The sequence below is a fragment of the Podarcis filfolensis genome (assembly GCF_964270895.1).
Source record: "Podarcis filfolensis genome assembly, chromosome: 2".
NCBI lineage: Eukaryota > Metazoa > Chordata > Lepidosauria > Squamata > Lacertidae > Podarcis > Podarcis filfolensis.
Genome location: NC_139605.1, coordinates 59,400,225 through 59,472,313, shown reverse-complemented (window position 1 = coordinate 59,472,313; position 72,089 = coordinate 59,400,225).

Genomic DNA, 72,089 nt, shown 5'->3' with positions numbered 1-72,089 from the left:
CCATTCACTCTGCTTCTTTCCCCCTTGTTCTTTAAGTACCTTTCAATCCACTGGTACCAATTTCATTGTGAAATCCAGAATTATTTTTGCCATCTCTCACCTCTGTCCCTTTTCTCTAGCTTCTCACTGTCATTATAATTCTCTGTCACCAGATCTCTGCTTTGCCTTTTCTTAAGAATCCTTTTTCTCCCTCTCCAACTTTTTTGAAATAATAATCCTCATTGCTTTCCCTTCTTTCCTTCCTTCCTCTCCTTTTCTTCCTTTACAATGCAGGGAACTGTCTTAACTTTTCAAATCATGTCGACCCCCAAGCTAATTCTTAGGTGTTCTGTACATAATAATAATTTTATTGCACATTGGCAGTGAACAAAGAACTGCTATAATATTTCTGACTGAAACCTGGTGGGAAATCAAGATATCTTGACTCCCTTAGGCCACATGGAGAAACTGCATGGCTTACCTTGCGAGTGGAAAGTTTCTTTTTCACAGGAGACACCAGAAGTGTAGGACAAAAATGCACGAACCACTTGTATATCCTCTGCTACTGCTTTTGTGGTGCAAACTCTTGAAGGTCAGAGACCTTAAAGTAATTATTCTAGCAGAGTTACAATACAGAGCACCTGAGGCTGCTATCACCCAACCTGTTTTGAGCCAATCACTTCCTTTGCCCACAGCACAGAGTTTTAAAAACCCATCCAATTTTCTGAATATCTTGATACTGGCTCAAACAGATATGACTTTCACCTCTTTGACTTATCTGAGCTTTCTGAGACAGTTTGGGGGTGTGCTCTCTCCTGACTCAAAGCATTCAAGTTTTGCAGGATCCATTTAGCTTACACGTTTTGCCTCATGGACAGCCTGACTTAATGCAACCTTCATCTGGGTGTGCAGAGAGATATGCTTGAATTTCCCTTCACTCAGGCTGAGTGGTCAGTTTAACAATAGCCATTTTAAATAGGTCACAGTTGGTGCATAACATACTGCCTCTGCAACTCGCACGGACGCAATGGAGAACATCCAGTGACAAATGCATTGCTCAAAGCTCACAGCAGAGTTATTGCACATGGTGATTAAGCAATTCCTAATGCAGCTTATGACAAAGCATCTGTTTGGTTTGGAAGCCTTGGCTCATGAGCACATCCAGCCAACAGTCCTGATGCATTATTGATACTGTTTTAGAGAAGTTGGAAAGCTCAACTTGGCCAGCTAATAAGATAGAGGGTTGTGAATTTGGAGCATCTCGCTTGGACCAGGTTTTAAGTCATCTGGAGACACCGAAGACAGCTGCTCCTTTTACTCTGAATGCACAGCCATTAGGACACCTCAGCCTTGTTCCATACAGTAGTAGAACCTTATGCTGGGTTTGTAACTGTATTTTGTGAAGAAAGAAGGAACTATCGGCATGAAAGGAAGTGATACATATTGCTATCCCTCTCTTTTCCTCTCAGTGTTGAACTTCATCTTGCTTCCCTTTTCAGCACTCTTAGGACTCTACACATTATGTTGAACACACACAGGGAGTAGGAAAAACAGGATGGTGCCGGGGTTCCCTCACATATGCACATTCAGCATGATCTGTGAAAGAGCCTATTGTAAGGCACTAGGAGTCTCAAGTGGAGGACCCTGAATTCTTTACTCTTTGCCTTACACTTTGTGTCACCTAGGTAGCTCTAGACAGAACTTTCCGACCTCACTTCAGTGTCTCTCCTCTAATGGCCAGTTTTGTCAGCCCAGCCGTATTCTAAATAAATATTTTGCTGTCCCTGTATAACTATTGCACCTGACCTGATTCCTCAATCTGAGAAATATGTCGATGAGATAATGTGCTAAACAGATTTGCCATGCCATAACTTGCCTGGCCTGCCATGGAACTAGACCCACAATCCTTCTTTGGCAACATCATCTGCCTCTGGTCCTCTGGATCTTTGCTTGCCTGTTCCAGAACCTGATCAGAACCTGATCACACCATTTGCCTCTGAATTTTCTGGGCCCCAACATCTATGCACATGCACCAATGCGCATTTCTGTACAACATTGTGTATGCATAGGTAGGTGTGAGAGCAGGAGTAGGCACAAAACCTTCCAATTTCATGCAATGTGTGTTTTATTGCTTAGCATCACACCCACAATGAGAGTTAGCTTTAAAAAACCATTCCAAACCATAGCTTCAAACCATAGTTTGAAATGGCTCTCAAATGGTGCTTTAAAGTTCATTCTTGTAAGCATTCAACCTGGCACAGATATACTGCTAATCGTAGTTAGATTGTGCAGAAAACAAGGCAACATCTTTTCTAACCAGCTTCTTGTCATGAGACTCCAGCTCTAAGTTACCTTCCTGGACAGCTCCTCTGCTGTTTTCTGCAGCCTGGCTCTGACACCAGCTCCTTGCTGTGCTGGACAGCTCCCCTGCCAAGCTGGAAGATAGGGAATCCAAGACCATTTTAATGTTTTACGTGTGGTTTTAAAATGATTTAAGATGTTGTCAACTCCTTCGGTCATATGGTGAGGCAGCATACCAACGGAACACATACTCATGTATTTTAGCTCCCATTTCTGGCCCTATATAAATGCTGCAATCAAACCCTGCAACCATCCATAACGTTGCAAAATATTACCAAAACCTCTCCAGCTCATTTCTGTACCTCGACCCTTCTCACCAGACATCTTCCTCCCTCCAGGCTTATACCTTTCCCTTCACTGTGGGGAAAGCCAGCTCATAGCCCACCTGCTCTCCTCTACCCTAACACGTCTTTTCCAAATGCCTCCAACACAATAGGCAATCTTAAAACAGCTGCAGCTCAAATCTTTGTGTACCACAGCTGATGCATATGTTTACTTCTGTTATTGTCTACAGGATATTACCAAGCATCTAGAATATAAATGTATATGTACAGTATATGTATGTATGTATGTATGCATGCATGTATATAGCACCCACACCACCACCACCTGCTATCATTTGTGCATTTTATTTTATTAATCAATTATTTTACTGTCCAGGGGGTGGGGGTGCTCTTTTTATTTTTGCTGCAAACATTTGAAGACACAACCCCTTGAGCAAAACAATAAGCTTGCACCTCTGTCACTACACACCCTGTAGCTCCAGTCCTCTTACTCTATCTCAGGTGTGAGGAACCTGTGGCCCTGAGATGTTGTTTGACCAAAACTACCATCAACCCTGACTATTGGCTATGTTGGCTGGGGCTGATGGGAACTGGAGTCTAGAAAATACCTGGAGGGCACATTCCTGTCCTCTCTGCAACATCTTTCCTGTTGAGATCCACCAGGATTCTTCTCTGGTCTCCCCCATCCTTGCTTGTTGTCATTGCTTCAAGCTGAAAATGTTTCTTTTTTGACCAGCTTTTGAAGGCTGCTGATGGTTGTACTATAGTTAGCTGATGGTTGTACTGTAGCTGCCCTTTTTACTCCTGGTCGTGTTTTTAATACATATTTTGCCTTTTAGTTTCTGCTTCGAATGTCTTATGCTGCGAAGCCACTCGAAAAGCATGCCCTATAGGCAAACTATAGGCACACTGCCTTCCTCCCCAAGAACTGGCATTTCCCCTTTATTAATTTTTTTCATATATATTCAGAATGGAAATGTGTGGATGTAAAAGTTAAATTATATGGAGCTGATCTGCTTGGGATTGCTATGATTGGTGCAGTAATCTAGCTCGTAGCTTTCCAAACTGTGTGTCATGACACATTAGGGTGTTGGCTACAGTGTGTAGGTGTGACGTGAGAACACTCCTCGCACTCCTCCCAGGGCTGGAAAAAGGTTAGTTTAACCTCTGGTTTGCTAGTAAAGCGGAAATACTGTGTCACGAAATGATGCAAGTCTAAAAAGTGCATCGCCAACATGAAAAGTTTGGGAAACTGATCTAGCTCCTTCTTTGCTTTTGTGGGTCTGTAAACAGTACAGTGCTGTATTATGTGCCACACGGAACTGCAGTAATAGACTGAGTTGATTGTAATAGTCCAGTTGATTGTAGCAGAGCAGTGTATTTTCTGCACAAAAGAACCTTTGCATGAGAGCTGCCACTCTTTCTCCCCGCTCGAGTCTTAAAACATTTCCTTTTGCAATGCCACTTGAGCAAACAGAGCCAATGGTGAACCATGACCTGGGAGACCAGGGTTCAAATCTCGACCAAGGCACAAAGCTCACAGTGGATGAGCTTAGGCCAGTCACTGCCTCTCACTCCAACCTACCTCACAGGGGATTAAATGAGGAGGGGTACATCATATTGAGCTCCTTGGAGAAAAATATGGGCTATAAACACTATATGCTACAACTTCCCCTGTTCCCATTAGAGCCAACTTGCAATCTCCAAACATCCATCAAACACCATCACAACTTTTAGGACATGTGGGTTTTTTATGTAGCTTATGGTGGAAGGACTATACTACCTGCCTCACTCAGGTCTCTTCAAGAACTTGCAGTTCATTATCTCTGCATTTTCAAGTGCTCACAGCAGCTACCCTCTCCTAAAATGCTATGGTGCATGGCTGATGAGCTCCATGTAGACCAGGGGAAGTGGTTAGCTCCTAGGAGAAAGCAGGGAGGGGCAGAAAGATCTATCTAGATTGCCTCGACATTTGTTTCATGCTGGAAGGATAAATGGTTTGTGCTTACCCGGCAATGCCTTCGCATTGTCAGCTTGCTGGCTGTGATGTGCCTTCTGAAATGCTAGTTTGATTATTCCAAGTGGCACTTGAGTTACAACAGCAGCTTTCGTGGTAGGAGAGAGAAAGTGAGCAAGCATACACACAACGGCCACCCAGGGACAGGTTGAAATTGTCACTTCACTCTTTAATGGAGACAGGGAATGTAATTAACAGCCAGCATTGTGTACAAATTTGTATTTCATGGGGAAGATGACTCATTTTGGCTTCGAGCAGAAACAAGAAGGAAATTAAACCAACGTCTGCTGTCATGCCAGGTAGTCTGGGTGCAATAAAAATGCCTTCTCTACTTGTACCTGCTGCAAAAGTGAGTGAATTGGAGGGACTTCTTTGAATAGAAGTATTCTTCCTCCCTCTGACGTTAGAGCAGCAAACTGAAGGTGCAACTGGCAGGGCTGATTTGCACACTTTTTTAAAAAAATAGACAAGTGTGCTAAAGAAGCGGCCTTTCATGCCACGCACTGTAGTTTCCGGTCTTAATTATTTCTGCCTGTATAAAACAGTTAATACATGGATTATTTTTATTTATTTAAAAGCATTTCTAAACCACTTAATATTTTAAAAATCTGTAGACAGGAGTGCAGAAAGAAGAAATTCATGGTACACCTGCATCAGCACAATGGACCCCTTCAGCTGCCACACCTGCAACAAAGCATGTCTCTTCCATATTGGTCTTTACAGCCACAGCAGGCGCTGTAACCCTCTAATGGTTTAACTTCACCCCCAAAGGTGCACTCTTCCATTGTCTCTTGAGACAGATGGATGCCAACCATGAATTACAGGTAATCTTGTCCTAACTTGTTCAGGGCATTCCATTCCAGTAACAAGACCTTGGGCATGGCCTGGCAACACATCAGATTTACAGAAAATGCTACCATTTATCATCAGTATCATCAGCTCTACATAGGATGACAACCTTCAGGTTTTACATGGGAAATACTTTTGTGTTGGGGAACGAAGAAACAGTATGGGCAACTCCTGGAATCTTACCACCACTTGTCAGGGATTTGAATTTGACCCATACTTAGATTTTCAACAAGGCTCTGTACTTTCCAGGAAGGTTTATAATTGTTGTGCAACAGTTAAAAGTTGGCAAAATGTGTTTTAGATTAGTAAGACAGCAAACATGACATGCAAAAGGAATTTGGCAGTTGTGTGAGCACAGTGATGTTATCTTTCCTTGTGTGAGCACAGTGATGTTATCTCAAGCGTACACATTAACTAGTCTTGAAATGATCCAGATTGCTGCTAATAAAATTCCTTCCATGTAGGGCTGGATCTTGATTATCCTTCCCTGTTGCCCAAGTTGGTGCTCCGTGTCGCGCTTGGTGACATAGGGTCACGTCAAACTACAGAATGTGCCTGAATGCACTTGGAATTAACAAACAGCCTTTTGCCAAGGCAAAGACCTTTACAAAGGACTCACCTTAGAAACTGTTTAATAGAAGGGAGGAGGGAAAAGAGGGGGAAACACATTTTCTGTCACTCACTCCACAGAATAGAAGGCAGCATAGCGCTTGGCTGTTTGTATGACCTGAATAATCTATTTTCATTTCTCCCGGAAAACATCAATCGGACTGTGAACGATAAAAGAGTCAGAAAGGTTTTTGTTGTTGCTGAATGCAGGCATAGAACCCAAAGAGCATGGCTCTTCATGTTGGGCACATACACACAGTGCCATGACCTGCTTCAGTCCAACCTGCAAAGAGTCACTGCTCACATTGCTCTCACTGTTTGGGAAGTGGTGAGCTATTCTGACCCTGTCTCTTAACGTTTGGAATGACTTCCAATACAGATAGTTGACACCATTATATAGTAAGTTTCTGTGTCCCTTCCCACTTTGACAGCTGCAGGGTGGGGGGAAGCATGAAAATTGGCAATGTCATGGCAGTGACTGGTGTGGTATGTAATTAATAGTGGCTAATTTGACCAGTGGGTTAGCAAGCCTAGTTATTTTCGACGCTTTTGTGGCACTTCTCTTCCCATGCCTTAAAAGTATTTTCCATAAATGCTCCCTTATCACAACAGCAGAACCAATAACTATAGGGCAGGGGTCAGCAACCCGCTGCTCCGGAGCCGCATGTGGCTCTTTTACACCTTTGCCGTGGCTCCAGGGCTGATACTAGCGAGGGGAGGAGGCGCATTGTCCATTGTGCACCCCGACACTCCCCACTGTGGCGGGCGCTGTACTGGCTGTGACGTCGCATGGGGGCGGTGCGTGCGTTAGTCATGCACCATCCCGACGTCTCCTTCCTGCCCTCTGTCAGATCGCGGCTCCGGAGATATATTTGTTTTAAATGTCGCAATGGTTTTGCGGCTCCCAGTTTTTTTCCCCTTCGGAAACGGGTCCAAGTGGCTCTTTTTGTCTTAAAGGTTGCAGACCCCTGCTATAGGGGAACATTCTACACAATAAATGAGTGTCCACTTTTATAAACTAGATATTCCCTCCTTTTTTATAGTCACATTATAATTGGGGTGAAATCAGTATTGTGAGAGTGAACTCCTGCATGCTCAACAGTACATCCACTTCCTCTCCTTCCTCCATTCCCAAATCTGCTCTGAAGGATCCTTCAACCCTATGGAGCAAATTTTGGGATAATGTGAGGGGCTTGCAATGGGAGAAGAGGGAGGTGATGTTCTGCTGTGTGAGTGGAATTCTGTTCTGCTTGTGCACAATTACCATTGGATATCACCCATAATACTCATACATTGTAACCCACCCCGACTATTTACAAAAAGACATTAATCTCGGACTTCAGTATCACACCTATCATATTGCCTCTCATTCTCAATTTCTCAGAAATCTCATAACTACATAAAGGCCACTTCCGATCCTTTTGAAATCCAAGTTTTGTCTAACATAGCAATTAATATTAAGGGTTTGAAAAAAATAAAAATTCCCAGTGCCATCCAGAAAGGTCCCATTGGTTGGATGCTTTGAATGTCTCTTAAAAACCCAGTTGCTGCCATTTCAAAACCATAGCCCTGAGCAGTCAATCATTCCATCATTGGTTCTTCCCCTGGTCTACACGTGTTCAAGGTGCCATTTACAAAGGGACCTATGCATATATACCCAAATTCATGTAAAACTTCCTGTATATATATATTTTTTTATCAGGCAACAGATAATGGGTGGGAAACCACCCCTATCTCTTTTCTTTCCAGCATATAATAAAAAATGAACAACTGCACAGGACTTACATTTTCGGTACATCTTCTATTTGTTTTGATGTAAACCACTTTAAGATATTTCCCCCCTTAAAAATATAAAGCGATATAGAAATGAAACGACTAATAATAAATAAATAACCTCACCATCTTTGATAATGGGTTTTCTAAGCCTTGAAGACAAAAGTTCCATTTCATACCGTTAACTTAGATGAAGATGCCACAAGGAATGGAGACGATGACAAACAAAGTGAAATGATTTAGAGCAACATATTCATCATTCAGTGGCATAAATGTGCTCCACCATTTATTATCCTTGATGAGAAATGGCAGCTGACAAAATTCTCCTATTAGAATGGTTTTGTCCTAAAGTCAGAGCTGCTCAGGGTCTTATTCATTCTGCATACACTTTTCTTTCTTTCCCCCTGAACAATACATTGAATATCTGATCAGCTCCCTATGTTTATATCTGCCAACTGGCCATCCAACCCTAGAGAGTTGCAGGCAACTAGTAGAGTATCCATCCAACCACTGATCTTGATAACTATAAATGCTCCAGTAAATCACTATGGCCAAGAACTGAGCTGGGGCTCTAGTGCTCTTTCAACTTCAACAGAGTGACAAAACAAACAAATAAATAATAACCATGTTATGCTCCAAGAAACAGGTTGAAAAATGATCTTAGCCTGAGAATCTTACCTTCACATCAATCGATGTGCTTCCCAAGCTCCTGTGGACATGTTATGGTGTGTTTAGAGATGAAGCATATAGCATATTGTGAGGGAGGGCTAGGCAATGCCTTTTTGGTGTTGGCCCTGTGTCTGTAGAATTCCATCCCCTCTGACATGTACCTGCCACCTTCATTACATTCTTTCAAGAAGCAGGTTCGGGTGAATCATTTTTGGCAGGCTTTTGAAGGAAGGATAAGATGAAGGATTGTTTCTTGATTGCCAACAGTTAGATTCATATGGAAGTGATAGAGTAGTGTAATGCTGCCTTTTCCTATTGTATCTTTGAGTTATGGAATTATTTATATCATATTAATATTTTTATTGATATACAGTGGTACCTCAGGTTACAGATGCTTCAGGTTACATACGCTTCAGGTTACAGACTCCGCTAACCCAGAAATAGTACCTCAGATTAAGAACTTTGCTTCAGGATGAGAACATAAATCACGCGGCGGCGCGGCGGCAGTGGGAGGCCCCATTAGCCAAAGTGGTGCTTCAGGTTAGAACAGTTTCAGGTTAAGAATGGACCTCCAGAACGAATTAAGTTCTTAACCCAAGGTACCACTGTACATCACCTTATCTTACAGGAGGTATGTAAGACTGATAAATAAATTGTTGAGTTTTCATTCCAAAGAGATAATTTTTTTTTAATAATCTAGTCTTAGCTCAAAAGCAGCAGTTGAATTTCTATTCAATTAGATTTGGTAACACTCATATTTCATTTAAAAAATGATGTAGGAATGGGTGAACCTCTCACCATTCTCTCTGTTTAGTCATCTCTTGGACTAAAAAGTGCCTTATTTTAAGTTACTATCCAACTTACCATGACATTATTCTGGGTGAAAACAGGCAATGAATGTCATTCCAGACATGCAACTTTCCAGAAGAGCCAGAAATCAGGAGTCAATTCTCATTACTCTTTTAGACTGATAACGTTGTCCCATCAAGTGCTGCCATTACTGGTTCTCAAGCACTGAACTTACTAATTAAATTTGCTGGATTTTTGCAGTTCTCAACCATCTGGCGTGACTGTCTTTCACTGTCATGAGAATTTATTTAGAGGCTAGGTCCACCACTGCATATGGAACAACTGATTGGTTCAAAATTGGGAAAAGAGTACGGCAAGCCTGTATATTGTCTCCCTGCTTATTTAACTTATATGCAGAATTCATCATGCGAAAGGCTGGGCTGGATGAATTCCAAGCCGGAATTAAGATCACCGGAAGAAATATCAACAACCTCAGATATGCAGATGATACAACCTTGATGGCAGAAAGTGAGGAGGAATTAAAGAACCTTTTAATGAGGGTGAAAGAGGAGAGCGCAAAATATGGTCTGAAGCTCAACATCAAAAAAACGAAGATCATGGCCACTGGGCCCATCACCTCCTGGCAAATAGAAGGGGAAGAAATGGAGGAAGTGAGAGATTTTCCTTTCTTGGGCTCCATGATTACTGCAGATGGTGACAGCAGTCACGAAATTAAAAGACACCTGCTCCTTGGGAGAAAGGCGATGGCAAAGCTAGACAGCATCTTAAAAAGCAGAGACATCACCTTGCCAACAAAGGTCCGTATAGTTAAAGCCATGGTTTTCCCAGTAGTGATGTATGGAAGTGAGAGCTGGACCATAAAGAAGGCTGATCGCCGAAGAATTGATGCTTTTGAATTATAGTGCTGGAGGAGACTCTTGAGAGTCCCATGGACTGCAAGAAGATCAAACGCATCCATTCTTAAGGAAATCAGCCCTGAGTGGTCACTGGAAGGACAGATCGTGAAGCTGAGGCTCCAATACTTTGGCCACCTCATGAGAAGAGAAGACTCCCTGGAAAAGACCCTGATGTTGGGAAAGATGGAGGGCACAAGGAGAAGGGGATGACAGAGGACGCAATGGTTGGACAGTGTTCTCGAAGCCACAAACATGAGTCTGACCAAACTGGGGGAGGCAGTGGAAGACAGGGGTGCCTGGGGTGCTCTGGTCCATGGGGTCACGAAGAGTCGGACACGACTAAACGACTAAACAACAACAGGTCCAACACTGTAATGATTCTGCACTCATATAAATAACCGGACAGTTTTCAGCTAGCTGAGGCAGTGTGGAAAAGGGATTAAGCTAAAAGTGTGCCTTCAGAAACAAAATGCAGGAGATTTGTCTGTGGAGGGTTTCCAGAGAAGTGGTCTGATCACAGATGCTTTAGGAGGTACTGTTGCTCTGCTCAGAATACAGTGTTTGTCACACATGCATTCCCTCCCCAGTCTGTTACACATAGAGATATGCAGGCCTGCCTGTTCTTACTGAAGTAGACAGTAAGAAATACAAACAGCAAGGGCACTGGGAATGTGAAATCTTTCAGTGCCTTGTTTCCCACCCAATGGGAATGATTTCACATGAGAAAGCTGTGATGTAGAGTGTCAGCCTCAGGAGACCAAGGTTCAAATCCCCACTCAGCCATGAAGCTCACCTGGACCAGTTACCAACTCTAGGTTCACCTACCTCACAGAGTAGTTGTGAGTATAAAATGGGTACAGTGTGGGATAATCATCCTTATATAACTAACATGCTTAAACCTAAGTAATGCATGAAGGTGTTGAGCCCATAGAGGAAGCTATCCTGCCAATCTTAAGTTTTATTGCCTGTGTTTCTCTGACTGCTGTGTGGAAAAAGCACATGAACATGAGCTTTGAAGAGTTTGTAAGGAAGCCATTTTTAAACTTAAGAAATGTGTGGTCTCTTTCTACGCTGAGGGAAGAGGAGGACTTTGGAAGCTACTTAGAAAGGGATATTGTAAAGGTCTAACGGCTTATATTTTTTATGCTTTACTTTGCTGCATATTTTGTGATTTTAAATCTCTGCTTGGGTTCTCTCCCCAAAGAGTACTTGCCCCAAACTTGGATCTAGGCATACAGGAATTCTCTTTTCATATACCTATTTTTCTTTCCCAATCAACATAAAGCGCTTTGAGCTTCTTGAAGAAATAAAAAGTAACATAGCAGGATAAAATGTAACAAGCAAACAATGGTAGTACTCTTATTTTCTCACCTTTCAGGCCTCACAGGAGAGTTTTAAAGAAAAGAAGAGACACTTGTGAGTGATAGGGGCACCACAGCAATGAGTGCTATAAAGCACTATGGACAGAGAAGATGTGATCTTAAAAGATACAGCGGTTGTTTCAAGATCTTAGAAATGTAGCCTATGAGCACAGGCTGGACAAGAGCTCAAAATAAAGAAGGACAAAAGTGTGTCTCTAGTTAGCCTGTGAGTTCTTTGCAGAGGGCAGGCTGCCATTTAAGGCTTGAGGGAAACCAATTTGATAAAAGGAAGGGACACTTTTAAATAATGTTTCTCTGACTGGATGAAGGATAAGCCAGTCCATAGTTTTATTGTAGTGAGAACAAAATTAGGCTAACAACGGCAGGAGACCAGAAGGGAAAGGTTACAGTGCAAAGCAAATGGAGCTAAAAACAGAAAAGGAAGCGCTAACAGGTGGCCACAGACAACGAAGGATGGAGATTTTTGAAAGGCACTGAATAGAAATGTGATTGCATTTGTTAGCAAGGGGTTTTTCATATAATGGGGAAAAGATGTTGGGAGTAATATAAACCTTATAAAGAGTATTGTTCCCAGGAAACTGTAATCAATCTAACTGACATGCAGAAAGGTATGTTTAAATTACAGGTTTTACCCCTTCCATCCAAACAAACTGGAGAATAAATGCTGAACTTGTCCCCCACCCCCACAAACAATATGAAGTTGCATTTTAAATCTTAATTGCACATTGTGCTTTCATTTACTACCACACATCCGGGTCCATTTTTTGAGTAAAGAATCCTCTGGAGAATACTAACTCTGAAAACCAAATGTCTTCCTTCCTTCTCTCTGAGGTAAATTCCCACCCGCCAGTGCCATTTTTCTGAATGGAAAGAACAGAGGATATGTTGCTAATGTAATAAAAGTATAAAAGCATAATTAGAGGTTAATCATTTAGGGATTAAGCAATTAATGAAAGAATAGGCCACATTATACTCTGTTTAACAGCCAACTTTTTGCTGAAACTTCCATAGAACTGTTTACTCAAGAGCCCCTCTGAGCTCAAGGATAGACTACCAGGCTTAGGAGGCTGGTATTCAAAAACCTTGATTTGATTCATTTATTATTTGTATTTATAACCTGTCTTTTACTAAATGTTTGAATTAAAACAAGTACAATTTACATTAACATAATAAAATAAAACAGCAAAATTGCAAAACAGTAGCACAGAACAAAAACGCAGGAGGAAATAATAAAACATTAATTGGCTGGGGTTCCCCCGATATAATATGAGGATATAGTGAACTAAGAAGAGACAGCAGAAAATTATGATTGGGTCTATTATAATTTTAAAAATGGCAGATATAATTGCACGGGTGTGTGTGATTCAGATCAGAACCATGACTCTGTGGTATATCTTTTTTATAACAACAACAACAACAACAACAACAACAACAACCCTTTCCTCTCCTTTTTTTTTAAAAATAATATTTATTACTTTTAAAACTTACAAGAAAAAAGAGAAGAAAAAAGACAAGAAAAAAAAACAAAACAGAGAAAAAACAACAATACAATACAATATATAAACAATGCAAATGTTTCAAAATTTCTCCAAATCCAAAGGCCCCCACAACTCCAATTACCTCCTGACCCAACTCCAGGTCCCAACGGTCAATAAATCCCTGCATTAAAGGATCTATCCAACTTTCCTTCTCCAGTCCAAGCAGGGCTCCGATCCTCAAAATCTGACTTTTTCTATATTCAATCATAAAAGGCCTCAACTTATAGTCCTCAATTTGCCTCTGTAAGGCTGGGGCCCCCACTTGTATTACTTTAGGTTCAACAACAACAACTTTCTCCTTCGTCTTCTCCCCAATTTGTCCTGTCGAAGTAGATTCCTGTGTCGAATCCTGAATAATTTCTGTATTGATGTTCACTTTTTGTCCCAAGTTATCAATTTTAGTAGTCATAACTGTTGGGATACTGCCAGGGAGATAGAGTCCATCTGAAGCTGCCAAGCTCGGTGCCGGACGATCCATCGACCTCTGTAGTCACGCAGTATCAGCTATTTAGCGACACTAAGCCTCTGGCTTAGTGCACACTCTTAACAGCAGAATTCACACAGCAAGAAGTTGCACAGCATGAGAGCAGAACATGCATATTTTCAGTTTATTTGGCGTTGGTCAGAACAAAGAAAACATGACCGTCTGCTCTGACTGCTCAGGCAAAAACAGCAAAAACGAAAGGAACATAAAGCATAAACATCCTGTGAACAGGAAATACGCAGGCTGTGACACAAGCATCCTGCTGCCTTTTAAGGTGGAACGGAAATATCCTAACATCCTCCCCCTTTCCGTGTAACCTGTAGTACCTGTGGTTCAACCCAATTGCAACCTTTGTACGTAAACCTTAAGTTGTTCTCTGTTAACAACCTTAGACAACAGATCAGCAGGAATTTCATTTCCTGGCATGTAGGACACCTGAATGAGTCCTTTCTGAATACACTCTCTTGCACGATGTAGCTTAATCTGCAAGTACTTGGTCCTTTGCTTGCAACTCTCCGAGTTCAGCAAAGCCAAACAAGATCTATTGTCTTGATACACTTGTATAGGACATTTCACAGAAACCCCAATGTCCTTAAACAGTTGCAACAACCATTCACAATCCATGAGTGAAAATGACAGAGCATTGAGTTCTGCTTCACAGGAACTTAGGCTAACTGTCGTCTGCTTTTTGCACAACCAGTCAAACAGGCAGTGGTTGTACATGTAGCATACTCCAGACGTGCTTGTACCATCCGTGGTGTCACTTCCAAAACTTGCATCTGCAAAGATTTCAAGACCTCCAGTCTTCTGACTGGTGAACCTCAGCCTGTAGTGCATAGTCCCTTTCAAATACCGGGCTATGCGCTTCAGAGCTTTCCAATCCTGAACAGTAGGATTGTTAGCATGTCTGCTAAGCAGGTTAGTGCTTACAGCAATGTCAGGTCTTGAACATCTAGCAATGAAATTCAACTTGCCTAGAATGCATCTGTACAGCGTTGTGTCAGAAAACGCTTCAGCAGTACTGTCTACCTGGTAACCTGTCACCATCGGTGTGTCTGCTGGGTTTGCATCAACCAAATTCAACCTGGTTAATACATCAGCAATTTTCTGTGTTTGGTGTACCAGAAAATTACCTGCTTGGTCCCTCTCCACCTGCAGAGAAAGATAGTTGGATACCTCACCAAGATCCTTCATGTCAAAGTGCTCCTTCAGCTGAGCTAGGGTGCTTTGGTAGAAAGCCTGATTCTTCCAAAACATCAGAAGATCATCAACAAAACATAAACAATACAGTTTGTTTTGCCCCTCCTCCTTGACAAACACACACGGATCAGCTTTGCCCTGGTGAAAACCTAGAGAAAGCAACGTTTCAGTGAGTTTTGTGTTCCAACACCTGGCACTCTGCTTGAGACCATATAAGGATTTCCGCAGTTTACAGACCATTCCCTTCTGTATCTGCATCCCGTCAGGTGGAAGCATGTATAGCTCCTCCCCCAAAATCCCGTACAAAAAAGCTGTATTTATGTCATGATGGGAAACATGCAGTTTCTCCTCCGCAGCGATTTTGAGCATCAGCCGAATGCTCTCATATTTGACCGTGGGTGAGTAGGTCTCGTGGTAATCCTGTCCTGGTACCTGTGAAAAACCTCTGGCAACCAATCTGGCTTTGTGTCTGACAACCTTGCCATTCTGGTCTGTCTTGGCCTTGAAGACCCATTTGCTGCCAACCAGTCTCATTCCTGGGACTACCGGTACCAGTTCCCAAGTCTGGTTCCTGTTTAAGGAATCAACTTCAGCCTTCATGGCATTAAGCCAAGGCTCAGCATCTTTAGAGGTTAACTCCTGGACCTCTTTGAAGCTTGAAGGTTCCCACACCTTCTCTGAGCTACTAAGAACAGCAGTTGCTGTCTTAGCAAACTCATCAGCAAATCTCTTTGGAGGTTTGCCTTTGGTCGCCCTTTCAGACCTGCGAACTAGACGCAAGTCTTCTGGACTCATCTCCTCCTTCTTAGGAGAAAAGTGACCAATGGTGAACAGTGGTTCTTCCAGTTCATTGTCAGACGCATCAGATGGTCTGACTGAGGCCTTTGCGCTCTTGTAGTCTGCTGTGTCATCACTGTCACTGACAGCAGCAGCAGCGCCGCCCACTGAACTGGAATCCGAACTCTGATCATCATCATCATCATCATCATCATCCTCAGTTTCCTCAGCTTTCTCAGCATGATCTGCTTTCTTCACATCACCTTCATCCTCCTCTGGGTAACTCTGGAAAATTCCCACATTTTCCCCCCACTTAGGATTGTACTCAACACTCCTTGTGAACTTTATGGATTTTGAGTTAGTCATCCATACTCTGTATGCACCTTTATCGTACCCCATGAACAAACCATGTGCCCCACGCTTCCCAAGCTTGTTGCTTTGTGGGGTGTGTACCCACATGTCAGAACCAAAGATTCTCAAGTGCTTGGTGTTAGGTTTCTTACCAAACATTTTCTCATAGGGAGTGCAGCCAATAGGTGATGACAGTCTGTGATTAAAACTGTAAACAAAATTCGAGAGAGCCTCCCCCCAAAACTTCTCAGGGAGGTTGGCATCATGTAACAAGGTTTTTATTCCTTGCAGCAACGTTTGATTTGCTCTCTCCGCAAGCCCATTCATCCATGGCGATCTAGGCGTTGACAAGTCATGCTGGATTCCCTTCTCAGTCAGGAAAGCTTCAAACTGCTGAGAAGTGAACTCCCCGCCCCGATCAGTAAACAGACAGCCAATACGTTTACCATGAGCATTCTCCAACCAAGCACAGAATGCCTTGAACCTAGGAAATGCTTGCGATTTCTGCTCGAGCATAAACACATGAATGTACCTGGAAAAAGAATCAATTAGAACCATGAAGTACCTTGCTCCTCCCAAAGAGGGCACTAGAGGACCTACCAGGTCTGCGTGAACTAGCTGGTAGGGTTTGGAAGCCTGCCTGCTAGACTCCTTGCCTTTTGGAGCAACCTTCACCTTGTTCTCTGCACAAGATACACATTTCATGTGAAATTTACAAGGTTTGATGTCCAAACCTTCAACCAACTCAGGCATCTTGGCTAGCGCTTGCCAAGAGAGGTGACAAAATCGTCTATGTGCATCGTGAATGCATCCTGCATGAAGAACCTTGTTAGTTTGTGCAACACAACAAGTATCAGCATTAGACACAGCAACATCATCATAAGTTAGACAGAACAAACCATCCAACAACTTTGCATGCAAAAAGTCCTCTTTGCCTTTTCTGATGATACAGACAGTCCTCTTGAAGGAAACCTCAAAACCACGCCCAGTCAGCTGTGGTACACTTATCAAATTGTCCACAGCTCCTGGAACAAAAAGAACATTACTAATGGTAGTATGCAGACTTTCAAGTTTCACAGTCCCAACTCCTGTAGCTTGCAAAGTCCTTCCATCAGCCAGCTGGACCTCTCCATCTTGAGGTGTGAAGGAGACAAACAGATGGCGGTCTTTGGTGAGATGGCGCGTGGCCGCAGAGTCAACAATAAACCTGGCCTTCCCCTTTGAAGCAGATTTGCTGGCAAACAAAACCTTGTTTTCCACCAGCGTGGGCTTTTGCAGTTTGCCCCCCTGCTCCTGGCCATCAGCAGGCTTTTTCCTTTGTTTACTTCTGGCCTTCCGGCCTCTGCAAAGTTGACCTTGGCTCCCATGGGAAACAGAGCTCTCAGCTGCCGACTCCTTGGCTCCCCCTGGAGGCTGGAATGCTGCCTGGGATGACATCACAGTCAGCTCCCCCTGCAGCTTGCAACCGGTGCCCTCGGCATCCTTGCATTCACTCGCATTCTGGGAAACAGCCAGGATCTCCAATGCAGTCAAACTCTGGGCTGGGATGACTGGCAGATGGGCTATCTTCAAAGCATTCCACATCTGACGCGCAGTCGTGTTGCCAGCTAGCGTAGCAATTTCCTCCAGAGAGACGGACAAGACTATTACGTCTATGGCTCTCGAATTCTGAGCCTCCCATCTCCCTGTCAGAGGAACTGGAGGGGCTTCACAGACAGTATGCCAGACTCCAAACTGACGCAGCAAACTCTCACACCATTTTGCCCAGGTCTCATAATTGTCCCGATTTAATTTTGGGCACTCAGCAGCTTCAGAGGCTTGGAAAAACTCCATTCCACCTCTTAACGCCAGCCGTGAGTCTTCTTCACTTCAGAGACTCCTTATCTTGGCTCTCATAAATCACGATGCCTGCTTGGCTCGGCTCCCAGGCCAATTAGGCCAGCCGGACATCAAAGAGCTCTTGCCGCGGCAAACAGAAAAGCCTCTTCTTTCGCTTTTCCAACATACCTTTCAGCAGTCTGTCGCTGTCTTACTCTCCTGCAAGTGCCGTGAATCTGGGCCCGAAACCTGTTGTTGGGATACTGCCAGGGAGACAGAGTCCATCTGAAGCTGCCAAGCTCGGTGCCGGACGATCCATCGACCTCTGTAGTCACGCAGTATCAGCTATTTAGCGACACTAAGCCTCTGGCTTAGTGCACACTCTTAACAGCAGAATTCACACAGCAAGAAGTTGCACAGCATGAGAGCAGAACATGCATATTTTCAGTTTATTTGGCGTTGGTCAGAACAAAGAAAACATGACCGTCTGCTCCGACTGCTCAGGCAAAAACAGCAAAAACGAAAGGAACATAAAGCATAAACATCCTGTGAACAGGAAATACACAGGCTGTGACACAAGCATCCTGCTGCCTTTTAAGGTGGAACGGAAATATCCTAACAATAACATCCATCTTCTTGTGGAGCTGTTCCAGCGAATAGCTTATCTTACAAAATGCAGTCACTAAGGCTTCTTCTGTCGACATTCTTAAGTGGTCCAAGGTCAATCTCTGCTTCTCACAGTTTCTTATCTTGCAGCTGGAGATTCCCCAGCTCCACTCTTGTAACAGTTTCAAAAGCTCCCTCTAGAGGGAAACAGTCTCCACTTGTATCAATCCTTTCAAGCACAGTTTAAACAATAAAAATTAGTTTTAATTTTCAGTTACTTTTCCTCCTTTTTAAATACAGAAGGGGACAATGGAAACAATATATTTCTCTTATTTAGCTAGCTGTCAACATACATTCTGTTCACAGTCAATGAACTCTCCCAAGACGTCAATCTTCCTGGCAGCCCGTTTCCAGGTTCAGAGCGGTGGTAATTTGATTTTCATCACTCTCTCCTGCAGGGTTACTAGGTCCAAAATCCCCCCCTTCCCCTGCTTCCAAGGGGGGTTTAATGATTTTAACCGATGGAAATTTAATCCTTTATGAAAGCCTTTCCAAGACTTTAGCTTGCAGCGTCTTTGCTTCAATCTATTTACAAAAGAGGAAGGCGGACTTCCTGTTTGAAACCTTCCCGTTTCGGTGCCAAATTAAAATGTTTAAAGATCCAATTTTCCGTTCTACTCACGGGTATTTGTTTAAAGTCCAATTGTCCACAAGAAAAAGTCAGTGCTCTCCGGCAACAGCAATGCGGCTTCACTCCGTGAAAGAAGCAGTCAATTCGAAGCACCGCGCCACTCACCCCACGTCGCTCCGGATCCCCGAAACCGGGTTTCCCCGCGAGTAGGGGAGGCGCAAAAGGTGCCAGCCGAATCCCACGTCCACAGGCTTCTCCCGCCTGTGGTTTTTAGTGGATCTCCACCTTCGCCGTGGCGGCCAGACCCTGATTTCCACGGAGCGGATCCTCCCGATCAGAGGAATTCCGCCATTGCCGGAGGCGCTAACCCGGAAGTCCCAACCCTTTCCTCTCCTTGTTTTCCTGGTTGAAAACCTTCCCCAAAACTGCTATTTGCTCTGTGGGGCAAAATATACAGGTATCATACAGAGGTGCTTAAGTTCACTTCAGGTGTTACCTCCCCTGCCCCAACATAGCAGCACTACGATACTGGTGATTGTCTGCTAGGATGCATATGTGGGTCAAGAAAAGGATAAATTCCACACTAGATTTCATTTTCCCAGAAGACAAGGTTGAGCTCAGTGCCTGTTGCCTCTTCTATTTTCTCCTATGCAGCATAAAGAATGCAGCACTTCTTTGAATTCAACGGTTCTTTCTTCTTCCTATATGAATCTTTTCCGTAAGAGGGAGTGCAATTCCCCACAAGATTTATCATCTTCCTCATTCTCAAAAATGGGAAGTGCCTACCCAACAGCACCTCCATGCTATTCATATTCAGTCTCTGTTCATAGGCCCCAAAATGCTGGACTAGATAGGCTTTTGGTCTGATCCAAGAGGGCTCTTCTTATGTAAATGATCTCTACATATGGCTAGCTGGACACAGGAGTTAGATAGAGGAAATTCAATGAAGTCTGACCTCTTTCTACAATGCTTTTAGTTTTTTTAGGGTAACAACCAGGTTGCACCTTCAGAAAATGCTGGATGGGAAAAATACCTAAAATAAATTCTGGCAAAGGAGTATCGTATTTGAGTACTAATATGCAATTACAAAAATTCTGTCAGATTCACATTCAAGATTCTAATGAAAGCAGAATCTTATTTTGACTGGTGATGTATGTAATTCTGAGAAACAGACCACATTAAGCTTGCTCTTAAATGATACCAAATAAATTCACTGCAATCTTGAGGTTCTTAACAATGTGCTTTAATCAAAGGTTTCAGAAGTAACCCTCACTGATCTAAACTTAGTTTCGAAGACAATCTTTTCTTTACCTTGCTTTTTAACAAGGAAAAGTTTTAGGAATCTTTTCCATTACTGACTTTTCCTTATTTTTGATTGAAGTTGTTGCTCTTTCCTCAAGATATTGATTTAAAACGAAACTGTTGTGTTAAGACAATAATTAGGCTATTTTTTTCTTCTTTAGCTCAGGGACATGACAGTGTCTGTTATCCTCTCAGTCAAGCAGATCAGATATTCGGCTCTTCTATTTGGTGGAAACACATTCATTTTGGACTTCTCTATTTTAGAGAATGGTTCCTATCTGAGCAAGCTTTCTTTCTAATTTTGGCTACTGACTTTGATTGATGCCATTTATTTGTTTTGGGTGCTAACTAATTACACCTATTCTAACAGATCTGTTGGCTTTGGCTCTGTGTGTGTGAGAGAGAAAGAGAGTGTGAAAATGTTATCTTGAGTCTGAAATGGTGCCTATCATTAAACGGTTACTTTTTCCTTTTCCTTTTTTTTTTAAAAAAAGGCATAGCCTTGACGAACATACATTCAAGTGAAAAACACTATTCTATTTTTTGTAATATTTTGCCTTGTATTTAAGGTGCACAAGTTTTCAGGAGAGTATTTCCTTAAGTGAACTCTGGACCTGATCTGCACCCTCAGAAAAAAGTATGTGAAATAAACATCTTTGGACTGTACCAATTCAGAATGCAGAACAAATGGCTAGACTATAATTATTCCAACATACTATGCAGGGGTAGGGATTTTTTGAAGTTTGTAAGGATTCAGTCATGTGATCCTCCACATTTGTTCTGGTAGTAGATTCCTAAATGAACTATAACAAGCTTTTCTATCTGAATGTGCACGATATATTATCACTGAATAGAGGAGAAGTAAGTGCCTTAAATAACAAAGGGAAAGTTTTTCCAGGCATGGAGAACACCATAGCAGAAGAGATGGAAATGAAAATGGAAGAAGGAAGAAACTAGATATGTTCATATCGTCTAGAGAGCACACAAATGGATGGCATAGCTATTATGAGAAAACATATGAAGAAGAACAGTGAACCAAAAAAATAATAGTTCTAGATGTGATAAGAAGCTAATGGACAAATAAAAGAGATTAGTACATACAGGTTTCTGATGGCTGAATTTTTAACACACAAAGGATTTTTTCAGAGTGTAGTGTAGTATCACTCGCAAAATAAAATGCTGGTTGTGTTTATGAGGTTTTAGACATAACAGGGTTCAGTTCCCTCCCTTCAAAATAGGTGTTTAAAAGATTGCCTCTCACCTTGTGGGGATACTGTGAAGAAAATTAACTAAGGGAAGCCCTTCATTACCTAAGAAAGATGAATGTCCAGTCATTGGGTATTGATACATTGAATATTGATACATATCTTAGAGCAGGCCTTCAGTCAGACAAAGTATGCTGCACTTCCTACCTCTCTCTTTTCTCTTTCATTCTTCGTTATGTACACTTTCAGAAGAACCTTTCAGGTGGTGGGTTGAATTCTGGATTTATTCTGGATCAGCAATGAAGGTAAAAACACTGATGTCTAACCTTGCTCCTGGAAACTAAGGAGAAGTTCAACCACAGTTTATTTCAATTCATCTCAGAGTTCAATATGCCTGTTCTTTCACGAATGTTTCCCTTTCCTTGTCTATCTGTTATGTCAAGTTTTGTTAGCGTGTAGCTTCTTTGATGCTGTTTAAAACAGTAAAATGGGGATGAAAAACCTGCATCTGGGAATGAAGCGCGCATTGTTTTCTCATAAACAGCTGTCTCCATATCCTGAAGTGAGGACACTTAGAAAACAGAGCAGATGTTGCTTGTGTTTATTCTTCCAAATCAGCCAGTCAGTCATTCAGTGAGGTGGCAAGGCGGCCATCAGGGAAGTGGATGTGCAGAAAAATCCAAGCAGCATTTCTTTCCTTTGCCGTTACTGTGGGGAGAGAAAAGTTGTAGCATGGGGTTGGATTGCGTGACACACAGTAAATACTGTATGTTTAAAGTGAATCCTCCAATCCCACATGACTACTGTTAGCCCTATCCTCTGTCCTGGTCAAAAGCCTGATGAGGACTTAGTCGGGTAGGGTACCTAAGCATTTGTTCAGTTGGGTTGGAGAGATTCTGTGAGGTTTTCCTTATGGATTAAGTTACAGCTCCTGTAAGCCTTTAAAAACAGCTCTTTAAGGCTCACTGTTCAGGTACGTGTGAGCAGTACTTCATCTTCTGGATTTGTATTGATACAGCCCAAGCAGCAAAACAGACACAAAAGACTTGAGAAAACCCAACCAAATTGGCTATGTCAACTATATATAACCAATAGCATATGTAAATTATTTTGATCTAACTGTCCAAACAGGCTTTCTCCTCTGTTTTATCATGCATACTTTCTTGGCATATCAAAAAGCCTTTTTACAGTTGGGATGGTGGGATTGTAAGCATTTGTTGAGGGAGACTATAGACAAATCCCCAAGTGCAAACATGTAGTTGTGTGACCTCTCTGGATCATGATCAAAGACCACACAAAACCCATCCCTGTTTAAAGGAGAGCAGCATAATCTTAACACAAGGCAGGGCACTTCTGCTGCAGAGATATACCTATACTCTAATTAGCCCCTTTTAGAAACTGAGAATTATGCAGCTAGTACAGGAGGAATGGGTGGGTGAAGAATTCCATGTATTCAAAGAGCTAAGTAAAAGTGATATTTTTAAACATAAATAAGACGATGAGGAATTAATATAAAGGAGAAAGGGAAAACCTTCATCCTTTTTAAAGAGCTATGTGAGGAATCCCAAACCTGTCTTCCAAAGAGCTATGTGAGGAATCCCAAATATGTCTCCTAGTATAAAACTTAATTTTCACAAAATTGTATAGGTACACGGAGGAGGAGATTTATGACATACTACCATGCCCTGCAAGTGTCCCAGAAAAAAACGGAACATCTTGTTTTCTCCTGCAAGAGCACAGCAGCTATTTGGGGCATTGTGATCTCACATGATTTCAGGGTTGCGATCTTGTGCAGGTCACATGAATCACGTGGGAGCACGGATGCGAAGTCCTGGTTTTGGGACTCAACATGTTGGAGAGTATGTATTACTACAGTGATGATGTCATGGATGTTGTCCAGTAGCAGCCTTTAACTCTTGCAAAACCACATTCCACATCAGTCTCCAGAGTCTCGGTGGTAGAGCAACAAATATGTAGGAGGGAAGAGTGCATTTCCCCAAACACAAAATATTGCTCTGGGATCTGGGGAAAAAGTAATATTCCCACATCAGAAACTCTAGAATGTGCTTTGAGGAAAGACAACTGAATCCCCTGGAAATGTTAGTGGAGCACCAAATATACATTCATTACAGATGAGGAAAAAATATTCCACCTTGAATGCCCTGAACACAGAAAGAAAAATTGCTTCTGCTGGGGAAAAATGGGAGCAAAACTCTAAACTAGAGAAGTGTTGGATCTAAACACAATGCATCCAGAGTGCAATGATTAGCTTAATGAAATGTTGCTTGAAGCAATACAGTTAATGAAATGTATGCTTTCCCAAATGCCCTTCCTCTCAGGACAGAGGGTTTTCCTTTTTCTCTCTGCCGAGTGCTAGAGGATATAATGGATCCTTCCATGAAGGCCGGCAAAGCCTCTGATTTTCTTCCACCAAGCCAGCTGTCACCTGGGATGCCCAGCAGAATCAGTCATGGTGTTTCTCAGTAATTGGTCTTTGCCAGGTAAGAAGTAAATAAAAGATGCCCAGCAAGAATTGCCCCATTGCGTAGATTTTCACAAACAGAAAGCATATTAGCTTCTGACAGCTCCATTTCTCCATGGACAAAAAACCCAACAAAACAAAGCAAAAAAACAAAGCAAAAACCTATGCTCCTAGAAGCAAAGTACTTCACTGGTATACCTGAATTCGAACAGTAAAGAAAACGCCTCCTACATGCTTACTGTCATCCACACCTTGGCAAAGAGGCACAAAAGGTTACCCCTCTGACTTGAATTCTGATGTGCATAGGTGGGCAGGAAGCAGCCTGCAAATTGCTGCTTCTAGGAGACAAAGCTTTGAAGGGAATATGTGCCGCACCTTGCAAAAAAAGAAAAAGAAAAGAAAAAGTAAAGTTGGTTAGTTGGTTTTTCCTTCTTTAATATTTGTTTGTTCTGCTTGTTTAATATTTAAAGATCTGATGGACTATTTGTGCAAAGCAATTCATGGATCAGCAGCGACAACCTCTCTGCTCAGTAGAGAATTACTGACGATCCTTTGCTGTTCAACCTTTTCCATGGCCCATAGAAGATACGTGGGAGGCAGACTTAGTCATGTCTAGTTTAGATCCACCTAATGCCTAGACACTTGGTCATACCTAGGCTTCTGGGTGCACTCTTCTGATGGGAAGGGCTCCTTTACATTCTCAAGCCCAAGCATGCTTGCTTGCAGAAACCATAAATTTTTAGGAATATGTTTGTGGCAGCTTGAAGAGTGGGTCATGCATGGACTTCAAAGCTTGACTTTGATTGCAGATTCAAGATTCTCCCGACCTACCCACTCACATACACTGTCCTATCGCCCACCTATGAATTTCTGTCCAAGTACTTTCTTAGGCTTAAGAATTCAGTGGTCTTTCTCCATCCCATTGCACCAGTAATGGCAACTACTAGCGTACACTCACAAACTGGTGGTACTGGCTGGCTGCAATATTTGATTGTTCCGTTTTTCAACCTTTTAAGCATGTATCTTTCTTCTACAGCCCAAGAAAGTATCCATACATTCCATCTTCATGGTTCTCTCTCTCTCTTTGCCTAAATTAAGTACTGCATATAGAACAAATTGGCTTATTCATGTATTCATCTGCATATTGCCTTTCATTGGAAATTCCCGAGTGATTTGTGACAATCTCCATAAAAATCAGTACAATAAAAACAGAAAATGTGCACAGCAGATTGTTGAATGCATAGTCTGAATGGCCTTAGTTACACATCTAATCTACCAATTGCGTATACTGAAATGAACCTGGCAGCTCCTTGGTTCAATGGAAAAGTCCATTTAAATAGATGCCTTTTATGAAAGACAATGACTACAATCAACAACAGACATAGCTGATTTAAATGGACTGCAATCATAGTGAGTTTATGCCTGTGCTTTTTGAAGGAGAAAGAATGCATTGTATTTGCATCCCCAATTGTGTTTATTAAAACTCTTAAGTTATTTAGGTCCTGTCACTGTACTATTACAGTGGTACCTTGGGTTAAGTACTTAATTCATTCCGAAGGTCTGTTCTTAACCTGAAACTGTTCTTAACCTGAAGCACCACTTTAGCTAATGGGGCCTCCTGCTGCTGCCGCGCCGCCGGAGCACGATTTCTGTTCTCATCCTGAAGCAAAGTTCTTAACCCGAGGTACTATTTCTGGGTTAGCAGAGTCTGTAACCTGAAGCGTATGTAACCTGAAGCGTATGTAACCTGAGGTACCACTGTACTAATAAAAGAGTATTGTCAGGTGGACATTGGCTTCAATTCCTAATGCCTCTAGCACTTTTTACCAATCTTTTTTTAGAAGAAGAAGAAACTTTATTACAGTAATAGACCAGCATAAGAGAAACAAATGAATAAAATAGCAGTTAGGATTTAAACAGGTAATTGTTAAGGCAAATAAGAACAAAGAAAAAGCATAGGATAAAACGTCATTAGAGTACGAGATTAAAGATAGATAATTGATAAGAACTGATAATGAAAACAGATAAGAACTAGAAAACACACAGTTAAAACAACTGTAAGGGGTGGAGCTTAGGGGAATAACGGTCTTGCAATATGGGCCTTCTGTTTAGGACTGGTTTGTAGCACAAACCACCCTTCTGCGAATATCCATCATGGCAGCACAAAATCTAGCAACTGAGTATGTAACATCTGTAGTAGTAGGGAAATGCTGAGTTGTTCTGTACGTCCTAGGAATTTGTGCAGGATAGGCAGGATAAACCTGGCTCGTATGTCTACATAGTACTGGCTGTCAGTATATGGAAACATCACTGCTGCAGACAGCCAGATTGTTGACACCACATGATGCGCCTATCTGTGGGAAAGAAGAATTTCCCAGGACGTTCACAGGCTGGATAAGTCTTTGTGAAGAGTGTAACTTGAAACCTTCTGTGTGTGCATGTTCAGGAAGTTTGTCAGACGTGCTGGAAGAACTGAACTGAAAGGACGTGTTTTTCTCTAGTGCTGTAATGTCAGAAATAAACATCATGTAAATAGATTTCTGACTTATTTTCTTTCCCCTGCGGAAGCAGGAGGGAGGGGTTGTGCATTTTACCCACGCTTGGGAAAATGTCGCCTATCAAAATCTCCCTGGTCTGTCTGGATATCAGCCAGAGGAGGTTACCGGTATGCAAGCTCCGAGGACAGTGAGAGGGGCCAGCCTCTATGGAGGGGGCTTGCAAATCAACACTGGCAATGAAAAAAGGCATGTTCTATTGTTTCCTGCCGCCCAGAACTATATGGGCATTTCCTCTCCTCGTATGGTGTCTTCCTATAATGGCCTTCCTGAATGGCTGAAGGGAGGACCTGACAACGGGCCAAGGTGATTTTACCAATCTATACTCACCATGAAAGCTAAACATAGTGCATGCCTGAAATCTGTCATCAGTTTTCAGTTACCTCTGAAGCCTGTTAGATTTAAATAACAGAGTTCTAATTTTTGTTGCTTGTTAACTATCTACATGAGAAGCATACAGCAAGAAAGGCAAAGCCTATATTTCACAGAATCATAATTTGGAAGGGACCCCAATGGTCATCTACTCCAAGCACCTGCAATGTAGGAATCTCGGCTAAAGCTTCCAAGACAGATGACCATCCAACCTCTGATTCAGAACCACCAATGAAGTCAGTTCCACTGTCAAATAGCTCTTACTGCCAAAAAGTTCTTCCTGATGTTATTTGGAGTCTCCTTCCTTGCACCTTGAAGCCATTGGTTCAACTCCTATCCTCCAGAGCAGGAGGAAACAAACTTGTTCAAACTTCCATGTGACAGCCCTTAAGATATTTGAAGATGGCTTTCATATCTCCTCTTTTCCAGGCTAAACATACCCAGCTCTTCAACCATTCCTTATAAGGCTTGGTTTCCAGACCCTTTAGCATCTTGGTTGCCCTCCACACATGTTTCAGCTTGTCAATATCCTCCTAACCCAGAACTGGACATATTATTCCAGGTGTGGTCTGCCCAATGCAGAACAGAGTGGCACTATTAATTCCCTTGATCGGGACACTATACTTCTGTTGATGCTGCTACGTCATACTGTTGACTCATGTTAAGCTTGTGGTCCACCAAGAACCCTGATCCTTTTCACGTGCACTACAGTACTAGTACATTAATTTTGTTAGTTTGGACCCAGTTCTCCAATCTGTTAAAGTCATCTTGAATCTTGATTCTGTCTTCTACGGCATTAGCTACCCTTCCCAGTCATCTGCTCAAAGCAGTTTACAAATAAAACACAAACATAAAAGCATCTATAATTCAACCACTAAAACACCAAATTAACAAACAAGCAGCAACAAATATTTAAAAAGCATTGGAATCATACAGAGGGAAAAGGTGAGGGGGGGAGGGAAGGTATTTTTGGGGACTATCTATGAGAGCCAGTGTAGTCAGATTATGACTGCAAAGATTAATGCACCATTTTAACTACAGAAACAAGAGATCTATATTTCTGTTTTTAAAAAGCCCAAATATTTTTTGTTGTACATTTCAGGCATGTCTTTTGTGACTTTTCAGTTCACCCATAGTGACAAATTCAAGTGCAGTGACTGTTGCAGTAAAAAGAAAGGCTCTCTCTTGTTTTCTCCCAGCCTCAGGAGCATAGAGTCCCTTGAGCCATTATAAAGCTCCGAGGACCGAAACACACTAGCAATGCAATCTGTGGAGAGCAAAAAAGACCAGAAGAAAACAAAGAGCTAGGGGAGAGCTGCCTGCTAGATTCATGAATACCTATTGGGAAAGATGTTCCTGGTTTGATTTTTTCATAATATCATAAATACCCATGTGGGCCTTGGAGCCAGTGACAATGCATTTGGCCACAGATCTCTTGGACATAGACTCAATTTGGTGTGCATATTTGGATAACAGATGGGAAGAGAAGATTTACAATTGGAATCTTGATTAGGGGGACCTGTTGCTGTCCCCATGAACAGTCAGGGTAGAGTAAAGAGAAAAGCAATAATTGGTGCAAAGTGCTTTTGAATATATACCCAAGATTTCATACCCACTTGACCTGGCTACCAATTCGGTACATGTTACTCAGGAGCAAGACCCTTTGAATTCAGGTAATTGAGTATAGGGTTGTAGCCACAGTTATTTGTTATGACAGATTCACAAGGAATACTAGGGAAAGAAGTGTTCAGACCTGTTCTCCAATTACGTAAAATGGGCACTCTAGGTTTTGCGCAGCTTGGTACTTGATAGTGAATGATAAGGTGATGATCAGTAACACATTTTGATGGGAGGTAATTATTCCAGCTCCTTGAATTTACCATATACACCTTGCCACTAATGTAGTTTGGTGAATTAGTGCAGTTTGAACTTGCAGAAATGAAAATGGATGAAGGTTCTTTCTTTTTCTTTAATGGAAAACATTAGGAAGCATTCAATGTAAACTAATATTTAATGCAAATTCTCAATAAACATTTTCTGAAAGCACCAAAAAGGTTGGAAGGCAGCACATTCTCCTTGCAGCAAGTTTAAAATCCCCCAGACAGCCTGCCTGCAATATGCAAGATGTTTGCTAGCATTTGCGTTAAATGTTTTTCCATAACACTTTTGAGACATTCTTTAATTTAGCCAGAAAAAAGAAGTTCTTGGGGCTTCAGGCTTCAGCTGCTGCTTATGACACTGCCTCCCCTTGTTTGCTACTTGCTCGGTCTTGTACATTGGTAAATATTGAGATGTTGCAAAACATCAATTAAGTTCCCAATAACTCTTTATACTGTTGCCACAAACTGACCCAAAGCTGGGCTGAAATTGTAGGGCACGAAGGAAATTGACACACATTTCTGCACGTATACTAACACATTTATTGGATCTAGATCTAGAGTGAGGAAGAGGGACTGAAAGCAAAAGAGATTCCTCAGGCAGGTAAGGCCTATTGGTATGCCTCCCGTCCCAACAATGGTTCACACTACAAATCCTTCTTAATTAGAAGTTGCTCATTGGCTTGTACCTTTTGATCATTTCCATCCCTGTTAATTCACTGTGCAAGAAGAAATGCTATTAAAACTTGCTGTTTACGGTGCCGCATGTTTAATGTCCCTCTTAATGAAATGGAATAGAGATGAATTATAGGTCTGGACTGGTAAGTGCAATTTGCCGTACTAAATAAGGAAAATGGAAGCAGATCACACATTAAAACATTAATTTTACTTTTTTATTTTATAATAGTAATATACAGTCTGACTGTCTTAGATATATTGGTAACAATACCATTTACTGTGTCACAGCTCATCTGAATGAATATTCAGTTGGCATTTGAGATGTAGAATTCATAAACTGTAGCAGGTACTGGGAACCTGTGGCCCCCCAGATGTTCTTGGACTGCAACTACCAGAATCCTGGACTATTGGCCATGCTGACTGGGAGTTTTAGTCCAACAACATCTGGAAGGTCACAAGTTCACTACCTGTGCACTGCTGACAGTCTTGCTTTTTCTTGTTTGTGGGTTATATCGAACTAAGGCACACTCAGGGTAGGCCCATTGAACTCAACCTAAGTCCATTTTTTACTTCATACCTAAGTCCATTTTTTCAATAGGCCAACTGTGAGTCTGACTTAGTTCAATGCAACCTGAAGTGTTTGCATATTATTATTATTATTATTATTATTATTATTATTATTATTACCAAAATTAATTGAAAGGTAAAACTATATAGAGTTTACTTGCTTAAGAAGCACCTGTGCTTTTGACAAGTCTCCATTTTCAACATTTAGGTTAGCTACATTCAGGACACGACTTTCCAAGAGAATATCCATTTTTTAAACGTCTGCATTTAATTCCAAGGAAATCCTATATAACCTAAGCAGCTAGCAATAGGATTTGTAGGCCCCTTGTCCCAGTGCAGGAGTCATGCTCAACTTACTTGAATTGCTCTCTTTAATCCATTAATTCCACACTAGAATGGCTCTAGAGGTCTATTATAGCAGAACTTTCCTGGTGGTAACATTAAGAAGATATTTTGAATATTTTAGGCAATATTTTCCCAGAGTAACATTGCAAGGAGACTATCTTGCAGCTATAACAACATTGTTCCCTGTGCCTGAAATGCATTTTCACAATATGTGCTGAATGATAAACAATTTATTTATTTATTTTGGAGAATACTGCCTTTTCTGGTTTTCTCTGGGGTTTTGTGGCTTAGGTAATGTACTTCTTTCTGATTATTTCAGTCAGTATGATGATCTTTTGGCACTTGTGTATGATAGGGCTGCTGGAAAACAGATTTGATAAGCACGCTTTGCACTTGTATGTGATAGTGTTCCCGGAGAACAGATTTGATAATCACACTTCTCAGGTGATTAGTTGAGGAGAAGATAGAATGACTTTTCTCAGCAGAAACTTCTCTCCTTCTCTTCCCTCTTCCGAAACTTCATCTGTCAGAGAAGCCTGAATTATAGTCCCATTGCTATTAACCTTTTGACTGCTGGAATTTTAGCAGATCACTCAGCTGCAGCTGACAAAGATATGAAGAGATGGGGTGGGTAATTTGAGCAGCACTGTGGTGATAAATGGGTGAAGAAAGACTGTTCAATCAATGGCTGTTCTCTGGAAAATATCATGGCTTCTGCTGCTTTGCAGTCTTAATAACAGAATCCATTCTGGAAATACAGGTACAAATATCAGGAAGCAGAAGGTATGGAAAACTTCCAGAAGTCCCAGGTAATGATGGAGGACACATCTACATTCTGCCACAAAATTCTTTTGAGAGATTGGACTGGAAACTTAGTGTCAGGGGGTGGGGCATGAACACAAGGGAACATTATCTGTATTGGCTTCTGTAGTGGAGCAACAGTTCCACCAGTGACAATGGATGTCACTACCACTTAACAAGAGGGAGGGGGTGAGGCACAGTGTAGGTGCAGTAGCACGGCATCAGATTGGCTTTGCCGCTGTGCCTGCCCCACACCTCACTCCCTGCACTTTCCCCCTGTCCTCTCAGTAAATGGCAATGACACTTGCTTTCCAGAAGCCAGGTACGCAATGCCATTCCGTGTTCCCTGACCCACTGACTGCTAGTAGGTGTCATTTCCTTTCATTGCAGAAGAGGAGGAGGAGCCGTTGGCCAGGAAGTAGGAGCAGCAGCAAAAAGACATAGAATGAAAGGAGAGGTACTTGCTGAGCCATCTGCTTCTTCCCAAAGGAAGACAAGCATGGTGTGTGTTGATGCATGTCCTTGGGTGCTCTTAATATCTTTCCTAGCTTACCTCTCCTTCCTGGCCAATGCCCACCCTCTGAAGCAGCACCCCTCAGAATCAAACAGGGTCAACAGCTGTTGAGTGGAGGATTTGATCCTGCGGGGTGCAGCGTGCTCCTTTGCAAGCTCTTTCCCCACAGCTCCTCAATACAATGCTTAGCTTCAACAAGATGGTGGTGTTATGTGCCTTCAGTTCACACCCTGAGATCTTCTGCTCTCCTGGAAAGTGGTAGAACTTAGCAATCTACCTGTACCTTCTATTTTGACTGTGAACCAATGGACAATACTGCACAGCCTTCCATGTGGAACCTACCTTTGACGAAGAAGAAATGGCAGGTGATTATCCTGCACAGTTCCATACTCAAGTTGGCTCTTTGCCACACATGAGTGTGTCTAAGTGGCGGCTTGATCTGATATCTTTTACATTGCTCTTGGGAAACAAAGAACAAGAAAAATCCATCCAAGGAAACAAATCCCACGATTGCAATTTAAATGGAGAGTAATTGCATGGAGGCCCTATAGCTCCGAGAGAATGTTTAACTCACTTGGCTTTTGAGAATGGGCTGGATTCTCTCACGAGACTCCAGATGACTGAGTCAAAAGCACATTCTCCTTGTCATGGGTCCCCCACCCCATGCATTATTGATTCATGCAGGCTCTCTTCATAGATGATAATTCAGGCAAGAGCCCTCTGTGAGTTGAGGCCATTAAGTAGCTAGATCAGGGTGGTTCAATAGGTTTTGAGTCAGAACAATTGGTGGTGCCATCTCTCCACTTCCCCTGGTACAAGGAAGGTTCTGAGCAGCACAAGAAACAATCAGCAAGTATCATGGATTGACAGCAACTCTCCCAGTTGTACACAGTACTAAAATTTAACTGTGCTCTTAATAAAAGAGCTTGGAGAATTTGAAACCCAGAGCAAAAAGAAAAAAACAACCCTGATACCAATTCTAAAACCATAAATGTCTTTTTGGATGATACATCTCCTCTTTTCTGGTGGTGTGCACTTGACCACCATAGTTTGTGTCTGATATGCCATTAAACCCGTAGGCTAGCCCAATCATATTAATTAACTTCAACAGAATGTGAGGTGCTGCTCTTAGGGCGCTGCTTCACAGCAAAACCAAAGGTTTTCCAGACTTATTGGCAAAAAAATTAAAAATGCAAGCAATCAAAGATAACACTTGCTTATTGAGAAAGAAGGTTCCTTATTCCTAAATCTCCATTTTGTAATTTAGGAAGCATGAAGTTGTATGCCCCTTTTGGAGAATATTCTTCTTCTAGCTTAATATTTTGCCAAAGAGAGGAAGGATTGCACAGAATTCAGAGCATGGTTTATTTTCTTTCAAACATAGATGCTGGCTTGCTTGAGAGACAAATTCACCAGAGAATGAAATAATTTACAGCATCAACTAAAAGGTCAGTAGTCCAGTTAATTCTATGGGGCCTGCAGTTCTTCATCGGCAGTCCTCAAACTGGGATGGCTGTAGGTCTAGCTGGCCTTTTCATCTTTCAAGACAAACTTAGCAATCTTTCTCCTTTCCTTTCTGGGCGGAGGACGGGGGGGGGGGCATGAGATGCAGGAAATCCTCATTGCTCTAGCTGGCTGGGCAGGAAATGGGCTGATGCTACTGTGACCTTTGAAAAAGAAATTATATCTATTACTGTAGCTCCAGAGTTAAAGTTGCCATTCCTTACTGATGCCAGTGGCAAGAGGCCAAGGGGATGGCAATCCATAAAAATCTCTGTTTGAAGAGAGGTGATTTCTACAAGAGCCTCTCCATAAAAGCAGGAAACTTTGGGCCAAAAGACATGATACATGAAATGCACTATATATTTAATGTGTGCCTTGGGCAGCCACAGTTGGGACCTTAGCCTTGGGGCTTCCTGCACTATATTCCCAATGAAAATTGCTTCTCTGAAGCTGCTATTTGCTGCCAGCAGAAGGACGAGAAGCTGCTATTAAAAAGCAAGATGAATATTTAATAAATATATTTTAAAACATACTTTTTCCTTATAGCTTTTTTTTAAAAAACCAATGCCTTAAGATCTCAGTAAATGTGCAACATCAGTATGATGAAAGCCAAAATAATGAATAAAACCAGTGCTTTTTTTTAGAGCAAAAATGGTGCTGGTACTCACCATGAAGTTGTTACAGAGTCACATGTTTAACATGGGGGCGGGAGAAAGCTGCTGGTATGGTGTGGCCTTGAATACCCCCAGAAAAAAACACTGAATAAAACACATGAGTGCCTAATGTCCTAACAAAAAATAAGGGGTGCATGTCAAATATTAGATTTTTACCTGTTCGTTGTCTCAACAACCCTACATCATATCTCTTCAGAAGCCCTACATGCTCATTTTATGTGAAGTCTATGCATAGGTTCATTGTGCTTATGCATAAGATAATATACATTAGAGAACCAATAAATATTTTGAAGGGTACCAGTTGCCGCTGTATCATTTTTGAAAGGAATGCTGGAACATTCCTTATTGTAAAAGTAAGCTGCCATTACTGAATCACTTTTGTTAGGAAGAACCAATGATCCAGTTCTGTCAGTTCACCTTCTGGTTCTGACAGGATAAAAGAGGACCTATCATAGCTGTTCACTCAGTATAATGTATTCTTTCTTTCTTTAAAAAAAGAAAGAAATTGGGGGTTTTTTTTGGCATTGACTCTTTCATGATGCTCACTGCTCTATGTTTCAGAGGAGCAAGACATCTTGGGCATATACATTACCACTTAGTACCATCTGGTGGGTGCTGTGTTCTGATAGCTTAATGCCCACAACAGCACACACAGTCCTCATCTGGTTCACTGCCATATTTCTGACCCTTTATGGTTCATTTTCCATCTGGATGACTAAACTGTGATATACTTAGAAGCTCCACTGACTGTGCATGAAGGATGGGTGATTATTGTGACTCACACCTGTGGTTCTGAGTGCTGCACATGGTGAGCACAGGAATTTGCTGCCTTTTCACCTCCCTGAGTCCACTTCTTTGGAATTTGTAGCCTAGATTCAAATGAGATCACAAGTTTGAGGGGGTGCATTTGCTTCTTCCAGTTATCATGGTCAAACATAGAGTTACAACTGTTGTGTGCCATCTGCCTAGTGGCAGCATGATTCCTGGGGGTTCCAGGAACTCACCAAGGGTCATGCTTCTGTTGCAAAATCAAGACACAGCAGAGACTAGTGTCTTCAAGAAATATGGTTTATTGTACACATATTTATACCTAGATCTACTTAGGAAAGAGTTCAGAGCATTACATATTGTTCCCCACAGCAGTGTAGCATCAATGCCTCTGTCCCAGCATGCCAAGGTGGTTCTACCCCACATGGCCTCTGCCTGGAATTCTGGCTCCACCCTTCTCCTGCCCAAAGACCCTTGCCAGAAAAACCCAAGCCTTGTTTAAAACAACACTTTTATACTGTGGGCACAGCCTGCCCCCATCACTTTGGCAACCACCTCCCCTCACCACCAGAGTCTTCTGTCAGTTTGATGGTTCCCACTGATGGATTAATGACTTGCTTCCAGTACCTTTTGTCATTCTTAATGACTTCTATCTCAGTTGAGGGCCTGGCTTCTTCCTTTCAATACTCCAAAGATGATCTAAATCTACTATTTATAAATTTCTAATATTTACTAACGCTAACAGTTATGGGTGCCCTTGTGTGCTCAAACTCTGTTACCTCAGATCTGTAACAATAGGTAGATCTAAATAGATCATGCCGGCCTTGTTTTTTTTAAAATAAAAACAATTTCACTTCTCCACATTTCCATATCAGTTTGCATTTTTTTAAAGTCCTCATGAAAATTCCTCAGCTTTTCAGTGAAAATTTCTCCTAAAATAATTCATTTTTTTTTGCATGCTATTATCATCAAGATATGCATTTCTTTAAACATTTTACTCCATTATATCTATATCTATATCTTTGGTACATATTACTTGGCTGGAAAATTGCATTACAAAATTCAGGAAAGTGCACATTTTGAACAATGGCTATGTTTTGTTATTGTATTGTTTTGGAAAGTGAAAAGGTAGGTTTGCCTATAAATGGGAAATGAATCAAATTTCTCCCCATGCCTTCTGTTACACTCTCCTCTTTTCTGGGAGGAAGATGTTCTAGGGGTGCAGTGCCTACTTAGGTTTGGTTTCTTTGGGTGGAGGCCAGTTCTAGAGTTTCTTTAAAAATATACACAGGGAAAACTCATCTTAAACAGTACAATGGACAACCAAATCCACTTCCCCACTCCACATTGGCTCTCCAGACCACAGTGGCAGCTCTGATGCTGTAAATGTAAAAAGCTCCCCAAACACAGCTCAGCTCTACTGTTTTCATCAACAGCTAGCTTGTATTGTCCCTCCTCTGGCTGGATGGATGTGGAAACATGGACTAGTCATCTTACTTTAACTGTAACCCACCTTTCTTCCACCATGGAATCATGGCAATGTGGTTTCTAGTTAGTCTCCCATCTAAGTACTAAGACCTGCTTAGCTTTGGGAAGGAAATGGCCTCATGTGTCTTCATACCATCCCTCTGTTGAGGTACGTTTTGCTCAGCAGTGCTAAGTTCCTTTGTTGTGCACTTGAATCTCCTCTGGCATCATTTCACAAATATTATAGGGCAAGTGGGATTCCCCATTTGAAAAATGACATTTAAGAGAAGCAGAAATGGTTTGAGGAAAACACACCAGAATCTTGTAATTCCATGGCATAGAGGGGTAACGGAAAGGAGCACACATTCATAGGAAGATTAGTGGTGGCCTTTTTTAAATTGCTGCATTATAATGTTCTGCATAACGTTTTCTGTTGTTTTAGGCAGCAGTTATTGCACCATGTTTGGCAAAAGGTCAAGCAGCCCTAGCATTTGCAGCATTGCTTACTGTGGCTGGTATTTACACTTGGGTAAACTGCATCTTTGACCTTTTAAATGTTTTGGGTTTTTTTGGAGGGGGAGAAGCTTAGGAGGCTTTTGCCTGTCGTGCATTCAAACCTCTCTTGAATTAACAGTCCAGGGTTTTATTTCAGCTGAAAGGGAAAGCCATTTCTATTTGTGCTTCAGCTCAGGGGCTGTGCTGAGTTTTGTTTTCTTGTTGCATTTGTGTTGCTTTTCATTATGGTTTTATGTTTTAACTTGTATTGAACTTGTTTGTTTTAAGCCACCCAGACAACTTTGTGTTGTGGGACATTATACAAGTACAATTAAGAGGACAGAGAGGACAGTCCTACACACAAGGAACTGGCACACAGCAAGCTCATGTAAATGAGGCCTACACCAGATCCATACCCTGCAACATCCCTCAGAAAATAGGGTCATTCTATTCTACATCTCTAGAATGTCCCTATGATGAGCCCCAGGGACCGGAAAATGCCAGCTGAGCCAGCTCTAGCTTGGTGGAGCAGGAATTAACACCCCAGGAAACCAAAAGATCGGCCACTCAGCAGGTATCAGCATGGGAACAGCAGCCAACTGTTGATACACATAGGAGAGTGTTCCCAAGTCCCTAATCAGGTGTATATACACAGCAATGCCATGCAGAAATAGCACAAGCGCTATAGCAGGAAAACACCAGCACAGGAATATAAACACATGGAGTGATGTGTGTGGCATCCCCAGCAACGTGTGTCAGCCAAGCATGCCATGGACCCCAGCCACACCCACCACACGCTCCACCAATCACACAGCCACATGGAACACAGCACAGCCATGTAAATAATTGCACATGGAGACCACCAGGATCCTGAAACACATGCACAGGCTTCTTTCAGACACTCCTCTCCCTCAGCAGTGGGACTGGTGGCATGAGCGTGAGCTACCTGCCCCCATCACAATGACCAGCACCACTTGGATCATGGAACAGAGAGGGGGAATGGGAAGCCAGCAAGGAGGAGCTGCCCCCATGGCCAGCACCCTGTTTAGGTCTCCACCCATGGTCACAGAACCAGGGAATTCTTTGGGCCAGGTGTGTCCTCTGTCCATCAGGGGAGCTCCTGGACATCTTCCACCTCCTCCCTGGCTGGGCTGGCAGCTAATTCCCCCACTCTTGACCCTCATCTGTTGCCTGCATGAGCTGCTGTGTCCATGCTAGCACCAATCCATCCAGCCACTCCCTCCCCATGGATCCTAGGGTGCACTGTAGTGTTGCGGTTTCACCTCCCTTCTCCTGGCTGTTGCTGTTGCATCCGCAGATGCAAGAAATCATAGATGGAGGCTCCTAGTCAGGATTTAATCTCATGGAAAGACATAGATGTTTTGCAAAATGGGCTTTAGATCTGAACTGCCTATGGCTTGGAAGCTGTTTGGGATTGCCTTGGGAACTATGCAAGACAATCTCACATATAAAACAACAATTTCACAATAACCCTGGACAGAAATAATTTCAACATGGGGACTTCATATTTGCATCTCAACTTGAAACTCTTAATCCCCCCCCCCCCAGCCAATAAAGGGTAGCGTTTATCTCCTTGGCTTCTCCAGGTTCAGCTTAACAATAACTGATAATGATACTGCATTTTTGAGGTATACTCAAATGGCATGTATTATGGTAATTTAAAGGAATTTTACAATTGCTCAAGGCCTGGATAATCTTGTTGTTACTGACATGGACACAGTGTTTACTCTTCATTCACACTGGAAGTTAGTGTTTGTGTGTAAGTGTAATATGCACATTCATTTCACACAATTCATGCGTCTTTTCTCCAAGTAGCGCTTTTCTTGCCAGAGTCATCACATTTTCCACTGCACTTCTGAGTGTTTGGGAAATCTGATATCCCTGTAACAATAGTGCTTATCTGAAAAGCACTTATCTTAGATTGCCATCATAAGTAATTTTCTAAAGTATAGTACAAAATAACACATTGGTTACTTATCACAATCTAAGATAAGGACTTTTAAGCCTCTTTGGCTGAAGTTGGGGTTATTTACAGTCCAATGGAGTTCAATCAGACTTACTCCTAGGTAAGGTTTAGTATTTTACTATTTTACTTTACTATTCCACTGAGGTCAATGGGACTTAAAAGTGTTGAACTTTGATTGGACTGTGAACATGTGATTTCTCTGTGCAATGCGGTTACAAGCAGGACAATACTTGTGACATATTCAGGTTCAGCTTCAGTTAGGCAACTCCCAGCTTCTCATCCTTAAGCATGTGGCACTTTGTGAAACTTGGCTGGGGGGTGGGGGTGGAATGAGCTGTGGGGTTTGGGTGAGGTATAAGGGGTTGGGGTTTGGCTGAGGGATGAGAGCAGGCAGGGTTGGTGAACAATGCAAGCAGAGGTGACAGCTCCTAGTATATGTTTGTGTAAACACACACACACGTTAGCATGTCACTCCTCTGTTGCTGATGTGTGACTGTTACATCACGTCACATTTCTGTGATTACTTTCTAGGCTGGAAAGCTTGAGAATGGAAGCTAGCCTTATCTCTTCCGCTCTGTTGTGTTTTTGTACTTTTCACTTCCTTTTCTCTCTCGGCGCTGAGGTGAGAGAATGCCATGATCGCTTTGTCCTGTTGCAGAGTGTGCATGCGCATAGGCACCTGCTATGTGTTGCTGGAGCGCCCCAGGACTGATGATTTATGAACGTCCTGGAGCTGTGCAACACCAGGAACATGCCCAGAGAGGTTTGTCTCATCACAGGGGCTGCGGGGGCCCCTAGAGGCGTATTCTTACAACAAACACACCGAGAGAGATCATACCGCTATTCTAATTTGTGCTGACTGAATGGGAGTGAGAAGCGTGAGATCACACCTACTGATTCCACCCTCAGTCTCTGCAAAATGTATGTGAATAGGCTTAATGTACATACAGCTATACACATGCTGGCTCTGTGTGCATAGATGGGACCCCAGATTGTGAATATGGCTGTGAATATAATCCTGTGTATCCCATTCTGTATCTTTAGCCACCAGGCAAAAATGTTTTAAAATCATAGAATCATAGAATCATAGAGTTGGAAGAGACCACAAGGGCCATCGAGTCCAACCCCCTGCCAAGCAGGAAACACCATCAGAGCACTCCTGACATATGGTTGTCAAGCCTCTGCTTAAAGACCTCCAAAGAAGGAGACTCCACCACACTCCTTGGCAGCAAATTCCACTGTCGAACAGCTCTTACTGTCAGGAAGTTCTTCCTAATGTTTAGGTGGAATCTTCTTTCTTGTAGTTTGGAACCATTGCTCCGTGTCCGCTTCTCTGGAGCAGCAGAAAACAACCTTTCTCCCTCCTCTATGTGACATCCTTTTATATATTTGAACATGGCTATCATATCACCCCTTAACCTCCTCTTCTCCAGGCTAAACATGCCCAGCTCCCTTAGCCGTTCCTCATAAGGCATCGTTTCCAGGCCTTTGACCATTTTGGTTGCCCTCCTCTGGACACGTTCCAGTTTGTCAGTGTCCTTCTTGAACTGTGGTGCCCAGAACTGGACACAGTACTCCAGGTGAGGTCTGACCAGAGCAGAATACAGTGGCACTATTACTTCCCTTGATCTAGATGCTATATTCCTATTGATGCAGCCCAGAATTGCATTGGCTTTTTTAGCTGCCGCGTCACACTGTTGGCTCATGTCAAGTTTGTGGTCAACCAAGACTCCTAGATCCTTTTCACATGTACTGCTCTCAAGCCAGGTGTCACCCATCTTGTATTTGTGCCTCTCATTTTTTTTGCCCAAAGTGCAATACTTTGCATTTCTCCCTGTTAAAATTCATCTTGTTTGTTTTTGCCCAGTTCTCTAATCTGTCAAGGTCGTTTTGAAGTGTGATCCTGTCCTCTGGGGTGTTAGCCACCCCTCCCAGTTTGGTGTCATCTGCAAATTTGATCAGGATGCCCTTGAGTCCATCATCCAAGTCGTTGATAAAGATGTTGAATAAGACCGGGCCCAAGACAGAACCCTGTGGCACCCCACTAGTCACTCTTCTCCAGGATGAAGAGGAACCATTGATAAGCACCCTTTGGGTTCGGTCAGTCAGCCAGTTACAAATCCACTGAGTGGTAGCATAGTCAAGACCGCATTTTACCAGCTTCTTTACAAGAATATCATGGGGCACCTTGTCAAATGCCTTGCTGAAATCAAGGTAGGCTACATCCACTGCGTTCCCTTCATCTACCAGGGTTGTAATTCTGTCAAAAAACGAGATCAGGTTAGTCTGACATGACTTATTTTTCAGAAATCCATGCTGACTATTGGTGATCACAGCATTCCTTTCTAGGTGCTCACAGACTGTTTGCTTAATGATCTGCTCCAGAATCTTCCCTGGTATTGATGTCAGACTGACTGGGCGGTAATTATTTGGGTCCTCTCTTTTCCCCTTTTTGAAAATAGGGACAACATTTGCCCTCCTCCAGTCTGCCGGGACTTCGCCTGTTCTCCAGGAATTCTCAAAGATGACTGCCAGTGGTTCTGAGATCACATCTGCAAGTTCTTTTAATACTCTTGGATGCAGTTCATCTGGCCATGGAGACTTGAATACATCTAAACTAGCCAAGTATTCTTGTACTATCTCCTTAGTTATTCTGGGCTGTTTTTCATCTGCTGAATCATTTGCTCCAAATTCTTCAGGTCGGGCATTGTTTTCTTTATCGGAGAAGACTGAGGCAAAGAAGGCATTGAGGAGTTCAGCCCTTTCTGTGTCCCCTGTTTGCATTTCACCATCTTCTCCTCTGAGTGACCCCACTGTTTCTTTGTTCTTCCTTTTGCTACGAACATACCCATAAAAGCCTTTTTTGTTGCTTTTAACCTCTCTAGCAAGCCTGAGTTCATTCTGTGCTTTAGCTTTTCTGACTTTGTGTCTACACGTGCTGGCTATTTGTTTGAATTCCTCTTTGGTGGTTTCCCCCCTTTTCCATTTTTTGTACACATCCTTTTTTAATCTTAACTCAGTTAAAAGTTCTTTAGATAGCCACCCTGGCTTCTTTAGGCACCTTCCATGTTTCCGTCTCATTGGTATTGCCTGAAGTTGTGCTTTTACTATCTCCCTCTTAACAAACTCCCAGCCATCATGAACTCCCTTTCCTTTTAGTATTACTGTCCATGGGATCTCACCCAGCACTTCCCAAAGTTTTATGAAGTCGGCTTTCTTAAAGTCAAGAAATTGAGTCCTACTATGCTTGGCTGCTCCTTTCCGCTGTATAGTAAACTTCAGAAGAGCATGATCACTCGCGCCTAATGATCCTTCCACTTCTACCCCACTAACCAGGTCATCAACATTGGTTAGGACCAGATCTAAAATGGCTGTTCCTCTTGTTGCTTCTCCCACTTTCTGGACAATGAAGTTGTCTGTAAGGCCAGTGAGGAATCTGTTTGACCTTATGCTCTTGGCTGAGTTTGACATCCAACAAATATCCGGGTAATTGAAGTCCCCCATTACTACTATCTCCCTTCCTTTTGCATGCTTGACCATCTGTTCCAGGAAGGCATCATCTATGTCCTCCGTTTGGCTTGGGGATCTATAGTAAACTCCCACAATGAGGTCACTGTTATTCTTCTCTCCCTTAATTTTGACCCAAATGCTCTCACTTTGGCTTTGAGGTTCTAAATCTTGGATCTCTTCACAGGTATACAGATCCCCGACATATAACGCCACTCCTCCTCCTTTCTTGTCTGGTCTGTTTCACTGAAATAGATTGTATCCCTCCATTATTACATTCCAATCGTGGGACTTATCCCACCAGGTTTCAGTGATGCCTATTATGTCATATTTAGTTTGCTGTACCAAGAGCTCAAGCTCATCTTGTTTATTTCCCATGCTTTGCGCATTAGTGTACAGACATTGAAGTCCATTAATCATTCCCCCGTGTCTCTTATTTAAGAATTTTTTCCTCCCGCCACTAGGTCTGCATGCTGTTTGCTCCATTTGGTCTATGACATTTGGATGATCATCTTCATCAATTGATAGACTCCTACCTTCAGGAGCACTGTCTCCCTCCCCCACATTAGTCAGTTTAAAGCCCTCCTGATGAGGTTTCTGAGATTTTTGGCGAAAACATTCCTCCCAACCGTTGTGAGGTGCAGCCCATCGCTTGCCAGAAGTCCATCTTCAAGAAACTGCAGTCCGTGATCTAAGAATCCAAACCGTTCCTGTTTACACCATTTGTGAAGCCAGCTGTTCACTTCCACTATTTTTCCCTCTCTCCCTGGGCCACGTCGTTCAACTGGGAGGACAGATGAGATGACAATTTGTGCATGTTTTGTCTATAGCCAGGTCTTTGCCTGATTAATAAGGTTCACCACGAGTTTGATAATAGTTTTTTTAAAAGATCTTTCTCTTCTGACAAGCTTTATTTATTTCTATTGGTAAAAATGATGCAAACATATTCCTTGAAAATAAAAGAACATTTTTTAAAAACCCATAAACGCTGTGCTGGAAATGTTAGCACTGTGACAGGGAAACTATAGTTCCCAGGGTTCTTTGGGGGGAGTCATGTGCTTCAAATGTGCATTGGGTGTGGTTTAAATGAATAGTGTGGACCAGCCCATTTTTTAAAAAATTGTAACCTCAAGGGACTGAAGGCGAACAGCTTCTCCAATTTGAAATGAACCGATTCTATCACTATTTGCGCTACAAAAACACAGCAAAACCATTATTTGCATCTTCTCTCCCCTTCCCCGGCACAATCCCAGTTCAGAAGTAACATTTATTACTTACCATAGGTCGTCATTGAGAGAGCTTCTCTGGCGAAGATTCCACAGAGCCCAATGTACAAACACTGCTTTCCCTGCTGTGTGCTCAAGATCAGCTCGGTGTGGTACTTGGCTGACAAAAATCCCTCTCAAGTTCATTTAGAGTTCAGTGACTGCTGTGAGAATGAAGCACCTTCATTACAACAAGCTCGTGGATAATGGGAGAGATGGGGGGGGGGAGGTATTGTGGCTGTCAATTTCTGGGCACAGCTCTCAGCGATTAATGTGTGAGATTTCTTAACGTGGCTGATTACTTCACTTGCATCCACAGCAGAAAGGTTACTGAACATCCTCAAGGGGATCAGCTATAAATAATGGTATTTACACATGGGTAAACCATAAATCTTGATGACCTTCATGCGTTTAGAAGAATTTAAAGATGTGTTATTCCTTTAGCCTGCAGGCAAGGCTTTGATAAAACTGTCAGTAACCTTAAATCATCCATTGACAAGTAAATCCTTCAATGAATAAGGCTTGACGCACTTTCTGGAGCTGCACCTGCCAAGCTCACAAGGAGGAGGCCTTTTCCGAGTAGTCTATATGCGTATCATGGGATTATCTCCACATATTTACGGGCGCAACAGAGCTGGAATATGCTTGTATAGAGTAGGAGTAACCCTTGTGGTGCCCTCATGGTGCAGCGTTGCCCATTGGCCTTGCTAGCTGAGACTGATGGGAGTTGCAGCCAATCACCATCTGGAGGGCACCACATCAGCTGTCCACAGCATAGAGAGCATTTGACTCTACTACTGCACATGCTGACCAACCTTTTCAATGTTTGGACTTTAATAAATATTTAGGAATCAGCTATGAATGAAAATATTTAAAAATAATTAACTAAGGAGGTCTTCCCTTCTCAACCATAAACGGCAGTCTTTTCCTGTGGTAACAGGGGCTGGTTAAGGAGGAAAGACCTTAACCATGGTCTTGGGTTTAGATGGCACACTAAGCAAAACCTCCACTTAGCTGGAGTTCCACACTAACCAAAAAAGCATAGGGAGGAGCAAAATGGCTGCCATCTTCTCCTTGTGAGCCAGTTTAAGGCAGCTTACTATATTCCTATGTTGGTTTGGATTCCTGGATTTGGAAGCAGTGAGTGCAAAGGTTATACACCAGAAAGGTAAACATCAGAATAAAGTACAGTGGTACCTCAGGTTAAGAACTTAATTCGTTCTGGAGGTATGTTCTTAACCTGAAACTGTTCTTAACCTGAGGCACCACTTTAGCTAATGGGGCCTCCCGCTGCCACCGCACCGCCGTGGCGCAATTTCTGTTCTCATCCTGAAACAAAGTTCTTAACCCGAGGTACTATTTCTGGGTTAGCGGAGTCTGTAACCTGAAGCGTCTGTAACCCGAGGTACCACTGTAGATCATATTTACCTATTTAGTCAATACTTACCCATGCTTTCTGGCTTGTAATAGCAGCTCTTTATGAAAATAATGCTCCATTACTTTAGGTTCTGTAAGTCAGCAAATGACAAGGCTTTCTGGGTGCTTAGAGAATGCTGAATGTTTTATGCAGCTGTTGTTTCCCTAGAACTTTGTACAGAAGAATTTTCTTGGTTTCTGAGAGATGTCTGGGTATAAAATACATATACATGAATTAATGTCACCCTCTCTCCCACTGCTTTGGGCATTATCATTTTAAGCATATGAGGATCTTGTGGGAAGTAAATGGACAACTTACTCATGTCTTTAAATTATGCAAAGCTTTTCATAAATAAGTAAACAAAACAACATTTACCTTCTTTAACAAGGCCAAAGCACCTATTTGACACAAATGTGCACAAGATTCCATTTAAGTGGAAATTTAGCTGAATAAATATGAAAGAAATACATCGGCTCTCTGAAGTCTGTTCCTTAGCATTTTTGTGGATATAAAAGTTCAGCTTCCACCATCTTGGAAAAAGGAGGCAAAATCCGGTGGAAAACATAATGGTTGTAGATTGGCCATGCAAGGGGAAAGGCCTTTCCCCCCTCTCAGTCATGTATATTTTAAATGAAAGTATGGCCCTGGGATCTGTCCTCAGATGCACAAAAAATAAAAATGCTGAACTTCACCCCTGAGTATACCAAATATACCAGGTTGGATCCTTGCCTTCATCATTAGAGCTCTTCCAAACATAAGACCAAGTATTATTATTCTTAACATCAATCATTTATTTATTTTCAGCATTTCTCTGCTGCCTCATAACTGCAGTTCTTTGGAATGTGTACATTCTTTCTTATAGAAAAAAAATAACAATAAAAAAATCACAGTGTAAAAGACAGCAAGAACAATAAGATGCAGTTGCGATATAAAACATAGCATAGCAAAGATGAAGCAATGCAATTAAATACAAATGGGTTTTTCAAACTTTAAAAAGCCCAGACCTCAAAACTCATTAAACTCCTGGGAGAATAATAATAATAATAAAGTCTTTGCCTGATACTGAAAAAATTGCAAAATTTATATCTGAGGCTCTTTCTTCCAGTCGTGTTTGAGCTATCTCCCAGCTTGTTTCTTTGCCCTAAGCTCTGGAGTATACCAGGGAGGCAAGTGGGCTCCACGAAGTGGGAGAGAGCACTCAAGGGTTATTGTGTCAACAGCCTGAGCCATTTGACTGCTCTAGGGCTTTGATAGGAGCATCAGTCATATCAGCTGGAAAATCCCCCAAAGCTGTTTGGAAACCCATTGGATCCATCACCCTCTGAGGGTGGACCATCCTCATAAGTCCTCTATCTCTGCAGAGGGGGAAAGGTGCTGAAAGACTAAATCTCAACAGGAAGTGATCTGTCCATGACAAGGGACTGATGTCAATATCCCCCATTTTCAGATCACTCTCTTCCTGCCTAGCTGAGAAAACAAGGTCCAGAGTGAGTGGGGTTATCCAGAGGTTTGGAGTATGTTGTCAGCAATATGCTGATGACACACAGCTCTACTTCTCCTTTACATCGGCAGGTGTGGCAGTGGAGGTGCTGGACTGGTCTCTTGCCTAAATATCTTAAGGACTACCTCTCTGCATATGAACCTACCTGGACCCTAAGATCACCATTTGAGGCCCTTCTTCATGTGCCTCTCCCATGAGAGGTCCAGAGAGTGGCAACACAAGAATGTCTTTTATGTTTAGAACCACCCTGAAATCTACAGATGGGTAGTATACAAATTTAATGAATAAATAAAAAGGAGAAGTGCATTCACAGAATGCACATTCACACTAGCCCTATTGGGACATTAGCTTTACTCATATGCAAGCAAACATGAGGGGCTGAGATGTCCCTGTCCCCTCCAGCACTTCTCTTTTCTTCAGTTTACAGTGCTCTACAAGTCTGAAAATGAAGGTTTGAACCAAGAAGCCTAGTCACATGCAATCAAAGACCAGCTCATGAGGCTTTGTCCAAGCAGCTATTCAGCTGCTGGCAACAGGGGCTTGAATCAGGCAAGGGATGCACTCATTCAGACAGTTCTAAAAAGGTTTCAGTATACACTGGGAAGTGTTCATTCTGTGGTCTCTTTCTTTCTTTCTTTCTTTCTTTCTTTCTTTCTTTCTTTCTTTCTTTCTTTCTTATAATTATTTTTTATTAGTTTTCTTTTCTCAAAACAAACATCCAATATCTTTACTAAATATTCGTTTTCCATTTCTCCCCTAGCTGTTGACTTCCCTCAACTTCCATTTCTGGTTTGTTACATCAGATGTTACAATCTGCTGTTTGTATATAAAACTATGTTATCCCATTGCTATACTTCTTATTCTTTGTGAATAAAGTTGTAAATGTTCATTTAAATCCTTCCAGTGAGTCCATTTCCTTTTGTTGTTTCTGAAAATATGTTGTAAAGGGTTCCCATTCTTTTTCAGAATCACTGTTGTCCTTTTCCCATAGTTTGTCTGTTAACTTTGCTAGCTCTGCATAGTTCATCAGCTTTTCTTGCCATTGTGTTTTGGATGGTATTTTTCCAATTCTGAGCTATTAGAATTCTTGCTGCCGTTGTAGCATACATAAATAGTCCATTTTTCTTTCAGCAACTCCTGTCCTAAAATACCTAACAAAAATGCTTCTGGTTTTTTGACAAATGTTATTTTGAACATTTTAAAAAAATCATTATTTATCATTTCCCAAAAGTTTTTAAGATCTTACAATCCCACCACATATGATGAAATGTATCTTCCCCTTCTTTACACCTCCAACAATTCTTTTGTTCTGTTTTATACATTTTTGCCAGTTTTACTGGTGTAATGTACCACCTATACATCATTTTTATGTAGTTCTCTTTCAACAATATGCAATCCATGACTTTCAAATTCACTTTCCAAAGTCTTATCCAGTCCTCAAATTGTGTATCATGACCCAGGTCCTGTGCCCATTTAATCATTACTGACTTGACTTCTTTATCTTTAGTTTCCCATTCCGACAATATATTATACGCTTTCTTTAATAATTTGGGTATTCCGTGGTCCCTTTCAATCTGCCACCAGAGACCAGTGCCTCGGTGTGGCTTAGAATACGGCTGGCCAGGCCCTGTTTGTGCCGTATTTTATGGGACTGAGCCTTCCAAGCAATTTGAGAACTTTTGTGTTGCCTCTGCACATATTCCCCCAGAAAAGATGCTAAGGTTGCAATCCTATATACACTTATTTGAGAGTAAGACTAAGTAAATCCATTTGGATTTCCTTTCTAGTAAATATGAACAAGACCCCTGGAGAACTGTGAGATGCAGCTTCTTTCAAGACCCTCTTCAGTTGATGAGTCTTTCAGATCTATTTTATTGAGTGAGCATTACATTGCTATGGACTTCTACTCCCTTCAGTCAACTATACGCATACCAGTGGTCAGTTAAATTTCGTGCAGACTCTGATGAATGCCAATCACTCACTGGCCTATTTCAACAAACTATTATAAATTTTGAAAGCTGCCGTTATTGCTTACAACGTTGCACAGAGCTGGCACTGACAAGGACTGCCAACACGTTAACTCTGAAAACATTTGGCTACAATCGTGCATGTTTGTGCTCTATTTCTTAATAGCCTGCTATCACTGGAGACTTCATCTAACAGAATGAAAACTCTGTAAACTGTTGCTGAGCAATTTGGGAGTGGCCTGAGATGGCCATCTGCTAACGTTTGCTGTGGTGGTTAACAGCAAGCATGGCATTTGATGAAAACAAATGCAGAACAAACCACAGATCTATATCTAGGCATTCTCCCTTCCACATTTAATGGGAAAGAACATCTCCGCCATGAAATAACACTTTATTGACTCATTGATGGAATACTTGAGGACGAATCCTCTGAGTATGGATGTAGGATTGAAGTCAAAGTTTCAATGGAGTGAAGCCAATTGATCATTCAGGTCTATGATAGTCAAAATCTTTGTCTACCAAATCTTTATATGCTAACTTATGTATTGAGCTGGACAATTGAATTTAGCCAATATCTCCACATACACTGCAGCCTCAGGGGGACAGCGATGGCTTTAGCTCATCTTCTTTAAGAAACTGAAGCAGAAACCAGTCAATGGGGAGGCCTGTCAGAGGCGCAGGTCTAAAGCACTGGTGTCCTCCTATCATTTCACTGTGTAGCAAAGTGGCAACACTGTTCACCTACCCATGTGCCCAGCCAACAGGGCATTTGCTGGAGAATCGTCCTGTAGGAGGAGAGAGAGAGTTCAGCTGGGGAGGGAGCAGGGAACTGATGTTGCCTTTCCTTCCTTCCTTCCATCCTTCTCTCTCTCTCTCTCTCTCTCTCTCTCACACACACACACACACACACACAGACTTTCTAATGTCTCACCACCTCCAGATATCTCTTGTCTCTTCATAGGTAATCAAGGAAGGCATTCAGCATGAACAGAGGCACCCACATTGACATATGGATACTCAACAACACCAATAATTAATGGGAAGACCTCCTATGGGGGTTTGCCACAACCTAACTCCTGCTATTGAAGGCTAAGCATCACTTGGTCAGTTTGCAATGGAGTGATCAAAAGTGAACTAATTTGCACCTGATTCAGATGGATACTCAGATCATTTTAAGCTTAAGCCCAATCCGAACTCAAGGTCTTGTGCTCCAAATAAGGTTTTTGGGAAACCACCGAGGCCCTAGTACTTCTTTGGCCCCAACCCCTTCTGCTACAAACTTCCATCTCCCCAGCTTTGTATCCCCTTTCCATTTCAGTGGGGGCAGCTTAGCAGCTGGAGGGCTACTAAAATAATTATGTACTGATTCTAAACTGCAGAGTAGTTTGAACTGGACCTGTAATTAGTGTGGAATATCTGGACTAAGATTAAGGGCTTATCCACACTTCGTCTTGTTCCACTGCTCCCCCTACCCAAGGGGAAAATAACTCTTTAGCACTCAATCGGAGCAAATGGCAATTCAGGTTTTCCCTGGATTGCCATTTGTTCTGATGTATCGCTAAAGAGTGGATTTTCCCTCAGAAAGGAGCAGGGCAAGGGGGAAACTGCTGAGATCCATGCCCATGTGGGTCAAGTGGAAAACTGCTTGGACCTGTGCTTTCTAGGTACAGCACAAACAGAAGTGTGGAAGAGCCCAGAGTTGATGTTAAGCAGCAATAAAAAGTTTTCCAACTCTCCACCCATTTTTGCTCTTCCTAATTTAGTAAGTGCATGGTGCCTATGAGCAAACTTTAGTGAGTAGATAGGAGGGATATGCCCTCTCCTCCCCTTCGGTATTAATTGTAGGGAGGGGTCTCAACACAATGCCAGGAAGGGATGCTATGGTGCTGCTCCTGACTCCCCCCAAGGTTGCACATCCACATGCTGACTGCAAGAAGGATGCTCTCTCACACAACTTCCCAATGGCTTTCCACACATGATGGCTGCCTTTTGGCAGATATCCATGCTCAGTGCATGGATGTCAGGGGATGGGGTCGAAGCCATACAATTTCAGTGGCATGATTGTGTGAAGAGACTCCTTTGTGGGAGTAATGCATGAAGGGGAATAGTGTTGTGTATGATATATTGCCTGAAAAGGCTGGATATTCGCCCAAAAAGCAAATCAAGCCAAAGGGAATGGTATAAGTTAAAAATAATGCTCATTTAGGCAGATAGATGTTCTAAATTTCCTGAAGTCCTTGTGGCCTTTGCTTTAAAATTAAAACACAGATGGTCCACTGCAGCTTCTTAGCATATTTTTCCCGGTTTTTTGTTTTGCAAGTCAAAATAATGATACATGCTTTATTTGATGCTAAAATCAGCTATCTGCTTGCCAGTGTTGATTTGTACCTGTGAAAAAATAAATCCAGTTGGCTAGATGTCTTCACAGTTTGCAATTCAACGTTACAAGATGTCATGCAATAATCTCCTTGATGCATGTGTTTCTACTTTGATATACAAACATGTATATTTATTAATATTGTTTTGTAGCTTCTGTGAATTTGTCCAGGCTGTGAAATAGTTTCAGGTGACAGGAAGGATTTGCTACTATGCAGCAGGGTGGGGGTTGCTCAAATACTGTTACATTGTTCTCTCCTGCCCCCCACCCCCTGGACAAGACTCTGACCATTAGTGAATGGTGGGGTAGGGTAGCAGATTGGTCACTGTTGCACCATATGGGCTCTCCTGGTGCATTTGAGCAGTGGTGACCTCACTGCTGCCATGCCCCTCCCCAACCCCCCTTCTGGAGGTCAGGTAAGTGCCACCACTGCTCCACCCTGTTACTGTCCATGATGCTCTTTTCACTTTTCTGTTTTGTCCACTGCTGTACCATGAAAACAACCAACTGAAGGCCTGAGTTTTCTTCTGCTCTATTTGTAAAAGGATAATAGAAGTCATCCCTCCAGTGACTGTGGAAGTCCTCTAGTCTAACTCTGTGCAGGATGCAAGTACAGCATCTTTAAGCCTCTGCTGAAATATCACCCTTCAAGATACCATCCTTACACATCATCTGTGTTGTTTGAGGCTGATGGGAGTTGTAGTCCGACAACAATTGGCTGGCCACAGGTTCCCCATCCCTGATTTAGGAGATGACAAATTGTGGCAAAAATACTGTTCAAAGACTGAAGACCATTTCCATGTAAGCCTCTAGGTTTCCATCATGAATGCTTTTAACAAGGCCTTGTATGGGCTTATGTTCTTACTCTTCCAATATAGTCCTTTGACCATTTCAAGGGTAAATGGAGACCTCACCTTCCCAAAGCAAGTTATGGGTGGTCAAGATATCAAAAGATCCCAACGACATTTTTCAGTGGGATCAACAGCAGGGATGAAGTTAAGGCACTTTCTTTAATACATCCAGAGATCACAGAACTGTAGAGTTGGAAGTCCAACCCCCTGAAATGCAGAGATCTCAGCGAAAGCATTCATGACAGATGGCCATCCAACCTCTGCTTAAAAACCTCCAATGAAGGAGATCCCACAACCTCCTGAGGGAGACCATTCCACTGTCAAACAGTTCTACTGTCAGAAAGTTCTTCCTGATGTTTAGTTGGAATCTCCTTTCTTGTAAGCTTAAGCCATTGGTTTGAGTCCCACCCTCTGGAACAGGAGAAAACAAGCTTGCTCCATCTTTCATATGACAGCCCTTGAGATATTTGAAGATGGTTGTAATATCTCCTCCTAGTCTCCTCTTTTCCAGGCTAAACATACCCAGCTCATTCCTGCAATCCTCATAAGATTGGTTTCCAGACCCTTGATCATCTTGGTTGCCCTCCTCTGCACACATTCCAGCTTATCAATATTAATTCGTGGTGCCTGGAATTGGACACGGTATGTTCTTCAACATAAGAAGTGTGGATTTTGCTAACCTATGGTGGTTTTAACAAAAAAACCCAAACACCAACAACTTCACCTTCTTTGATGTGGGCAAAAGTCATTCCTCATTAGTCACATTTTCCTCCTGCTCTGCATGAACAGCTAGTCAGTTTCCTTAGCTAATTACCATAGAAGACTGTGCCTAACACCATCCCAAATCTACACACCTGCACACGCATACACAGAGAGAGAGACAGACAGAGCTCTTTCAAGTTAGAGGGTGACTACAAAATAATGAGATTTCCTGTCCATCAAATCTTTGCAGCTGGTCACAGAAGAGGTGAAGCTGCAGGACCTGGGGAAAGGGAAAAAAACCAGGATAAAATTGTAGTGGGAAAAGCAAGGACCAGGGATTGAAAGGGAGCATTACCTATCTAGAGACAAATACAGTCTTTCCTTTCTTCACAAGCATGCAGTACAGAAAATAAATTAGTTTGATCAAGATAAAGCATGGCTAATCACCTTAGAATGACACATAGCTTGTTCATTTTACTATTTCGCTGTTTCTGGTGCTGACATTCCTTCTTAACTTTGCATGAGCCCACTTTCAAAAAATATAAAGAGAGCTATTGTACATCTCATATTTTCTGCATCTTTTATCTGTTTTATTGGAATTGCTATTCTATCCTTCCACAGCATACCTGGTTATGTGACATGACCAAAGATACAGCATCCACTTGGAAACACCATGATTAGAAGTCCATGGATTGGCAGTCCAGGTAAACTTTTGCAAATTTGAAATCACAGAAGCAGAATAAGTTACGCAAAATAAGCACATGTAGATTAAAACATGTTTATTAATATGCATACTTCATTTGAATAGAAGAATGTGGCTTTCTATGATGAATATTGGTTATCATGATTAGAATTCTAGAGTAAGATATACATGGCAGACTGGTGCATAGGCAATAGATTGGAAAAAAATGGATACGTTTGTCACCATGTGTCAACACTGATAGTGTGAATTTATGCTGCACTTGAAAGTGGTATTGCCCATGGTGGCACCTGCCTTGAGGAGGAATCCTATTATTTTGTTCAATTCCCAATCATTGTATTCTTTCCTTCTACATCTGCTTTACTGGATCATGCTTTCTTTATTCATTGCCCCTTTTCTTCTGTTAAGAAAATCAGGAGCCCATAATTTTTGGGTGTCCTTAACAGCCAGGTAAAAATTGTATTGACTGCAAGGGACTGACCAATATGTCAATTTCAGTTTTTCTAAGTTTCTCATTTCTCCCAGTATACACATTTTTGCAAACAATTCCACCTAATAGAACAAATTTTTAATCCTCTGCTAAAATATGCATTTTACACATGTTTAATGTGTACCCCACCTCCCAATATATGCATTTTAAGACACAAGTTTTAGCTGGAGAACTGCATTAGAAAATTTGGAGACGTGTGCATTTCAAAGGGTAGCTATGGTTTAGGTGTATTATTTATGGAGGAGCCATTTAGGTAGATTTGCATTAGGGTGTGGACCAAACCAAATTTCTCCCCCCACTCCTACTCACCCCCAACCCTGCATTGGCTCTGGCATCATGCTCAGCTTTAGGATTATTCCCAGGAGCAAGACCACTTAGCAGCATGCACCTCAGTCCCAACAAGCCATTAAACATGGTTTATCATTGCTTGGTTTATCAAACGCACTGCTACACGTTATGTGCAAACAAGGCCATTGTCTTCTGAGAGAGTTCTGTTCTCACACATATATGTGAAAGGATTGTGGGCACACAGCTTTGACAGCAAGTAAACTGGGTTCTGTTTGGTGGTGGGTGCTTCTTCATTTGTGGTTTTTAAACAGAGGTTGGATGGTCATCTGAGAGGGATTCTTAGCTGTGACTCCTGCATTGCAAGGGTTGGACTAGATAACCTTTGGGTGTGCCTTCCAATGCTACAATTCTATGAGCCTATTTTGAGAAAGCATGTGGACTTACTGTTCATGCATGGAGAAGCATTTGGCCGGAAGAGCAGCCTACCTTTTCAAAAAATAATTTGTGGCTTTTCAAAAGTCCCCCCCCCACCTTTAAATAACAATTTTGATCTAACAACGGTTTCTTTAGCCATGTTTGAGTTCCTAGATAATTAGGATAAAGACTATTTCTGAGCTGAATACACACTCAGCCACTCCAGGAAAACTCTGCATGATTTTTCAAAGCTTCCCCTGAGGGCTGCACTTCGGGGGGGAAAGCACAAAGATTTCTGCCGGTTTGGGCAGAAACGTAAATGTGCCCAACAGAGTTAAACCAATTATCTAAAAGCAAAACTTGCAGGATTACCTTGCTTCCACAGGGAGTAAGGTCTTCCACCTTCATTCTGCTTGTTTATTAAAAATAGTGCTGGCAGGTGTGTCTTTTCTGTTCCACGCAGTTGTTTCCCACACAATGCTAACTTCAAGGTAGTTCTATTGGATCAGACGAAGGATACAGCTGGCAAGTCTGCCAGTCTCTTTCAAGCAGTGGCTGGCCAGATGCCTCCGGAAGCCTGCAAGAGACCTTCTCATGGGCAATGCCCTACATGTGATCAAGGCAAGAGAGCTGGAAAACAGGAGTGGTTAGTGAACTATATATAAAAGACAGGGCAAGAGGTTAATTAAAGAGAAAAGAGTCAGAAGGGGAGTGAGAAGTTGTGGAGTTTTAATTTAATTTCCTCTTCTCTGACTCAGATAACTTGTCCTACAGCTTCTTCACAGGGGGCAACACATGTAGGCTCCAGAAGTGGATGTGTAGAGTGGTAGAGTGATACATTTTGACGTGCAGGAGCTCACTGTTGACGGCCATAATAGCCACACTTTGAAGGAAAATCCAAAAATGCTGGCAGGTGTATTGACCTCTTTTATTTAATTACACATACCCATTTATTAGGTTCAGCATGCGTGCAATCCTACTGTGCTTAGTTACCTGGGACTAAGCTGCATTGAACTATGTGGGACTTACCTCTGGTGCATGGGTTCAATTTGTAGAACAATTTGTGAGGCTTTAACAAAAGACCTTCAGCTAGCCATTAGCTGTTAATTAGAAATGCAAACTGTATTGCAAAGAAGTTTTGCCATTTAAAGTGCCGGGAGAAAGCCCATGAAAGAAAAAGAAAGAAATATCCAACCCTGTGTTGGTTATTTCCTTATTCTCTGACATCTTCTTTGGCATTTGTCACAATCAAGCTTGAAAGCCTCGTTACCACCTCATTCCCTGGCCAGGGCAAGGAGGTTCTATCAATTACTCTGGAGCTCAAACTGATGATATTAGCACACCTGCTAAGGGGGTGGTCCTGATTCCCAGAACTCCATTTCTCTGCTCTTAATTCCCTTCCACTATACTGCTGAATATACATCTGAAAGGATGCAAATATGCTTCAGTTGCATTAATTACTTGAAAAGACTTAATTAGTGGCTGACAAAGAGGTAGATGTCTAGGGTGAGGACAAAGAATAGCACAAGAGTCCAAGATGGATTTACCTGTGCTTGTTTCAACTGAAAAACACTTGGTGGCAAATCACTCTACACAAATCTGGAAGTGTTGTTAGGCAGGGCAGTGTGCGTGTGTGGAGGGGAGGAGAGGTTGTGTGAGAGAAACCATTGCTCTCTCTTTCCTGTTAGTATCTGGGCTGTTATTTCTTGTATAAAAGTGTATAACCCCTGTTACCACAATGGTTCTGCTTTCCTATTTCAGAGCTCAATAAGCTTTCTATCAATATCATTGGACAGTCTGTGGCCTAGATTGTGCGGAATGCTATTTTTATCTGTGAATAGCACTCCCCAAGAGAGATGTTTGTTTGCTTTGACACACTTTATACTGTAAAAGGTCAGGGAACACAGGTAGGAGTCCAAACAGTGGGGCAGCAGGAGCCTCACAGAGGGACTCACAAAGCCAGGAGATATACGATGGTGGTTCTTGCTGATAAAGAGAACTTGCCAGCTCCAGAATTCAGGTCATAGCTGCATCATCATTCTTCTGCAGCTGTGGCTCAGAGAGCAGCATTTCAATGGGGTTTGCTGTAAAAATGAGCTGGTGCAGACCCCACTTCATTACAACAATATTTTATTAGGATGGCAAGACGTATCCAAGCTACAGCTTATACGAAAAGGTAATTTATTCCTGTATGATCAGTTTATAGAATTTCCTCTTTAAAATCCTACTACTGCAGCATGTTGTCCATAAGTGGGTATGGAGATACACACAAACAAACAAACAAACAAACAAACAAACATGCACATATATATTTGTGTTATACAACAATGCAGCTCCTTAGAATCCCATAATAATAAAAAAACAGTAGTTATGAGGTGGTTTGCTGGTTATTATGACGGTGTATTTTGGTTCCTCTCATTTCCCCCCAGTGCCTCTAGTTAAGAAGTAATTGTTTACAGTGAGTGAAATTCAATGTTGCATTAAGGTAATTGTTCCATCAGCACAAATATTTCTGCTTGCCAGATGAAATTATATCCCCTCCCCCTGCGTGCTCTGGGGGTTATCTTGTTGGGGAGGTGGGGGGAGGGGGAGAAGGGATGGAAGCCCCATTCAGTGGCTTATTGCACTGGCTCCTACTAGTGCCATTATTTAGTTGAATCCTATCCATGTCTACTAGGGCACAGCAGTTGCTGTGCACTTTAACACATCTCCTGCTAGGGCACTAGAGTCCAAAATGCTACCTAGGAGTAGGACCACAGTTCACAAGTATAATATCTGCTTTGCATACAACACGTCCCATGTTCAATTCCAAGTAGGACTGGCAGAGCCCCCCTAGAGTGTCATTGCCCGTTTGTGTAGGCAAAATTGACCTGGTTAGACAAAATGGTCTAATTCAGTACAGTGGTACCTCGGGTTACATACGCTTCAGGTTACATACGCTTCAGGTTACAGACTCCACTAACCCAGAACTAGTGCTTCAGGTTAAGACCTTTGCTCCAGGATGAGAACAGAAATTGTGCTCTGGCCGCGCGGCAGCAGCAGGAGGCCCCATTAGCGAAAGTGGTGCTTCAGGTTAAGAACAGTTTCAGGTTAAGTATGGACCTCCGGAACGAATTAAGTACTTAACCCGAGGTACCACTGTATAAGGCAGCTTCATATGTTCCTATGTACAATACTTGATATTTTGCCTAGGAGGTGAGTGCAGACAACCACATAAATGAGTTTTACTGAAGAATTAGAAAGAAGGGGTCTACACTACAAACCTTCAGTGCTTGGGGATTTTGTACATATGCAGGTGAGCCCCCAGCAGAAGATTTGGGATAACGTAGTAACAGCTATTAGGTGAACAGTGGCTTGTGACACCAGTGCAAAATCCTCAGTTAGTTCATATGTGAAAGGTCAGCATTACAGCAAAAGATGGAACCCACCTGTATCCCTTGGCATGGACAGGGAGATACCAAGCAGGGCAGTATGACAACTTATGGAAGGTAACGGTGCTCAGAACAATGTTATTAGAGCCTGAGCTTGAAATATGCTATGAAACTGAAGGTGGAAACAGCTTTCTTCATTTCTGTCCTGGAGATGTGGACTACATATGCCATCTCTATCAGATATTTTTCCTTTCAAGATCAAGTCTTGTTTTTCTTTGTAGTTATTTTAACAAGATGGCCTTAAAGATCCTACCTCTTTTGCGCCACATCTCAGCTTCAAGTTCTGCTATAACCCTGCTAGTCTTTGGATGCGTCTCTCTTATCTGTCAGTTTCTACAGCTGCTTTGTGCTCAAAGATTCAGACCCCCTTTGTTTTGCTGTGGTAATATAACACAATGTTCTCATGTGAATGTCTAGATAACTATATTGGAGGGAATTTTCATAGGCTGGCGAATTTGACAAACCACAGGCATCTGGTTGGCCACTGTGAGAACAGCACTAGATGGGTCATTGACATGGTCCAGTATGCTCATCTAGTGTACAGGTGCAAAGACACAGTTGGGATCTGGTGACCTCTCCATTGCAGGCAGAGAAGCAGCCATCAGTCCCGCTACACTAACAGAAACTGTCCATTCTGCCGCAGCTGGTGTGTGGAGGAGGAAGCAGTAGATCAGTGGCCTGAGGACAGTACATTCTGTCTAGATCTGGTCTCAGCTGCATTTTCAGTACAGAAACACCCACTGGTACCATGTGGGGAGCATGGTACTCAGTCCCAAAGCTGAGTCTGCATGCATCACATCCCTACCCAGGTACGCATAATAGGCTTAACTATGCATCTGTGTTGATCTGCAACTTGGACATGACCATTCCATTTTGCATGGGTCCACTCAAGCTCACACATTTAAGAGGTAAATTTCATTATATAAGTTGGCCTTGTCTCAGAGGCAGAAAGATGGTCCAGGTGTTGTTCCATACTTCTTGCTCTGCCCTTTATTCTGGTCACCTGCCCTTTATTTCCAGTGCTCATGTTTGATGATTCATCATGTATCTATGTCAAGTGCGACATTCAAGGATATGGGCTGTTCCTTGCAAGACTTGAATGCTTGATGATTTTTGTCCTTCAAAACATCTCATGAAAGCTGTTCAAATGTCCAGTTATGTTCTTTCTTTTAAATAAGCCTCCTTTGCATTTTTTAAAACACTTATTTCTCATCATGAAGACTATCAATGTGAATCCAGAGAATTTTCAGAATTGCTTAAAGCCAACTAAATAATAAGGATGGGGTAAGAAAAGGCACAAATATCTCTTGAACTAAGGGTGATAGGCAAGGAAGCAGGGGGAATGGGAACAAATGAAATCATTTTAGGCTCAAAATGGATTAGTTTTCAGTTGTGATGGTGACACCATATCTCACAGATGTTTGCAGACATATCAAACCGTGCTGCAAACAAAGATGGCAGTCAAAAGCTAATGCAAGATATTTCTCAGCTCCAGATTTTTCCTGTCCTTCAGGGGGTCCCCTTAAAAAATGAGGGGCAGATAAAGATTACTGAAGCTTGCCAACCACGTCCTCCCATGGCCTGCAGGTCCCCTATAACAGTGGGTCCTCAGGCGAAAGAAAGTGGGATTTTCCATCCCCACAAACTCACAGAACTTGGAGATATTGGTGATTCTTGATGTTGACTGAACAAAAACAATCATGGCAGTACTGTTTGTCTATTTATTTCTGCATGTTTGAAAACCCTGCATCCTGGTCTTCCTGGTCCTACAGAACTTGGCTTATCCTTTTGTAATGTGTAACAGGATCTAAATACTATGCATCTGGCATCCAGATGGGAGGCATTTGTTAAATTTGCTCATGGGTCTGGCCAACAGATGGGGAACTGCACAAATGTGCTGTTCTGGTACAGCAGTATAAAGCAGAGAAGCACCATCTTCTACAGTTTTCTTCTGCTCTGAATCAGTCGTTGACTTGGTATTTCCCAGGAGGTGAGCACTAAGGCTCTCTCTATATGGGACATAGTTGGTTTAATTAAATGAAGAGGCAGTCAAGAGATAGTAGCTAGTACTTTCAGAAAGCAAGTAACAAGTGAGTTCTAGTACATTAATTTTAACTTTGGAACATCAGTAGATACACACAGAGTACTACATGGTACATTAGCCCTGGCCCATAAAGGCTTTTATAACCCCAAAGTGGGTTTAATTGAATAAAATATAATTCACTAGATCCTCTTCTTTACTTCTACATTTTTATGTTCAAGGCACACAGACCCTCCATTTGTTTCCTTCTGCTCTTGGTGCAGAAAGTGCACCATCACAACCTACACACGGCATTGCAACGTGAACCTGTTTCCAGAAAGAAGTGAGGCTCTATGGTTCTGATGATCCTTGGCGGCAAATTATTTCTGGCTCTTGGGCTCCTATTCTCTGCTCCTCACAGCTTTTATCATTGTGGCCAGCAGAGGCTTGCGTTGGTTAAATGAATCCAGAGGCACCAAAGCACTCAAGATGTGCTGAAGCAGAAGCTCAGAACCCCATTAAAAAAATACCCAGATGTTGCTCAGTCACATGTAATAATTCATATGCTAAATGCAGATGTCTGTTGCATAGTATTGAGACTGAGGGGTTTTGTTGTGTGTGTGTGTGTGTGTGTGTGTGTGTGACACAGAAAGCCAAGTGGTAATAAAATTGGTCAGGCTGGATGAAAACCAGCTGGAATGCAGTTCTGCTCCAGGAACAGTGCCAGGTTTTTATGGGACATGGATTTCACACTTTTGCACAGAGCCTACTCCAACTGTTACTTTTCTGGTTATCTTCCTCTTCCCCCACTAGCTCTGTATGTTTGGCTGCCTGAGATCAAAAGCCTCCAAGGCAACCTTTATGCCAGTCCCAGGGAAGAAATGGAGGAAACATCACAGCCATTTTTTAAATGGACCTTTCATATAGATCAATGGCAGAAATGTGAGTTACTTGTAGTAGAACTGACTGGAGATGGGGTAGGATTGTGGAACTCTCTCCCACAAGAAGCGGTGATGGTCATCAACCTAGATGGCTTTAAAAGAAAATTAGACAAATTCATGGAGAAGAGGGTCATCCATGGCTACTGGCCATGATGGCTATGCTTTGCCTCCATAGCTGGAAGCAGCAGTGCTGGAAAGCACAGGAGGAGAGAGGGTCATGTGCTCATGGAGCCAGCATGGTGTAGTGGTTAAGAGTGGTGGACTCATAATCTGGTGAACCGGGTTTGCATCTCTGCTCCTCCACATGCAGCTGCTGGGTGACCTTGGGCTAGTCACACTCCTCTGAAGTCTCTCAGCCTCACTCACCTCACCGAGTGTTTGTTGTGGGGGAGGAGGGGAAAGGAGAATGTTAGTCGCTTTGAGACTCCTTAGGGTAGTGATAAAGCGGGATATCAAATCCAAGCTCCTCCTCCTCCTCCTCCTCTTCTTCATGGTCTGCTTGCCGGCTTCCCACAGGCATCTGGTTGGCCCCTGTGAGAACATGATGCTGGACTAGATGAGTCATAAGCCTGATTCAGCAGGCTCTTCTTACGTTCTTAATTTCTCATTTTTTCCAATCTTAAATTCAGCTCCCAACATTTCTGCATCACCCTGTGATTCCCTTTTTAAAAGTTCTAATTAGAAAGCCTCAGCATTTTAGTGCAAATATCTCCTGTACATTTTTAATGCAGGTTTTACACAATATACACATTTTTTTGAGATAGTTTTCTCCAGGACAATGCACTTTGTATGATATTTTCAATTACATGTGCATTTATATATACACTTCATTCTAGTGTACACATTTTTGTACGCATTGCTTGGCTGGAAAATTTGGCAAAGGGAAAATATTGACCGTTGGATGTGTTTTGGTTTACATACTGTTTTAGAAAGTGCCAATTAGGCAAGTTCTCCTTTAAATGCAAATTGAATTGAATTTCTCCCCCATAGGAGATAACTGTGTGTTGTTATGGCAGCTGGGTCTGTTCTCTCGTCCTTTTTCAAGGCACCTACTGGAGTAGAGCCATCTGCCTACTGAGCATTCAAGTGTCTAAATGTAGCCTTTGGCCTTTCCCAGCTTTGCTCGTTCCCAGTTCAGGTGCATTCATGGCAAAACAGGACAAAAAGCCTTGATCGTACCTGTGGAAATTAAAGTCAAAGTCTTTCCAGCAATTTTTTTTTTATTGCTTGCTGCAAAGCAGCTAGATCTTCTTAACAGCTTTAGCTCTCCTATTCTTTATTTTGATGTAAATCATTTGAAATACATGCACAGCCAGAAGTTGCAGAGCACCTTAAACTAGCATCTTTGCCCTCTGTCGTCTGTGCCCTAGGCACTATGCTCTTGGCTGTTGCTAAAATAGAACCTAATCCAATAGAAAAACCCAGAGGGCATGATTTAGAATTCCATTTCATGTTAAAATGAAAAAGTTTGTGTTATCCCTGCCGATACTAGCTCAGCTACCGGAACATGTTGAGGGAAAACAGGGTGGATCTAAAATATATTCTCTATTCTGTTAAAAACATGGGAGATTCCCATATGAATTAAAATAGTTCCTTTCCAGAATGTACAAGGGGGCATCCTAAGAGATGGCTTAAAAATTATGGACAACAGCTGTGAGCCTATTAGCTTTATACTACTACTGACTAGTCTTCCTATTCTTATGTAATAACTACCTTTCCTTACCATTTGCTCCCCCACCCCCATTTTTAAACAAACTGGCAGTGGCAGGGAAGTTGTTTGAGAACCAACACTTTGTGGATTGCAATGTCCAGAATCCTTCTTATTTTAACATAAAGCATGATTCCAATTTTGAAAAGTACTCTTTGCGAATAAAGCACAATGTATTTAGGAGCAAATCCTTTTCTTAAAAGAAGGGATCTTACATAATCATTAAATGTAAAGCTAATAAAGTTGATTTTAATATTGTGTCATGTTTTGATGATAATGTGGTGTTTTGTTTTAATTGTTGTAACCCTCCCTGGGATCTTAGGGTGATGAATGGGTAATAATAATAATAAAGGGGACGCTGGTGGCGCTGTGGTCTAAACCACTGAGCCTCTTGGGCTTGCTGATTGGAAGGTTGGTGGTTTGAATCCCCATGATGGGGTGAGCTCCCGTTGCTCTGTCCTAGCATCTGCCAACCTAGTAGTTTGAAAGCATGCCAATGCATGTAGATAAATAGGTACCGCTGCAGCGGGAAGCTAAACGGTAATTACGTGTGCTCTGGTTTCTGTCACGGTGTTCTGTTGCGCCAGTAGCGGTTTAGTCATGCTGGCCACATGACCCAGAAAATTGTCTGTGGACAAACACCGGCTCCCTTGGCCTGAAACGAGATGAGTGCTGCAACCCCATAGTCGCCTTTGACTGGACTTAACCATCGAGGGGTCCTTTACCTTTTACCTTACCTTACAGAAGAAGAAGACAAAGACGAAGACGAAGACGAAGAAGAAGAAGAAGAAGAAGAAGAAGTCAATACATGCATTGCTTTGGCACCTGACATCTATTCTCCAGCAAAGATTTTGGGCATCTGATCTTGTGGCCCTTCAATTTTGGTCCTGGAAGAAATCCTGCAACTGTGCTGTATTTAAATAGAGTTGACTTCATAAGTCACCATTTGTATATAAAACAACCCACCCACCCCTTTAATGCCATTGTTAACACCTCTTCAGTGTTCCAAAGAGATTATTTACCTGAAGCGTCTGAAATATTTGCCATATTAATGAGCTTGGTCAGCGTGTCAACATACCTATAAGCTACTTTGAATAATTCAACATTGCCTATGTCGTTTGAGAGGCTTGGGATGGTGCACATCAATAGTAAATGGGCACAATTGTTCATTTTCCAACTATCATTCTCCTGGATCTACATGGCAAGAAGCCTTGTTATTTTGCTTTCTTTTTTCATGTTCAAAGAGCTCCCAACAATTATTTTACAGTCGTCATTTTAACTGCAGGTGGATGGTGAGCATGGTACCAGCCAAGGAGCAGTGGAAATTAGGAGTTATGCTCTCTATCATGTACATAGTTAGTACCTGGTTAAGTCTGTGTACTTGAGAAGATATCCAGAACATATGTGGCCCCAATAGGAAAAAGCAAGGTAGACAAAGTTTTATAGTAAGAGTCTAGGAGATTCTGTAGCTGATTTTATTAGGCTCTTAGCCCTGCACTGCCCACTGAAAACATTAGATTTCTTGGAGTCTTGATCCGTGTTTGCTCTGGGGAATATACATTAAACCTGTTCTTTAACCTTGCTGGGGATAAGAACTGAGTTTGAGAGAGATTCCTTTTGCGGTCATCAATGACTGGTGCATAATATCCAGGAACATATTTAATTTCAGCACTACTATCACCAGCATCACTGAAAGTGCCCCAAACTCTTTTGCTCTTTTTTCTGGTAGATATGTTCTCATTTGCAATTTAGTCTGCCTTCAGTAAGCAAGCAGCATCTCATAACCCAATACGCTAATTTGAATTTGCCCTGATCTGGAATCATTTCCACATTGAACCAGATGATCTGGGGAAATGTTGACTTGTTAGTGCAACAGCAGCCTAGAATGCTGATGGATGAGCTCCCCCAATAGTAGATTGGAAATAAAGCCAAGCTATCCCCCCCAGTCTAAATTTGGGAGGAAAGCCCCCATTAGCTTATTTTCTGCCATCATGTTCTATCCCACTTACTGGGCAAGTACAACACTCTACTTCAGCAGAGGGGCAACAATTTGTTGGGGCAGCAATGGAGAGAAAACGAGAGAGGGAGATGAAAACAGTGGTAGCTCTAACAGGAAGTGAGGAGAAAAGGTGGTGGTGAGACATCTTATTCCTTATTCTGATACATGATGCACTAACCTTTGGGGAAGCTACCTTTCTCAGGGGCAACTTGTGGCTGAAACACTGTGTACCAGTCACAGGAAAGAGTGTGTGAGTGAGAAAACCTCTCCATTTCCCTTTGTTGCTTTTTGCAAGTACAAGCAATGTACCACCCAAATGGGTGGGTAAAGCAGAAAGGGGGAAATTCCTCTCTGGTTCAGATAAAGAAACCAAGCTGGGGAAGAACTCAAGAGCACCAAGCAACTAACTGGAACCCAACGTAGAGCAGCTGGGAAAATTTCCCATCCTGCCTTACAGCTCCTCAAACGTACCCTTCAGAAAGATGCATTGCTTTTCAGTGTGTGAGTGCTAGGTAAAGGTAAAGGGACCCCTGACCATTAGGTCCAGTCATGACTGACTCTGGGGTTGCGGCGCTCATCTCGCTTTATTGGCTGAGGGAGCCGGCGTACAGCTTCCGGGTCATGTGGCCAGCATGACTAAGCTGCTTCTGGCGAACCAGAGCAGCACACGGAAACGCCGTTTACCTTCCCGCCGGAGCGGTACCTATTTATCTGCTTGCACTTTGATGTGCTTTCGAACTGCTAGGTTGACAGGAGCTGGGACCAAGCAACGGGAGCTCACCCCGTCGTGGGGATTCGAACCGCCAACCTTCTGATCGGCAAGGCTCTGTGGTTTAACCCACAGAGCCACCCGCGTCCATATTGTGTGAGTACTTGGATTTGTCTTTAAGTGAGAAACAATTTAGAAGCACTGATTGAAAATGCAAAGTTCAAAGGGCAAGCTAGTTCTCCTGCGACAGATTTATAACCCCACCCCATTTCAAACATAGCCACATTCCTTTTAACATCTTGTGCTTCTGCTATTTTTACAGTGCTATGATTCAAGGTATAATCTTCCTATTCAGGCCAATTTGCATCAAGCTTTTATTATTATTAAAAAAACCCAGCTGTCTGAGGCTATGCCTACTCATTGCTTTAGATTGCATATAAATGTTCAAAGCTGCAAGTGGGATTTTACAAAATCTTACCAGTGAAATGTATTTTTCTTTTTTCACCAAAGCTCTGAACAGATGCTGTCATGCATATCCCGAAGAGTTTTTATGCTGATGATACATTGGGAACCTTTCAACTTACTGGATCATATGGAGGACAAAAGAAAGGTATTTACCCCCAACATCTTTACACAGGAACAGCTTCTTGAATCTTTTTTTAAAAAAGACAATAAAGTCATTCATAAAATACACATAATGCAATACAAGCTCTTCTTGGCATATCCCCACTCCCTGAAAGTTGCAAATCATAACCAACAAGATATGGAATATAACAGGGATGGAACTAGAGTTGGGGGAAATTATTGAAAGAGCCAGAGCAGGCCACACACTGTAGTTCGGCAGCGAAGGGATGAAGGAAAATGTGATCATAGCCTGAAGCAGCAGAGGGGACAGAAGGTTTTTAATAAGGTTTGGACAGATTTCCAAGTGCTTGAAAGCAGATGAGAAGGAGCCAGAGGCCAGAGGAAGACATTGAAGTTAACTGGAGAGAACTGAGATGGAGGGGGCAGAAGGCAAGGGCTGAGGAGCAAGTTGTGGAATTGGAGCTGGAGAAATAGGAAGTCAGTACATAATGAGAAAGAGCTAAGAGGCAAAGGAGGAAGACAGAAGGAAGGGAGGAAAGGAGTGTCAATTGAGATGATGTTGTTTTGTATTTAAGAAGATTCTGGGAGCTTTGCTTGTAGGATTGTAGGAGAGAAGTAGTCCACAGGAACAATTTGGTGGAGCAAATCAGCGGGAGGCAGCAGTAAGTCATTGGATTGCACAAGGAAGATAGTAAACTGATTTTTCAGAAGCTCTCAAGTGGCATTGCCCAAATCAAAAAATATTTCAGCTGATGAAGAAAGGAGGTCAGCTAGGACTGAGTGTTGGAAGGGCGAAGAAAATGGAGAAGAAATGAGACAAAAATGTATAATGGAAAGGCAAAATTGAAATACAAGCAAACGTGCACAGAACCAGTAAAGAATAGGGAAGCAAGCAATGTAACACAAGGTGAATGAGCAGAAAGTGTCAACAAAATGTGCATACTGAAGGTTCGTGGAATCACAGAATTGGACAACAGCTCTATACCCTCCAACGTTTCTCTGATGAAAATAGGGACGTCCCATTCCATAATGATAATTTTACTATTTATAGCCCACACATCTTTCTGGCTTGCCCCAGCGACTCTGGGCAGCTTCCAATATACATAAAAAATATTAGAAAACATTAGAAAAACTACAGGATTGCCTTCACACTGCTTGGGGATCAGATAATTCCATACCCTCCAACATTTCTTCAATGAAAATAGGGGCATCCTAAGGAAAAGTGGGACATTCTGGGATCAGATCAGAAACCAGGACAGCTTCTCTAAATCAGGGATGTCACTGGAAAATAGGGACACTTGGTAGGTCTGCAGTTCCAGTATCATTCTAGACCAACCCCTGCAGGGGAGGAAACCCACAGCCTCTGCTGTGAAAAATTGCTGACAAAGGAGAGTCCATCACCTTTCAATGAAGCGTTTCCCACTGCTGAACAGCTCATACTGCAAGGAAGTTTTTTTCCTAATGTTTTCTTAAAATACAGTGGTACCTTGGGTTAAGAACTTAATTCGTTCTGGAGGTCTGTTCTTAACCTGAAACTGTTCTTAACCTGAGGTACCACTTTAGCTAATGGGGCCTCCTGCTGCTGCCACGCCGCTGCTGCGTGATTTCTGTTCTCATCCTGAAGCAAAGTTCTTAGCCCGAGGTACTATTTCTGGGTTAGCGGAGTCTGTAACCTGAAGCATCTGTAAGCCGAGGTACCACTGTCCTGTTTTTGTTATTTGAACCCATTCATTGGTTCAAGTCCTATCTGAAAGTTTTAATCTATCATACTTGCTTTAAAAGAGAAGATAGAGAAAACAGAAGATTGCAGGAACTATTTTATTCATTTAAAAAGCCCACACAACCTCATTAACACTTTTATAATTGATTTACAGTGATGAAAGTGTCTTTTTATAGCCCTGTGTGTTATTTTTCTTCAAGAGGTAAAATGATCAAGCATTTTTAAGACTAGCTCTTCATAGTAACATTTAAGTAATTACACCTTTAATGTCTTCGTTAATACTAATCATATCCCTGCTGCAATGGAATCCTCTTGAAGACCTGGCATCGACACTTTACTGCATTGCTATTAATGGAAGAGAACTTCATAGCACACAGAGAATGAATAAATGGTATCTATTTTAGAAGCTGGGTCTGTTGAATCTGTGGCCAAGCTGCTAACCAGAAGCTACTAACCAGATTTTTCTTGTCCTGTTACTTTCATTCATAGTGGGTCCAGGGGACCATTAAGATGCATGCAAGACAAATACCATCCATTGCAAACTTTGAGAATGGGGTGGAACCCTATATCAGACAATATTCTGTGGCCAGTAACTCCAAAATTGTGGGACTCTGCACCAGGAAGCAGAGTTGGCATGCTCACCATAAGGCAAAATCTTTCTAGTTTAGTCAAATATTGGTTTAATTGGCTATATAAGTTTATATCCAATGCTTTTGTTTTAATCTGTTGCACTTGTCTCTGTTTTTATTACATTGGATTTCTGTTTTTTTTTAAAAAAATGTATTGTATTTTTTATGGTTGGGTTTAATTGTTGTACGCTGCCTTGAATATTCCATAGGCACTAGATATAATTTTTCCTATAAATAAATAAATAAATACAGTAGCAGTCAATATGTTCAGCTTCATGTCATCAGTTGAAATTTGGGCATATTTGAATCAGCCCTAAGTGTGTTTACTGGGAGCACTATAAAAATGCTGGGTTGGTTTTTCTGCCCAGAAACCCTGAAAACACATCATGCTGAGCAGCACACATTGGGATAAGCAGAAATTAGGCCTGAGTTATAGCTCAGATAACCTGCCAGTCAGCTACCTGTAGTGTAAACGGCAGTGCTTCTGTTCCTCTAGGGCTGTTTTCATCCTTTGCCATCAAGTACCCAAGAAAAAGAAGGGAAAATAGCCACGATGATAATCAGTATAGTGAGTACTTTAAAAGAGTAAAGGATAACCGAGGGTATATATTTTTTCAAATCGCTTTCAGTTTTTATCTCACCCTTCAGCAATAAGCACCCAATTCTGCTCTACTAGTCACAATAATTGCAGAATAAACAAACTCTTACTTCTCACTGCAGGCAAACAAACATGCTTCTTTATTGCTGGCTTGGTAGAGAACACAACTGAAGCTCAAAAGCAGAGCAAAGGAAAGTCCAAAGGGTGGAGTCTAACTCTAGCCCACAATTCAAAGTTATAATATTTAATTATTTAAGGATCATATAGGCTGCCTTTTTCAGACTCACTAAAGTAATCTTAGCATAATTGTGACCTGCCAAAAATCCGCCCTTAGTCAGGGAAAGTCTTGACTGAGCAGACTTTTGATGTGCACTCATCCTGCCTCATTCACTGAATTTTTCAGAGGGTCCCATTTCTCCTGTTCTTCAAGTAAGTGGTCTTTAAATGGGGGCTGTAACTGTCATGCACAAATTAAAAAGAGAATTATTATTTTTTAAATCATGTGAGTGCGCATATGAAACACAGCTCAGGGGCAGCAGCAATGCACACATTTGCCCAACCCTGGCTACAAGGCTGTATCTGTGTTCAGATTCCGTTATCCAAAGTAGCATGTCTTTGAATACTAGTTGGTGGGGAGCACAACTGGGGAGAGTGTTGTTGCACTAAGGTCCTGTTTGTGGACTTCCTATAAGCATCTAGTTGGTCAATGTGAGAACATGGCCAGATGGCTTGATCGATGGCCAGGGTTCTTCTTAGGTTCTTTTGGTTTGTTCCATGCAAAACCTGATTGACTAGCCCATAACAAGCTCCTAAAATGGCTTACCACATGAAATCGGTGCACCATAATAATAGTATCCAAGCAAATTCACAATAAAATCTGCTGTTAAAATACAACACAGTATAAGAGCAAGATGTGTTAAAAAACCCCCAACCCCCTCAGCATTCAACCCAAGCAGCGAGAGCTGTCCTAAATAGCTCCTTTTTATGAGCTACATAAGGACTTAAAAGAAATCAGTCACACACATTTTCTTCGGAGGGGCGTTCCAGACTGAAAAGTGCCTAGATCTTGCCACAACTATTCAGACACCTGAAAATGAGGGCATGAACAAGGCTTCTTTAGCAGATCTTCAAGTATGATGTGAGAGAAGACAATCCTAACTCCACAAATTGCCCTTTGATGATGTGAATCAATGGGATATATTTCCAACCAAGTGTGCTCACAACTGTGATAAGAGTTATTGAATAGTATCCGATGACTAAATCCAATTATTGGGGGACCAGCATGAATAGCAAAACTGCTTCATGGTTTCTTGATTTTTTTACTGATTATCTGGGCTACTTTGCATGAATCAGTATAGCATTTTTTGTGTACTGTGAGGGAGCCTGGGTGCCAAAAGTACCACAGACAGAAGAGTTATTGCACCCCGGGATGGAAGCAGGATGCATAAGTAGGCTGGCGTCTGTAGTCAGGAGGCTAAACAAGAACTTCATTGTTTTTCTTAAACAGCAATGGAATAGCAACAGGACACTTTAAATTCCACCAATATACAATTAAGTCCAGCACCACTTAGTGACTAAATTATATAATGACACTATCCACAGAGGCCTGCACTGTTGACTGCATATCCCATGATGCATTGCTGCTTGCTGCTTAGTTGACCATAGACAAAACTACAGCATAGCACAGTACAGTGTACTTTATAGTGCACTAGAGTGGTGCTATCTTATACTGTGGACTTGACAGTTGCTGCAGTCCTCCCCACCCCTCACAGGAAAAGTGTCAGCCACCATTGCACTGTACCAAAGGTACAGCTTTCTGTCGTTATATAAAATATTTGGAATGGGGAGGCCTTTCTGCTCCTTATTAATTACGTGCTGGAGAGGATTTTAGACTGAATGAGGTGCTTTCTCCAATTCATCTTGGAACAACCCATGTTTTCTCCATTCCAGTATATGAATGCCAGTATAATACAGGCTACTCGACACTTAACACTGCTGCATTTATGAATGATTTATTCAGTCATTTAAACTGCTCATCAGCAACAATTGCAGATGCACTCAGCACATTGGTCATCTCATTCTAAATGACTTTATTGAATCTATTTTAGTCATTTGTAGCCCATTTGGCAATACTGAAAAATAAAATCAATCCTAAAGTATTGACAAATCTTTACTTTCCGGCAACATGAATATGCTGTATCACACGAGCAAAGGTTCTCTGCATGCCAGCAGTCTTACTGCAGTGCCAAATATTGAAGAGTCAATGATTACAAGTCCTTGAACATTCTTCTTTCTTTTCAGCATATAACGGAAGTGTGCCATAATTACAAATTCCTCTCCAGGCTGCTAATGTGAATGCTGTTTATACGAGGGATGGAATTAAATGTTCCATTCCAAGTTTTCTTTAGGTTCCATTTCGGGGAAAAAGCAGGCCACCCCAGTAGTCTAACTATACTGCTTATGCCCTGTTCACAGCCAAAACTCAGAAGAAAATAGCAAGTGGTGTCTCCTTTTCACCCCCCATCAGTGTGACAAGAGTGCACTGGGGAAATAATAAACTGTGATTAAGTCTGGACCTGTCAAAACAAAAGAACCCCCTTTCTTCTACAGCCCTCCTTCTGTGTGCTACCCTAGTGAGTTTGGTTTCATTTTCCAAAAAAGGGAAAGAAAACAACAACATTTCACTGTATGGAAAAACTGAGCAACACGTGTCCTGGCTCCCACTCATGGATGCAGTATTATAATTTCAGCTCAACTATTGCAAAAGACAAAGGCAGGTGTATGGGAGCATGACCAGTGCAGTCACATCAGGTGTGGAGCTTCTGAGGCACTGCAGCAGACACCACAACTATGACATGCAATGGAAGGCAAGATATGGGGGGGGGGGCAGCAGAGTTTGGCGTCACACAGGTCACCACTGAAATTTGAGATGCCAAGATCCGCCACTGCTGAAGGCTTTATTTCAAAATTCACTCCAATGCCCAAACGTAGATGCAGTTACAGGTTACATGGTTCAGAAGTTCATAGCAGAGTTTGAAAGTGCATGGCTAGGCACAAGCTAAGACATTGCACCCTGAGCTCCCCTTTTGAAGAGCAGGTTGTGCACAATTATTCACATGGTTGTAATCCCAAGGCATGGCAAGTGAGCAGTCTGGCGAGTAGCTGAGACTTCATGCTGGTGCAGTCATTGCCACGTCCTTGGCAATGAAGATGAGATGGCTGGCTCATTATCTAATCTGGTCTCAGGTTCATCCCCAGGGGTGGGGATAACTTCACTGATGAGAGGCAGTCTTGGAGTTGCGCCACACAACTCTACCGCCACCTTAAAGTCATCCAATGACACTGAGGCAGGACTCCTGACAACCCACTTGGGTCCTCTCCAGCATCCAGATCAGTGCTTCCCAAACCACAGGGTCCTTCTGCAAGGTCCAACTCCACATTCTCACCTGAAATTTCCTCCCCCCTGACCAGCCCTGCCAAGAGGTTTCTACGGGGCTCACAATAACATGGGTGGTTGGCACTTCCTGATCTGTCTAGATGCACCTTGTTAATGCCATGATTCAATTTGGTAACATGAAACACTATCCCAAATAACCCACATTCTCCTAATTATTTAGGGTACACAGAGAACTGATGCCCACTCC